The sequence below is a fragment of the Glycine soja genome, chromosome 7 (assembly GCF_004193775.1).
Source record: "Glycine soja cultivar W05 chromosome 7, ASM419377v2, whole genome shotgun sequence".
NCBI lineage: Eukaryota > Viridiplantae > Streptophyta > Magnoliopsida > Fabales > Fabaceae > Glycine > Glycine soja.
In genome coordinates, this window is record NC_041008.1 from 7,062,103 (window position 1) to 7,134,191 (window position 72,089).

The 72,089-nt window shown below is 30.2% G+C and overlaps 4 protein-coding genes, 2 non-coding genes and 1 pseudogene across 7 annotated transcripts; 5 read left to right on the forward strand and 2 right to left on the reverse strand.

Annotated features, from left to right (window-relative positions):
- Positions 1-8,557: 8,557 nt before the first annotated feature.
- Positions 8,558-9,461, forward strand: LOC114419204. The gene has a single exon (XM_028384850.1). The coding sequence runs from the start codon at positions 8,660-8,662 to the stop codon at positions 9,230-9,232; it is 573 nt and encodes a 190-aa protein (XP_028240651.1). The 5' UTR covers positions 8,558-8,659; the 3' UTR covers positions 9,233-9,461.
- A 7,451-nt stretch (positions 9,462-16,912) lies between these two features.
- Positions 16,913-18,016, forward strand: LOC114419191 (annotated as a pseudogene).
- Positions 18,017-23,218: 5,202 nt separating this feature from the next.
- On the forward strand, positions 23,219-24,177 carry LOC114418484 (BON1-associated protein 2-like). Its single transcript, XM_028383849.1, has one exon. It carries the CDS (start codon positions 23,437-23,439, stop codon positions 23,974-23,976), a length of 540 nt encoding a protein of 179 aa, XP_028239650.1. The 5' UTR covers positions 23,219-23,436; the 3' UTR covers positions 23,977-24,177.
- A 2,629-nt stretch (positions 24,178-26,806) lies between these two features.
- Positions 26,807-26,877, forward strand: TRNAG-GCC. The gene has a single exon. It is a non-coding gene; the product is annotated as a tRNA-Gly (tRNA).
- Positions 26,878-26,886: 9 nt separating this feature from the next.
- On the forward strand, positions 26,887-26,966 carry LOC114420773. The gene has a single exon (XR_003668406.1). It is a non-coding gene; the product is annotated as a small nucleolar RNA snoR114 (small nucleolar RNA).
- Positions 26,967-30,194: 3,228 nt separating this feature from the next.
- LOC114418486 (shaggy-related protein kinase theta-like) lies at positions 30,195-35,253 on the reverse strand. The gene is made up of 13 exons (XM_028383850.1): positions 34,954-35,253; positions 33,924-34,178; positions 33,627-33,719; positions 33,408-33,467; positions 33,022-33,294; positions 32,815-32,889; positions 32,372-32,428; positions 32,146-32,286; positions 31,485-31,535; positions 31,267-31,362; positions 31,080-31,163; positions 30,742-30,844; positions 30,195-30,661 (listed from the first exon to the last, which is right to left on the reverse strand). The coding sequence occupies exons 1-13, from the start codon at positions 35,014-35,016 to the stop codon at positions 30,600-30,602; spliced, it is 1,413 nt and encodes a 470-aa protein (XP_028239651.1). The 5' UTR covers positions 35,017-35,253; the 3' UTR covers positions 30,195-30,599.
- A 20,260-nt stretch (positions 35,254-55,513) lies between these two features.
- On the reverse strand, positions 55,514-63,302 carry LOC114418487 (homeobox-leucine zipper protein ANTHOCYANINLESS 2-like). 2 transcript variants are annotated; one of them, XM_028383851.1, is made up of 9 exons: positions 62,488-63,302; positions 62,136-62,356; positions 61,759-61,876; positions 60,954-61,634; positions 60,649-60,750; positions 60,350-60,562; positions 58,223-58,397; positions 56,846-57,213; positions 55,514-56,311 (listed from the first exon to the last, which is right to left on the reverse strand). In XM_028383851.1, exons 1-9 carry the CDS (start codon positions 62,701-62,703, stop codon positions 55,916-55,918), a joined length of 2,490 nt encoding a protein of 829 aa, XP_028239652.1. In that variant the 5' UTR covers positions 62,704-63,302; the 3' UTR covers positions 55,514-55,915. The 2 variants fall into 2 exon arrangements, with proteins under 2 accessions (XP_028239652.1, XP_028239653.1); XM_028383852.1 differs by having other exon boundaries at positions 55,901-56,311; positions 62,136-62,353.
- Positions 63,303-72,089: the final 8,787 nt, after the last annotated feature.

Consider the following 72,089-nt stretch of genomic DNA (forward strand, 5'->3'; position numbering starts at 1 on the left):
TCCACCATCGACAATTGTTTGCTGTCATTGGAGACGATTTCCAGCAATGATCTTTGAGTTTAATTTTTTTCTCATGTTTTCATGCCATGGAGAAAGAGGAACTCATGTGTAGGAACACAACCTCTTCTTTGTCGCCTACAAGAAGGAGGAGATTAGAGGCAACAAATACCACATTGCTGTCATCCATGACTACCGATCTAATTAAGGCCGAGGCTAAACTCTTCAACATCTGTGAAGGAATCATCAAGCTCTTCCACTTGCCCCTCGTTTCCTTCGCTAATCACAAAGAGTTCGCCGAGAACATGCTCTCTGCCTACAAATCACTTGAAGTTTTTTTATTCATTATTTTCCTAAAAATTGTTAAGTTGGCAATTTGTTGTCGAAAATGCAAGTTTAATTAGAAAAAGTAGTGGGAAGCAACGAACCCAAATGTGGCCAACCATAGCATGCATCATCCCTTTTCATGGAATTTGGGAACAAATAGCAAATTCGCTCAAGTTTTTTTATTTCTTTAATTTTTATGATGCAAATCTATTTGTTTAACTCTAAAAATTCATGATTGGTTCCTCTTACAAAGTAACAAAATTTGTTTGTGCTAAGAACGTGGTGGCATTGACAGATATGTGTTCGCAACATATGCATTTTTCCTCTTTCTAGATCTCCTTTGTATGCATTAGGGTTTGCTGATGTTGCCAAAAATAATTTCCGATGGTGGCAAATAATAGTCATTGAAGGGTGAAGTGATCAGAACGTCACAAGAAGAGGGATTGAATTGTGATTTTGCCAATTTTTTTATAAAACTTTAACATTTTCGAACCTTTACTCAAAATTACCTTAATATTTAGAAAGTCTTGACATAAAAGTTCAAGTACTTAGATAGCTAAGCTCTCTCTCTAAGTGGTTAGTCACAACAATCATTATGAAATGTTTGATGTGATTATGAGAACCTAATGTCAATGCACATTTGCTTATATTCAAAGGTTCATTACTTAAATAAAAACATTTCTCAAAACACTATTATTATGAAAAACTCACTTTATGTTATGTAGATGCAATACTTAGAATGTCGTTTCCAACTTTTCATGCACAAAATCATTTTCACATTTTATGAAAGCTTTCATACTTTGATGCATATGATTGAACTGATCTAAGACAAATCTTGTTATTACAAATTAACATGATTAAGTTTAGATATGTCATTTTACAAAATAGGTAAGCTTGTTATGAAAACCTTCTTATGTATGCATTCTAATGAAATTCATTCTTATGCTTAGAATGTTCTGATACAGATGCAATATATATGACAACAAATAACATAATGCAAAGAAGAAGGGAAAAATAATTCAACACATGAATTTTTATACTGATTCACTCTAACCTTGGGCTAGGTCCAATCCTTACCCTTCAAGATGAGATTTTTCACTAACACAATCAATAACCTATTGGATTTTTACAACTGTCAACCACTTGTTAGACTTCATAACATTTCCCTCACCATAACACCACACCTGGTCTTGGCTTGGAGATAACTGGTCTGAACCACAATGTAACATCCCAATTTTTCGTAAATAAATTTAAAAAGCTTTTTAGTAAAAATAAATAAATAAATAAATATAGAGCAAATAATAGGCTGAGTACCCTAGGTATAAATAGTTATGTTAAGTCAGCTGTCTCCTTTTGGCCTCATTTTCGTTTTTCCCCTTCTCTCAAAACCCTTCTTTTTCCCGCAGCCCACCAAACTAGTCTCAGAAAAACGATGATCTCGAACCCGTTCACCGTTGGATCGTCGTGAAATTTGAGTATCATGTTCGCAACCCAATTCCAAACATTCTCACCGTTGGTAATTTCAAAATCATATTTGAGCTTAGAGGAAAACCCTTCGCATGGTAGCATTTTAATTTCCCGCAGAAACCCAAAACTGTCTCGGTAAAACTACGATCCCGGTTTCGTTAGCCGTTGGATTTTCATGAAATTTGGATATGTTGTTCGAAATTCAATTCCGCACGCTTACACCGTTGAGATTTGCGAAATAATATTCTTGGAGGGAGAAAAAGGAATCGCATGAAGACAGTATAAGTGGAGGTTTCAATCTCTTCTCCGTCTCTCTGACGTTTGGGAATTCTATCGGAGCAGTCGGAGGAATAATTGAAAGAATTTCAGGGAACTGCTAGAGATGTTGCTATCACTGGCTGAAGACACGTGAGTCCGCTCAGAGGTAAGGGATGAGTTATTCATAGTTGGGGATTAGTGAGAACATGTATAGGGATCCTTAGAGGATTAAATTGGGGTTTTATTTTGAGATGTTTATTAAATTACAATTTTTCCTTTATGATTATAAATAAAATATTGATGTCCTAATGAAAATTGCTTGATAAATTGTGCTCTTGATATTTGTATATTTCGACCTATGATTTTGATATAATTGTGTAATATTATTTAAGGGGTTTTAGTCCTAATGTTGTGATAGTCTTTTATATAAATTGTTATATTGAGGATATGAAATGATGATTCAAATTATGAGTATGTGATGAATTGTAGAAGAACATGTTGCTTTGAGATTATAATCTTGTTATTGAGATTGAGTATAAGTGTAAAGTTCAACATGTGTTAATTTGTGAGATACGTGTAAACATGTGATGGTGAATTGTGATACTATGAGATGTGAAATTGTGAATGAGTTCTAGTTGTGGATAAGTGTGTAGTTAACACTTGATGTGAAATTATTTGTGTTGTAAGCTATGAATTGTACAATAACCCGACCAGCGTTATCTTGAGAAAAGCGTTGATGCGCAGTGTTAAAGAGAAAATGTAGGTTTCCTATTTAGGAACCAGTGTTAAATCGTAGCGCAATTGTGTTGAACGTGTTTAAAACACGAGTGTAAGGTCATGGGTATTGTATAATTCATGAGCAGTGTTTGCAAGTAAAAAAAATTATTTTAGGGGTTGGACCTGAATCAGGAGGGAGAGGCCCTGACGGACTCTTCGGAATGTAGGCCTTGGGGGTCACCGGGTTTGAGTACTCCTTTAAGTCTATGTTGATCCCATATGGTTGGAGTATTCTTGCAAAACATCGTGACCCTGACTGGTCTCCCTATGATTTTACTTAGTGAGAGTGACCTGACAAACCCATTGTGTGGTGTGTCTTGTTATGTACTCCTAAGCGCCCCAGGGTGGTTTTTCACTGACATGGTACCACATTGCATATAGGCTTGAGTCTTAGCATAACTGTCTCATGCGCTTGCTAATTGTTTATTATGAAATTGATGTGTTATTATGTCTTGATCAGAGCGTGTGATTCTAGTGTAATGTAATTGATGATTGAAAAGTGAACTTTGAATGACAAAGTGGTGGAATTACATGAATTTCGTGTAACTAAGTTTTATTTGGTTTATATGATATGTATATCTAGTTGTCTTGTTTCTCTATTAGTTAGGAATGTAATAACTCACTCCCGTGTGTTGTTTGTGTTTGGATCCTGTGATGATCTTGAACTTTGTGTTCGGGGGAGCAGATGAATAGGTGGATGACTATGAAGAACCTCATCCTAGAGGACACGAGAACACAACGCTCTGATAGGATGTAACATTAGGATATAGGTTCTATATTAATTGTATGAAGCTTAGACGATCTTGTTGAGTCGAGAATACTTTATTATTTATTTGGACAAGTTTGAATATGATGTAGAAGAAAATGAATGTGAACCTTTTTCCCCTTTGAAAGACTTGTTTAAAAAAAAATGTTTTAAAAATACTTTTAATTAATATTTGAATTTTTTATTCCTTATTAGTATATATGTGAGGGGTAGAGGGTGTCACATTTAGTGGTATCAGAGCAGGTCGAACCTTTCGGCCAGTGTGTTATGTGCTTACCATATTCTGGTGTGCACTCTGTGTGGTTACTTATGAGTACTTTTGTTGAGCATGCTTGAATTTTTATTTGTATTTTCTCCTACATGATTAAATAAGACTTAATAATAATGCTTGTATGTGCCTTGCATCCTTAATGTCTACTATACCATAAATCCACTGTTGAGTCATGAGTTACGAGACTGGCCATCTCTATAATTTGCGAAGTGCGGTTGGACATTATGGCAAGCCATTGGGTGATGCAAGTAGACTTGATATTGATTGATAATGTGTTAACGAACCTCTATCATTCTGTGTGTATGTTGTTAGTTAGCTTATTTCTCCTTTGATGCGTGGATTAGTGTTGCAAGAACCTTTTGGACCATATATAGATCTTGGATGAGTGTGTCTTTCTTGATGTGTAAACGCATGACTACTTAACTCCCTTATTTTGTGTGTAGTTGTGAATGTAGTTATTGAAGCTTGTGATTCCTCAATACATCCTTATTAATTGTTTAATTCTTACTTCTTAAATGTACGTTATATACTTGTTATAGGAACCTTATAATTCTAATTATATATAGTTGTAGTATGGTGTTCTGCCTTAATTGCATAGATAGTATGGTTGTTTGTGATTTCTTGTTCTTAGTGATGCTAATACTCTATAGTTGGATGACTCATATCAAGTTATATTTCATAAGGAATACTTTTTTGATCGTACCTTCTAATTCTAGTGCAACCTATTTTTTTGTGTTGCATGCTTAAGTCAAATAAATTGATTTCACTTGAAAGCCTGAGTATAATTAATTCTTTGTGTTATGAGACTATGTCAAACAATTGGATTATTGATGTTTCTATCACAATCAAGTGATTGTTAATGTCTTCATATGGGTGTACATTGTGGTCATGTTTTTGTTTCTAGAATTCATTGAAATATTGTTGTTGATTCTGAATAAGTGATCATTTTTTTATTAAAAAATTATTATCTCCTAATCAATCGAGTGTTCATCTTGTTATTAGTTGCTCATCTTCCAATCATGTCTAGTTAAACTGCTTGATAATCTTTCTTGTTGTTATTTCTATTACGAATAAAGAGAGACTTCGTCCTTGACAATCACGTTAAGATGTTTTGAGAGGACATGTTTTGAAAAAAGGACATATTCTGATGTAGATTAAGATAAAATGACATGACACTATAGATAGTTCAACTCTATCAATCCAAACACTTCATCATAGCACAAATTATTCTGAAGTAGCATACTTCAGCATAAGTAACATGTGAAGGTTGTAGTTGTTGTTATTGTGTTAGTTTTCTGTCTTCGGTTCAAATTTCACAAAGTCTCTTTTTTAGTTTTCATTCTAATGTTGCACACTAGGTCTTCTTAAGGACATTTTGAGCTTTCTACTTGTGCATCTTCTAATGTAGTTATCATTCACTTTTTGATGTGCCCTTTATGTGTGTGACAACGTATAAAAAGTGAGATGCTTTCAACCTTAGTCTTCTTATGTGCCCTCTATATGTGTGACATTATCTAGAAGAACTAATGTTGTCTTTGAAGTGCATTCTGAGCCATTATGAATGGCTTGTGAATTGAATGTGAACGTGTTTCAATCTAGATTGATGATCATCCAATTAGTTAGTGAATTCAACTTTTGAATGTGGTGTTAATGTGAGAGCTAAGATGATATATGTGAATTTGTCTTGCAAACTTTGTGTGCAAGGGATCCTTGAGGGAAAATTTTATTTTAAAATGATTTTTTATCTTTAAGTTTGGCACATTCTATTTTTTTTTTAATTTCTCTGGAACTTATGCCCAATTTTCACTTTTGGTAGATGTTTACCTTCCTGCGTGCCTTTTTCTATTGGGCTACAATTAGATGTGAATGAACAATTATTCTAAGGTAATAATTTTGAATTTTACTCTGTTGTTTCTATTCAGTTCCCCCCATCTGTTCCCAGCTTTCTGTCGTACATGTTGATCTACTATTTCATTTTGTTGCACTAAATGCTCTCTCACTCTCAGAGGTTAATTAAATAAGGTGGATGTGTTGTATGCTGAATTATAATTGGCTTTTGTTAACACCAGGGTCGATTTTAGTATTGAGATTCTAATCTCAAAAGAAAATTAGCTTCTTGCTTATTAAGTTCAGAACTCTAGACAATATTAGGCTAAACATATATATTGCATACAATCACCCTTCTATATAAATGGCTTGCCTGTGAATTCAGATATCAACCTTATTTTTGGGCCTCCATGCGCAGGTTTCTAAAAGTGCAGAGGAATTAATTCATAAAAGCAAAAGGGTTCAAAAATGTGCTTTAATTTTGAAAATGTATCAATAGTCAGAAAGGGTTCAGAATCTCAACCTTTTGCTTTTAAAATAGCTTCCAAATGCATCAGTGGAATTGTTATATTATAAAAATTGCTTTATTGCACCTTCAATCATGTAATTTTAATTCTAATTCAATACAAAAGTTATAAATAGTGATCAATTATTTGCTAATTTGTGATTTTCGTGTTGTTTTCTTCTGCCGGGGGTCTCTTGTGACCTGTTTAATGAATTTTGGTATGTTACCTGTCCGTGAAAATTCTGAGTTGTGCTCAAGATTTGGAATTTCTACCATAGTTAGTTGAGCTCAAGCATCTAAATCTCTATCCTTTTTAAATTACTTTCAATCACAAAACAGGTTTCAAACTAGCATCCCCACCGCAAACTGGAAGAATTTAGCTAGCAGCTTAAATCACTGGATTTTATATCAGACCCTGGTCTCATTAGAAACATTCCCTCAAGTTTTGGTGTCCTCAAGAAGCTCCAATCACTAGCTCTTTGAAGTTGTGTTTCGACTTAAGATGTTACTAAATTGTTTGAGGCCAAATATTTCTAGATGATGTTAAGATGAGAGTTTTGTTGCTTGTTTCATTTCTTCTGTTATTGTTTGGTTTGAGTTTCATATTATTTAAAATCAATTTGAGTTAATTGGATAACTTTTTTTAGTCTCTTTGGACTTATTAGAACATAAATCTATCAAGAAGTGATACTGGAATTATTTTTATTATGTTACCATACTTCTTACTGGTTAGTTTTTTTTTATATAATATGTAGTAATATGGTTATAGTTTATTATATTAATATAATAATATAATTTATAATCTAATTAACACTATAAATTATATAGAGAGGCTCGGGATATTTCAAGATAAACAAAAATTAATTTATGTAAATATTTTGAAATTTTTAAAAATTATTTATAATTTAATTTATAATTTTTTAAAATCTCTTAAAAAATTTACATGCGGATTTTTTTGTAGATTTAAAATCTGCAGGAAATTACCTGCAGATTTTCGTGCAATTTTTTTTGGCAGGAAAATTTCCTGCATAAAATCTGTAATTAATTTCCTGAAAATTTTTTAATCGGTAGGAGCATGTAATCCAGGAAGGTTTTACCAGCGGATTTGAATCCGCAGGAAAATCTCCAAAAGCCACATTACTTGCTATTTTTTAAAAAAGAAAAAAACTACACAAAATTCCTCATACAATATGCACTTTTCAAGTATTTTACTACTAGTTTCCACTTTTATTTTTATAAATAATTTAAATTTTATGAAGTGAATAAGTGATGCAATTAACGCATGCAAAAAATCATCAATTTACTACCAATTTTTTTTATCGGAAAAGGAGAAACAAATTTATTGAAAATGACTAATAATGCACAAGTAGTTCCGAAAGTAGCCTATCAAAGATTTCTATAATGTCAAGTGACACTGAATTAGTAGCAGAGGTCCTAGAGCATTATGCAGAAAATTTAATTTAAAGTATGATGTATCCCACTTAAATTAGATCGATCACCATACTTCAATTAAATCAGTTATTTAATGAGTAATTATATTTGTTGACACATTTCATATCCTTTAACGGGGTTTTATTCAAATGACAATATATGCGCGACAGCACGAGGAAAAAAAAAATCTCCCTAATATTTCCAACCTTAACTTAGATTTATCAAAATTCGTCCAGATTCTGATTTGGCATCTTCTCTTCATTTTTTAGGGTTCAATGCTCATAACAGAGCTTGATTGAAGTGACAAATGTTCTGTTCTCCTGTAGCTTCGTTGTTTCTTTTGCTTGGTTCTGCTAAAACACTGGAAGTACGTGAAAGAAACCCATCAAATAAGGAATCTGGGTTTGTTTATTCTTGGCAATGCTCTTCCCTTTTAATTAAAACAGTTGTTACAAATTGAAAATAAAAAATATAATTATGAGAAAGTTTAGATGAAAAGCAAATATGGGTAAAAATGATCATTTTACTTAAAAAAATATAAACTCATAATTACAGTTGCATCAAACTTTCCAATGCATTAATTTACACAAATTATTCAAACTTAAGAAAACTTGTTTAGAAATTAAAGTAGTTCACATGCAGCAAGGGACACGTAATTGCGTGCATTAAAAGTTCCGCATCGAACGAGTCGTCCTAAACATGCAAATCTTTTCGCGGAACCGTCATATGAAATCCAAGCGAAAATTAAATTTCCATTAGGTCAATTTCCAGTATGCCATGTAAACATAACATGGTCAACGTCAATACACCTCTTATTCTTCTTCTGCCTATACTCTATTCAAAAAACTTAACAATTTACGTGTTGTTTCTTCCTTTCTTTCCTAATCTTTTCATGTCCAAATTCTTCTACTTAAACCCCTCACGCTCTTCCTACCCTATTGTCTCAAACAATCTTTCCTTCACGTACAAACACAAAATTGTTACATAGTTGTGTGCATATCTACAATTACGTATACAAAAAATTCTCATAGATATGGAGGCAAAATCACATTCACGAATCCTAGAAATCACGGTTATGTCGGGAGAAAACATTAGCGTGGATCGAAGTTCAGTGGCGGCGAACGTGTACGTTGTTGTTCGTGCTGAATCTCTTAATTCTTGCACAACCAAAATGGTGAATGGAGATGGGGGAGTGCATGCATGGAACGAGAAATTCTTGTTAGGCATTCCTTCGTATGCAAGGTCAGTTACATTTGAGGTGCAATGCATGAATTATAAAGGGGTTCGCCCTATTGGGGTAGCAAGGATAGCACTTTCGGATTTACTTAGTAACAATACTAAGATTGTGTCCGAAAGTGTGCCTCAAATGTTGTGTTACGGGTTGAGGAATTGGGAAGGTCGACGAAATGGGGTTATTCATTTCTCCGTGAGAATGGTGGCACCAGGTGATAATTTGTGTTCAGAAACAAAACAAGAAAAGGAAATAACGACGGTGAATTATAGAGGAATTGAGCATGAGGTCATGGGGATTCAAGTGGAAGCAAAAAATTCAACTCATGTTGCCATTGGCATTCCAGTTTGGTGGAGTTACCAAAACGTTATTTAAAGGGGTTTTTTTTATATGGAGGTTGAATTCTCATTGAATTCCCCTCCCCTTTGTATCCAAAAGAATAATGGTTGCTTAATTGATACAGCTATAAAAGTTGGGAACAATATGTATGGCCTTTTAAATTAAATATCTTTTGTGATTGTATCTTATGATAGAATAGTATTGACTATATAGCATTTTATTCCATTTTTAAATTTTCCAATAAAATGCTACTAGTTTCTGATAATTAAATACGTAACTACGATAAATTCTTTGCACTATGATACAAGTATTACTCTTCTCCTTTTATGTTAAAAATAAAATCTACATTCTTTATTAACATAGTGTAGATGATTTTATTTCTTGAACATGGGATCATGATTTTCATCCGCGTATAAAAAAAATCTGTTAAAAGAAGTTATTACTAAGAAAAAAAAATCCTCTTACTTTCCTACATTCAGAGATTTAAAATATTATTCTTTCCCACACTTTTCCCCATTTTTATATTTTCTTTGAAAATGTTAATATTTTTTTATCAAACAATATTTTTTTTTAAGAAAATCTTTCGTGAAAATATATGTTTTTTTTTAATTTATTAGTTGCTAAACATTTTTTTATTTATATACTATATCTTTGTTTATAAATTATTTTTGGTTGAAGGTCATTTCTAACCTTTTATATATTATTAATAAAAGATTGACTGAACGTTTTGTGACATTTAGCAATATTAATGTATATAAGAAAATATGATATTTTTATCTTACAAAAGCAAGCTCCAACCTTTCTGTCCAAAATGAGGTGATTCTAAAAACTATGGGAACCATCTACTCTTTCTACGTACTGTTCCATGCGAATGTAAGTGTGAAGCAAGTTACTTGCGATCTATGTTTAATGACCCAGCTGAGGTCATAGCATCTGATTTCTAGGTAGTTGTATGATTTCCACCTAAAAGTTTCTTTGCAAATTATGAGTAATTACCCTATAATTTTTCATTTCAGTTTGACATATGATGAAAAGTTGACTAGTTAATTTATGAACATAATTTTTGTTCTCCAAACTTGAACTAAAAAGTCTCGTACTACACGGCATTAAAAAATAAACCTAGTTACCTTATGTTCATTAAGTTAAGGTTTTAATTATTTTTGTTAATGGACCGAGTCTATATATAAAACAAAGTTTCTCTGATCTTGACACTTAGTTCTTTCGTAATTACTAAGCTCTTTAATTTGTAAATGGTACCTAGTGGCTTATGACGTGCATGCATTCATATATATGCATGTCCGCGTGTCAGTGAAGTTTTCTAACAGGTAAAGTAAGTTTTGAGCTGACGAACTGGCCCCTATTATATATGTTCTCCTTTTTGCTTTGGAAGTGCATCGTTCAAATTAATTCGTTTGATTGCTGCATCTTCGACTTCCAAGTTTACATATTATAATTAACTCATTTTATTCATTTATGGTTGTAAAGCCCAAAATTCCCTAGCAGTACTCTACAAACAAAAATACGGTCATGATTAAAGAATATCTTAAAATTGTTTAATTAGCTCTTTTTCGTCTTTTATGGGTTTAAAACAGTAAACTTATTGGGCAAGTAGGTCAAATCATTACTACAAAAATGTTTTTTAACCATGGTTTTGAAATGTGACAGTTTTTAATCATCTTTAAAATAAATATCGTTAAAGATCTATGCCTTTTAATCATTTTTTAATATTCATTTTGTTTTGATAACAAATTCAACCGGTAATTTCAAGCAGAACCAATCTCAGTCAATTTTTAACAAATAAATTTAATTATCAATGAAAATAATAAATTTAAAAATACTAATAAATGATAATAAAATTATTCTACATAATCAAATTAACTACATTAAACAAGAAAATTCAACATTTATCATGTTCACAATGTAAATGCAACCTAAAAATATTCTAAAATTTAAGTTTAATTATCCTAAATATTCTCAAATATTCTTAAGTGCTTCATTTCTAACTTTTAAAAACTATTTTACCCATTTTGTCCAAATTGTTTCCATTCTCTCTGGTTCTAATAATGTTTCATCACTAACTCACTACAACATATAATAAACACACATTAAAGTTAAACATATTAGATAAGAAAAATTCTAATAAATGAAGCATGTTAAAGTAAAGTAGCATATATTTTTTAAAAACAACAAAATACTTATTAAATAATTAGAAGTGTGATAAATTATTCTTGATAGAATATATAAAGTTGTTTATCATGTCTCATTGATTCTTCAAAGTCCCCTCAACTATGTTCTGCATCCAATCCATTAGATAATAATCACGCCCAGAGACTTAGACTTGAAAATGGTTTTAAATTCAATATGAAATTTAGTTATATTTCATACTTACAAATGCACAAAATGTCATTGATCATATTAAAATATTGTTGGTTAAATTACTTACTTTTAATTCAATCCAATCAACATCAGATTTATTCTTAAGGGACTTGCCATGGAATTCCTTCAAAGCACTAGTTAAAAGAAAGTTGCATACATGTACATTGTAAGATCAAAAAATTGATGTATAATACTAAAAATAGAGTAAATGTGTTACAAATTGAGACTTAACTTGTTAGCTATGCTTTTGATGTCCTTGTTGACCTTCATATGCAAAGAACAAAATCATACAATAACATTGTTCTTAAGACAAATAACATGGAGTTGTCAATGTTGACTGCATTGAAAAATAAATAGTTATAATACAAACATAAGCTAAATTTATTTGTAAATTTTTACTTCCTTATTCACGTAAGTTCCTTGGTAGATCTCTATTTGTGACTAATTCAATCATCTTGTAATGTAACCTTGACATTCATCACGTCTATCCTTTGCATTGTACAATGTTGGGACTCTCCAATGTAAAAGAGGTGATGAAACCCTTTCATCTTCTCTGTTAAGACTCTCCAATGTTGGGACACCAGTCACAACACAAAGCAGAAACAGACGCACTTATGAAGCAAATAAATAAATATCAATAGATGTGTGTAGTTGTTTAATGACTTACCTGTACGACTTGCACAGACGCACTTTCCACGACCAAACGGCGGCAGCTTAGTATGAGGAATCTTCAATGCGCGAGCTCCACACCAACAATCTTCACGGCGCGAGATCCACAAGGTTCACGAGTTACTGCTTTTTGGGGCGAGGTAGAGTGTTTGGGGTTTCAGCTAGGGCACAGCGGGGTAGACTGGTTGGGCTTCGAAAATGTTCGCAACTACATTTAAGGGGCGCACGCGAGAGACGAAAATATTAACCAAAATACAAAGACGGTCTATTTTGCTATCCATCGTTGACTTGTTTGACCTTTACATTCTAAGATGGTTATTTATAACCGTCTTAGAATGTGCTTCGTAAATTTGAATATTTGGTCCCCGAATTACAAAAATGCCACCGCATTTTTATCTAAGACGGTCCTTTATAACCGCCTTAAAAATGACGTCGTAAAAACAACCTTTTGTAGTAGTGTGTGTATGGATTGAGACTCAAAGAACCCATACACAAAACCATGGCCAAATTCTATACTGAAGACATTCATTGCCCTATTTTTGTTTACAAAAACATAAATTATTAATCATATTATAACTATACAACTTAATGAAACTATAATACTAAATTATACTTATGTTGTCCAAAACTGTAAAATAGTGATGCTTAGACAGTGATTGTCTAAGATTATTTGTTGTGCATCATTGTAATCTAAGAACAAGGAGAAATCATCATTGTCTACCCCAAACAAAGTTGCATCCCACACCACCTAATAAAGCTGTTAGTAAAGGTCAAAGGAAACTTTAATCAAATCAACTAAAGGATCATCAATCGACATCAACTTATCAACAAGTTCAACGATTGATTTCTTTGGAGGTCTATGTAAATCCTATGCAATTAATAAACATAAGTTAATATTAGTAATTTGTGTAAAATTCATTTTGTTACAAATACACACAACTCAAGCAAATAGCTCTTATGAAATAGGTCTCACAAGACGTCGAAGCCATGCAATAAAGGTGTTCTTGGCCTACCTCACAAACTGAACCTTTGAAGTTGGAAAAGAAATTGATGCATCATCATTTAGAACTTTTGAGACACTCACCACATCATTGGTCAAAATTATGTGATGTATAGTTAATGACCCCTCATATATTTTTGCCAATGTCACCGTGCCAGTACAATGTTCATCTTCAATGTACAACCCATGATGGTTCATATCATCAGTGTAAGGCTCCTTCTCTGAGGGATAAGCAACCGTCACTACACAACTTTTTTTTTGTGCTCACACTAGTACTGGCAAAAGGTTCATCAACTTCCTTTACTGCATAGGTTTTCTTAAAGCAAAGATGTTGAAGTTGAGTGTTGATAATTAATGCACACATGAAATAAGTCCACACTTCAACATGATAATAGTTATAATCCCATTAATTACAGTTCGATGAAATGTGAAAAATCTCTTTTACAATCTGAATTCTACAAGGTAAAATCCATCCTGAGACCTCAGTCTTAAGTCTCAACTATCAAAATTGAGAAAAAAAGATATTATCTAATAAAAAGTCTATTCTTTATTGTAATTAGAACAATGTATAATTGGGAAAAGAGGGATTCCAACAACAATTTTTCTTTTACTATTTGACCACAGAATATAAGTATAGCTGCCAAGCCCATTAAAAGATTGGCATATTATATGTATTAATTAATAATTCATATGCCAATTGCCAAGGCTACCATATCATAAGCATAGTAAAAGCAAAAGCTAACGACTTTTTAAGTAATTTAACTGGCAGAACTGCTAATGAAGGCTGGGTGAACATTCACATAAATGAACATCTCCTGTTATTTTCATTTAGAGCCCAAAGATCAAGTGAAGGGGTAAACTAGTATATTAAATTATAGTGTTAAGCTCATTCAAAAAATGGTCAAGGCTTTATACCAAAATGTTATATATTACAATTGACAAATTAAGGAATATATTACATCGATCACACTATAAATATAACTATAAGTTAAGCACTATATCATGCTTAAATTCTGGTTAATTAAATAGCAGGACTATTTAATTTCATAAGAATATCATTCAGAGTGATTTAATAGTAGGAATATTGTTTGCAAAAGAGTGAAGAACACAAACATAAGGCTTTGGCAATAGTTGTCTTGTCAATCCCTCTATTGTGACTACCCAGTATACACTATGAAATATACATGTTTCTAATTGTATACAGGAAGAGAAAATTAAATAAAGTATGAAATATACACCACCTTGTATATGAAATTCACTATTGTGATCTAAAAAAATAAATTGAAAAAAAAACTCCATGTTTCTAATTTGATATACAAGTACACCCAAATAAATATAAGATTGGGGATTTCAAATTTCTCGCTATTACTTCTTGATAATGATCAGTTCTTTCAATATGGATAGGCATCCCAATGTATGAAACTCCAATTACCACCTCTCTACCATAAATAGCTTAACCTACATCAAGAATAGACAGAAACTCCACTTAGAATGTGTTATCAATGGACAAGTGGCACATTAAGATAAAGAACAAATGTAGTGAGTAATAATATTTTTGTTTGAATGCATGTAGAAAGGGCTTGAAGGATCCAGAATCGGATTTGGATTCACCATGGTCACTTGATTATGAAGAATACAATAATCAAACAACAAATAAAAAACATTGAGAATCTGATACTAACAATCTTTTGTAGCAGTAGCAGAGCTCCCTAGTCCCTAGGAAAGGAACTCTGATACCATGTGAAAATTGAATCGAGAAGGTGAAACCTTCACAGAATGAGAACTTTCAGAACTTGAATTATGAGAGAAGCACAAAGCATCAATGGAAGAAGAAAGGGTTTCCTCTCATTACTGACAAGGAATAGAAAGAGTAACTAACTCACTAACTGAATTAACAACAGTACAGAGACTAAGAGACTTAAAAATAAATAAATAAATAAATAAATTAACTGACTACAGTATTACTGTATTATTAGTTATCAGTTATCACTTTGAGAGTTTGTAAGTACAATAGTGCATCATCCTTTTTACCCGTTTGATTCACTTTCAGCTGCCACTACACGATTTTGACTTTAAAAGTTACACGAGTCATTGATCTATGCAAAATCAAAAGGCACACACAAAAGAATATTCTAGATCACATAAAAGTCATTGAAGCTATGAGAGCGTAAACAACAATAGATTCAACAAACCATTAGTTTCAACAAGCACATGAACTTAAATTTTCAGTAGTTAAGCACACTAGATATGATTAACATCACTAATAGGCATACAAACTCAAATTAATGAATTATAAAACTAGATGCATATATAGATACAGGAACACCTACAATAAGAAACAAGTTGCTCACAAAAATAAATATAAAATACACAACAATTCCAACAAATACTAACCACTTACTAAGACATTTTCAAAGGCTAATTGTGTGATTAAACAAAAACAAATTAAGCAACAAGAGCAAGCCATGGACTCATCAATTGCCTCACACACCTCAACTAACAATGCTATTGCGAGGAAGAAGACTTACACATGAGACACCGCCATGATTCCACTGTGCACCCCACACAACATGACTTTCAAGGCGACGGTGTCAGTCTCGATTAATTCTTCTCCAGACTATCACTCGATGCCTACACCGCTGCTTACAACGACTTGGCTGTCTTTGAAGCATCGACGGCGGACGAAGGTGGCGATGGCAGACGAAGGCAACTGCAGAATGTCAAGGGTTTAGGGTTCGAGAGAGAAGCAATGATAGAGCGAGTGAGACTGTGTGAGGGCGTGAGAGAGAGGGAGCATAATATTAAATCATATTCAAAGACGATTTTTAAAAATTCACTTTCAAATATTATTTTCAAAGACGGCTTTAAAGAAATTATCTTTGAAATTTAAATAAAATCATCTTTAAATATTTACAATTATTTACAAAACTATCACGGTATTTTTTTCAAAGACTGGTTTATAAAATCGTTGTTGGTTCAGTGTTATAAAATCTTATTTTTGTAATTGAGAATTCATTTGAAACAAGCATAGAACGTGATCGGTTGGTAGTAGTTGAGCGTAATTAAGCTTTCACATCACTAGCAATCTAGCATACCGTTGGCGCCAGAAGGCTCATGCAAAGTTGATTTTAGCTTCTATATTTTGAAATAGTGATTTTGATTTTTATATTTTTGAAATGTGAAAATTTTCGCATTATACTTCACTTCAACTTGACTAGAGATGAAATTCTCCATAGTTTATAAATACAAGAACAAAAACCATCACTTAAAATATAAGGGCGACTAAAATTAATTTTAACTAAATTTTGAGGAAAAAATATATATCTTTTCATTTTTTTAATCATGAATAATTATAAAAACTCGGAGGTTTACCTTGTGGTGAAATGATCTATTTTACATCTCATAATTTTTTCTAAAATAATCAATTTTTCCTTCTCAATAATTTATGTTCTGAAAAAATCGTATGATATATTAATAACGTGAAAATTATTATTGAAAACAATTTATTCTATTAATATATTTTCTTATCAAATAAATAAGAAAAATGACGTATACAAATGCATATAGGAAACTTGCTCCCAAAGGTTAATGCACTCTCCAAGCAAAACACCATCCAATAATTATATAGCAGTTTCCTCCCAAAGATACCAATTAACCAAACACGTAGTAGCGTATTCTCTGGTGTAATCCATTCTGATAGTAAGTCAAAGTCAAAAAGTCCACACACACGTTACGAAAAACACTGAAAAATCAGAAACAAACTCATCGTTTTCTCGCTCTTCTAAACCCCTTCACCCGCTCTTCTCCCCTTACAAACAAACCAAAACACTTAAGCACACTTACAGAATCATCATAGTTGAACACTTTCACTAATCACTATCACACTTTTTGAGTTTTTTCTAATATGGGGGCAAGCTCGGGTATAGTACTTGAGATCACAGTTATATCATGCGAAAACCTTCGTGTGATGGAGGATCCGTACGTTGTCGTTAGGGCAGAGTCGTTAAACTGTTGCACCACGAAGATGGCGAAGGATAGTGGGAGCAACAAAACGAGTTTGTTTTCGTGGAACGAGAAGTTGATGCTGAACATGCCCATGCATGCATGGTCCACACGTTCGAGGTGCAATGCAAAAGGTTCAAGGGTTTTCGATCGGTTGGGGTGGCCAGAATCGCCGTGTCGGATTTTCTCGGCGGCGGCGTGTCGGGAAATTTCATGCACGTGGAGTTACCGGTTGAAGGACTGGGAAGGGAAAGAAAACGGGGTGATTCATTTCGCGGTGAGGGTGGAGGTGGCGCCGGTGAAGGGGACGGTGGTCAGTAAGGTTCTGGTGATGGTTTCGTGGGAATCAAAGTTGGTGACCAGTGTAACGAAGTTGTTGTTGGTGTTTGAGTGACGGATCAAAGAGCTAGTGATTGGGTTCAATTATATAAATATAAATAAAATAAAATATAAAAATATAAAATTTTATTTATAAATTTAATGAATTTTAAAAAATAAGAAGGTATAAATACATATTCTCACAGCCATGAAGGTTCGCGGTGTTCCATTTTGATGGAACTTTAAAGATATGTGTTGTTTTTTGTTAATTTTATTTATTTGTTGTATGTTGGTCAAGGGAGTGTACGTGGAAACTCGAAAGTCAAGTTGAATTCACTTATATATTGTGACAAAATAAGGTTCGTGTTATTTCATGGAAATATTGTCATGATAGTTTAAGGGTGAAGGTGAAGGATAGTTTGTATAATATATTTTTTTTGGATAAGCTAAAAATAATTATTACTTTATTTTTATTTATAAAATTAAACTTTTTAAATTTGTTTATTCATTTATATAAGACCTAATTCATATTATTTTATACATTAATTATTTTTAAATTAAAAATATTTTTAATTAAATAAAAGAGATATTATATTAACATACATTTAGAAAAGAGAAAAAAATATTAATGACAATGATATTTTTAAATAAATATATAAATTTGTTGTTATAAACTAAATTAATTATTTTTCTTAATCTTGAATTAGTCAATTGAGTTTTACAAATAGGAACTAGTGTAGTATTATTTAAATGACTAGCCAAATGATATAACGCAATAAATATTTATTTAATAAGAAATGAAAAAAATAGTGAAATAAAAAGAATGTAATATTCAACAGAATTCGACTGCCTAGTGAATAACTATATATGATTGTGACATGTAATACTCACAATTAGAAAAGATTCTTGAAAGTATAATTTCTCTGTTATTCTAGTTTTGTCAAAAAGATTTTAGTTAAAGTTGATGTTTTGACGTAAGTTACTGTTGATAGTGGAAATATGAATAGCAAGTGAAAGTCTAGTGTATATGTAGCAGAAGCATGCCTCTATCCACACACAGACTCCTTAAAACATGTCTCTTGAAATTATTTTGTGTTCAGTACCTGCACGCCTCTTATCCTACTTTTTATAAATGTAGTAAAAAAGTGAAGAAAATCCAATCCTCTTACATGTATTTTTATAAATGTGAGTCGTGGACACTTGGTAGGTGTTCCTACTTAATTCTATAATTCGGTTTGATTGGTTAAAAATTATCATACCGAATAAAATAAATATTTTTATTTTATGTTTGATTTGAAAAATTAAAAAATATTACAAATCAAACAAATAGAAACAGGAAACGATATAGAATAATTTTTTTTATCTTAAATATAAAGTATTAAAAAGATACATATATATTTATTTATATCTCTTTAATAAAGGAAAAAAATAATAATTAACTAATGTTATCATCTTAAAAAGGAAACATCAATTTTTTTATTCTAATCTTTTTCTTTTTTCTTATTTCAGTAAACTTATTAAATTTGATATTAATCATTAAGATAATTAACATTAAATATTTTAATAAATTTTATATTATTTTACTTGTGTTATTTATTATTTGTCAAATGATAATAAAAAAATTGTTTCATAACTTGTATTTTTTGTCTTATTATATTCTTCTTATGTTATTTAATATCATAATTTTAAAGAAACAAACGAATCCATTTTAATTCGTGCAAATCATCTTCATTTTCCATAATTCTGAACATTCAAGCTTCGTTGCCTAGATGAAACGGTGCGGGTTGGTGAAGTTTACGAACACGCGCGAAATGACGAAAAAGTGAGGATGCTGCTGCTACATGTCCCTCTCTGCAGCTTCCTTTTGTAAATACATCGCACAGTTTGCGAAGTTCTTTTTTTGTCTTTGTATGGTATAACCGAAAAATCTTTCTTTATATATAAATATAAAAATATATATTTCCTTTACAACAATAGCATTAATTAAAGTTAGAGCTTAACTATCTAAACCCTTCTATTGACAACCCTAATAGGTTTTAAGATAAAAATTCCTTAATTAGTTTAGGCTTTAGCAGGATAAATAAACTGACTGCATGCACCATGCTCATTTACATGTTCACTAAATATTTTTAAAAAGAATTGCAGATTTGTACATCAAGATACCTGAAGGCGCAATTATTATTATTATTATTATTGTTATTATTATTATTATATATACGCGCGTATAGGACTTAAAAATAAAATGAATTTTATTGGTGGTCGGCACCGCCGCACCGTCCTGCTTATTAGAGACATATATTCCCGTTAGCTATAGTCCACAACGTGGATATATCATCCTTTTGATTATATGATCTCATGCCCTACTTTTTATGCAAATTATTTTTGAAGAAAAAGAAAACGAATATTGGCTGTACGCATAAAATAGTGTAGAATATGTAAGTTAAATATGTATTTGAATTATTAATATCATATGTAATCTAAATATCTATTAGATTTAAATATATTTTTATTTATATAATTTAGTTTTTTTTCTTGTAAATTTTTTTTTTATTTTTGGTTCTTACAAGTTATGTTTGTCTTATTTTTTATTTTTATAAAAATTTAGATAGCGTTTTTTTACTGTTCAAAATATTGTTTAAAGTGTTTTAAAAACAAAAAAATAAAATAAACATAATTTATGATAATTAAAAACAAAAAATAATTTTATAATGATGAAAAGTAAAAAAAATATTAAATTATAAGGACTAAAAAGATATTTATATTTATATATTAATATATTTTAAATTAGTATAATATCATATATAATCCGAATATATATTATGTAATTTTGTGCAGCTATGTATTAGTGTATTGTTGTTCAAAAATAATTTATTTTTTAACACAGGGAGACCTAGAATTGAAGGAATTAGTCCTCGATCTACTTGAAATGAGAATAAATAATATGCGTTAAAACTTATTTTTTATATATATATATATATATATATATATATATATATATATATATATATATATATATAATAAGCCATTAAAAATTGTAAAATATATGCTATGATAATATGAAAAACTACATAATTAACAAATAAATTATCAGTATATTTTTGTTGTCAAATAATTACACTGCATTCATGCATTATTATTTTTTAGTGGTCACAGTATTGAAGATAGCTTTATGCATTGTTTTCGAGTTAAAACCCGCATATACTCTTCACACATTTTTGTTTATATTAAAAATCTATTTTTAATGCCAAGTTTCTTTAATTATCAGCTTTCTTGATTCCGAGTTTGGTCGATGGTCTCCACCTAAAAGTTTCTCTGTAAATTACGAGTAATTTTCACCCATATATTTCAATTTAGCTTGACATAATGGCATATGAGAAATCGACTGGTTGAATAAAGAATTTCTTATACTCCCAACTTAAACTATATAAAAAGACCATAACAGTATATTAATTAAAATATAAAACATCGTTACCTTCAGGAAATTTAATGATTTTAGTTTGTATTTTTTGTATTTTTACAGTGGACTACTGGACTTATAGTATAAAACAAAGTTTCTGTGACTTTGCAATTGAATTCTTTGAAAAATTAATTATTTAGGGGGAAGCTAATTTCTAATGGTTTGGTAACGTGCACATATCATCCTTATTTTTCATTCACACAGTATTCATTTTGTGTTGAGTAAATGAGACGGTGCGGGTCAGTGAAATTTTCCAAAACGTAAATTGAGGGGTAATGACGATTGGCTGCTAGTGTATGTTCTTCTGTGATTTGCAACCTCCTTTTGTAATTAAATCGTTCAACTTGTTTAAATAATTACGCGCACTTGTTTTTTGTTTACTTTTCTGTTAGAAAATTAGAAATTACTTAGCATCGTACAAAAAATTAACCTGAGCAAAGCTTAGGTCCTGCATTTTCCTTTTTAATCTTCAGCTATTTATGTATTATACTTAAAGAAAAAATAAAATTCTTTAGGGGTTAGCACTGCCCCTGCTTACTTGGTAGGGACGAATTAGGTTCTTTTATAAATGCTTTCTTTTGGTCTGGTGATAGAATTTTGGATAATTTGTATAAAATTCTAAATTAAAACCTTATTATCATCATTGTCTATAAAAAAAAATAGTTATATGACTTGTATATTTTTGGTGTATGGGATTGTAAAATTTGATTTGCACCAAAAAGTTTCTACTATTGAAAATAGGAGTGTGAAGATTGGTTTTGGTCAAATTCAAAACTCATCCAATCAAATTTGTTTGGTTTGATACGGTTTGATTTTTATAATTTTTTTAAACTCAAACTATTCATAAATGGTTTGGTTTGATTTGGACCAATGAGTTATCCATATAAATTTAATCTCTTTTTTATTAAAACTACTATTTTATATCATAATTTATCCAAACATGCAAGACACTTAACATAATATTATCAAATGTCTAAAAGTAATAGAATTGATTCATTTAATATCTTCAACATATTATTCTAAAATAAATTAATACAGATTAAAATAAAATTTTCTTCAACAAATTTTATTGTAGTAATATGAATAGTACAATTATTTCTTACAAACTAATTTTTTAAAATAAATTTTGTTACAACCAAATTTGTTGAAACAAATGAACAAAATAGGATCCATTAATATTACAAACATAACAGAAAAAATAAATATAAAAAAAAAAACAAATAATAATATATCTTAAAGTAATATCTTAAAAAAATTTAACACTAATAGATTCAACACTTATAATTTCAATATTTATAGTGTTTAAACTCAAATCAAACAATCTTATATATTTTGATTTATTTTGATCAGTTCGATTAGTTCAATTTGATTTTAATCAAATTTATAAATCTAGTCAATTCAAATTCACAGAAGACTCGTACCCATAAGGATCCCTACTTGTAAATGATAAATTTTAAAGGCTACGGCTATTTTTAGTTTCGTTTGAATCAATCTTAAAATATATAGTATCTAATTCGATCAAACTAATCTGATCTGATCTTTTGGCATTTTGATTAAATGGTTATTTTAGTTTTTATTTGCATCTTAATTTCATGAACAACGTACAGTTTATAATTTAGTTAGCCAACAACATATGAAACTTTATAAACTAAAGAAAGAATAGAGTTAGTCTCAAACCAATACATTAATTTTTAATGGCAGATTTTTTCATAAAGAACAACATTATTAAATAAAAAACCAAATACACGAAAAAATGAAAAAGCTTGTTGTTCAAAGTTTAAAGTATTAAGTCTCTTGATAAAATATAACTTGGCGGCCTAAACTATACATTTCAAGTTAAAATAATCTCAACTTTACTGAAGGGTAGAATAAGAAAATTAACCAATACAAATTCAGAATTAATGTTTGCAGTTCATTTCAGTTTAATTGGATATTAAAAATGAAAACTGAAAATTGAATCCAAATAAATAAATAAAATTGCAACTTCCATTATTATTTCCTGCTAGAAGGTAACACGCGTCCTTCGCGCGTACACCATATAATTGATATCCGTCCTCGTTTCCATAAAACTTCTTCTGAAAAATATATGAAACCAAACAGCGCGCATTCGCGTAGAGAGAAGTTCAAACTTCAAAGTCAAAAGTCAAGATAGATTTACAAACCCAAAAAACTGAAACTGCAAACCAATTTCACTTTCCCTCCTTCGCACTCCTTTCCAAAACCCAAACAAATCCTATATATAACCACAATAAGCACTTCTCTTCTACTTCACAAAAACCCAACAACCAAAACAAACCAAACAATTCCCCACAAGGAACATACATTACTTTGTTCTTTTTCTTTTTCTCAAATCTTCTTTTAAAGACAATCTTATTTGTTTATTTCTGCACGAGAATTCGAACCTTGAACAACATAAACATGGGAATAAACACACGTACACTAGAAATCACCGTTATCTCCGGCGAAAACCTCCGCGTAACGGAGGACGCGTACGTCGTCGTTCGGGCGGAGTCCTTAAACTGCTGCACCACGAGAACCGCCAAGGACGACGGCACCAAACTCCTCTCGTGGAACGAGAAGTTCCTCTTGGACATGCCCATGCATGCAAGGTCCATAACCTTCGAAGTGCAATGTAACAGGTTCAAGGGCTTTCGGCCGCTCGGGGTGGCCCGAATCGCCGCCTCCGATTTCCTCGGCGGCGCCGTGCCGGAAAATGGCTTGCAGGTGCTGAGTTACGGGCTGAGGGACTGGGAAGGGAGGCGGAACGGGGTCATTCATTTTGCCGTGAGGGTGGCGGCGACGTCGTCGTCGACGGAGGAGTGTTTGAATTCGAAGCCCGCCGTGGAACCGGTGGTGCCGAGAAAGGGTTGCGGTGATCGAATCAATGTCGGTGGCAATAAGTCCAATGAAGTTGCTGTTGGTGTTCCGATATGGTGGAACTACCCCAACATTATTTAGAGATTAATTTTTTAAATTTACATTATTTATTTTTTATAACGGTCAAGCATCATAGAAGAAGTTCAGTTTTAATTCAATTATAGATTATAGATATTGTGAGAAAGTTGACACACTTTGCTAAAAAGCTTGAATGTCATCCTTGTCTTTTTTTAATTTGTTTTTTTTATTCATGGTATTTATGTAAAATATTTATTTGTTTTATTGATTATCCTTTATCGACAAATCCGATAAATTATTTTTGATGAATTTTTTAATTACATATTTTTATCAAAGAATTGAAATCTTGTTTTAAAAAAATAAATTTAATTCCACACTTAAACTAATGAGTTATTGATAATTATATATTTTATTATAATAATTGAGTATCGACGTAGATATCTACATATATTTGATAATGGAATATCAACGTAGATTTCTGCATACACATCCTTATGCAAAAACGCGTGTTCAATATGTTCATTGTCATTTTTCACTGTTAAAATTAAAGTTGTTTATACAAGTAGCGAAAGATCTGTCTGTCTTTTTCATTAGTTTGATTTTCAGAAGCAAAATAGGTTGAAGTTCCACGTGGTGGAAACGTGTTAATTAGTTTTGCTACCATGCACTATAAAGTTTCAAGAAAGAAAGAGTATGAAGTATGAACAAGAATCCATAAACATTTTGTTTAAAATAAAATAAAAGAGAATCCTTAACGTAAGCTTGAGTTGGAAAAGTTGTTGGTAGAGCCGTTAAGAAAGCGCGTTGGTGAGACCGATTAACATTATGACCATTTGACCAGGAAAGTTGTAGACACGTTCATAAGTACGGATATTTGTTTGACTTGTTAAACAAGGGTTCAACGATATGTTTGGCTTCTACATTCTACATTTTCTCAGAAGCTAATGAGGCGGTGGGAATGAATCACCTTTCACACTTTTAATATTATTAATTGTAATTGCTTCTCAAAGCAGAACCAAATGTGGATAATCTCTCATATCCTTACTAACTTATTCAATTTAAGAGATTTAATTTAATTAATTGAATAGATATTAATTGTGACTTATTATATATAAATCTTTCAGGGTTTGTCTTCAGTTTGTTTTAGCTGATTTGTCATGTGTTACTTGGCTCAGACTCAGTTTAGGTATTTGCTTAATTGTTTATTTTCTCATGAAAGAACTTGTCATATTTATAAAAATAAAAAAAGTGCAATTAAGATCATTAGTGCTTCTGATTACTGTTGGTTGATATTTAAAACTTTAATTGCTTCCTTCCCAGATTACGATAGTGTTTGTTAGTACCATCTCATATATTTTTATAATTAATTTTATTTATAAAAAATATTTCGGATAAAAAATTAAAATAAAAGTGGTAATAGATATATTAAAAGAAAAAATGACACTTATCTCTACTGAAATCTTTTCACATGACACTCGTACCTTCTCTATTTAGTTTAGAAAAAACAGCAATAAGTTCCCTTAAACTTTAATTTTGTCTCAATTAATCCTTAAATTTTACTTCTATTGCATATGGACACCATGAAATTTAAATTTATGTGATATTTAAACTTTAACTTTTTTTTGAATAAACACCTTGAACTTTATTTTGATTTCAATTGATATTTCAAATTTATCTCTTTACTAATATTAAATGGTAATCATTCATTTTTTTTTGTTACAGCTCATTTTTTTCATATTTAAAATATAATAAAGAATATAAATTTAGAATATATATATATATATAAAGGGAAAATAATAGCATTAATAAAAAAAATTATTTAATTTTTTATTCTAAATGTTAATATGTTTGAAAAATGATTTATAAAAATAAAATTAATAAACAATTGAGATTAAATAAATAAATAATTGAGATTTTTTTGTTTGTAATTTAACTCCAATTTAATACAAGATATTGTTTATGAGAGGGATCAATTTTAAGAATTTTAAGAATTAATTGAGATGAAAATGAAATTAGGTACAAAAGAGATAAAATTTAAGGCTAGATTGATTGAAATGAAATTAAAGTTTATGGTGTCTATATGTAAAATAGACAAAATTTCAGGATTAATTAAGACCAAATTAAAGTTTAATATATTTATTTATAAAAGAGATAAAATTTAAGGTGACTAATGCTCTTTTTCCTTTTAAAAAAATTCTCACCTTCCCTGAATAGCATAAAAAGAAGAGGAGTGTATATAAGGGTGGGAATAGGCCAAGCCAGGCTTTGAAAGGCCTCAGTCTATCCTACAATGAATTTTTGAGGCCTAGACCTAGTTTATAATCTATTAAAGGCTTTTATTTTAGTTCGGCCTGACCTTTTTAAAAGTCTAGCCTGACTAATAGAAAAGTTAAAGGAAAAGGAAACGTTAACAGAAATAGGAAAACCAATAAAAATAATGAGAAATATAAAGGGGCACATGACTCACATAGCTAAATTATAATTAAAGTCTTACTTGATTATAGGAATAGAAGTTATGAAGCAGTAATCAAAGTTTTAAAAAAAATTAATTGTACCCAAAAAATATAATATATATATATATAGGTCGGCCTATCAGGCTTATAAGATTTCTTAATAAGGCCAAATCGTAGGTCCCTGTAAGCCGGCATGACCTATTCTCATCCCTAAGTGTATATGTCATCTTATTAAATAAATAAAAAATGTCTTACTTTACTAAACACAAAAGAAAGAAAATATTTGCTTAAAAACTAAAAGAAAAAATGTGTGTTATTTGAGAAGATATTCTATAAAAACATAGCAAAATCTCTCTCACACCCACGTCATAAAAAATGCAAGGGTAGATGTAAGCCAAAATTAGATATAAATATGTTACGTCAGAGAAACCTACCAACAAGCACCAGTGGTCTAGTGGTAGAATAGTACCCTGCCACGGTACAGACCCGGGTTCGATTCCCGGCTGGTGCATTTCTTAGGGAACTGTGATGATAATTGCCAGTGATTGTAGGGTCAATCACTCTCATCTCTTAAGTTAGATGAAATGTGCATCTGAGATCTCTTTATTTTTTTTTCTTTCTATTTTGTACTTCCTTTATCCTTTGATAATATCATGAGTTCTATAAATTTTATTTATGTCAATGTGCTGTTATATTCATATTAAGTATTTGTTGTTCCAGGGAGCTGTGATGAAAAATTTGTCTGATTGATGAGTTAATCAGTAGTCAATCATCTTACACATGTATATCACTTTAAGTGCTTTCTCTTTTACTTTTCTTTTTTGCTTGCATTTTACTTAGTTATTACTTGAGATTTTCTATGAAAATGCATGTTTTAACAAGCCGATGATTTCTTCAATTGCTTAGCAGATATAGTTATTGTCATAATGTTAAGAGTAGCTACATCTTTTCAACAAAGTTAAAATGCACTACTAAGCATTTAAACACACATTAGCCAACAAGTCCATTTTTGCAATGTCGTTTCCAATTTAAATGACTTCCAAAACATATGCACTCATGCTCCAAATCAAGTAAAAATATCTTCAACTTTTTTTCATGTATATACAGACAGAGAAACACCAATTTTAGTCCCTAGTTTAAACAATTATAACTAATTAAAGTGTAAACTTTTATCAATTTACAATTCAATTAAACTACCTCTAGAGATAAGTTGATAAAAATAGTTCCAGGCACACCTTAAAGGAGAGGAGATTCTATGCTAATAAGGAATCTTGCTAGTTATTCATCATCACTTGGGATGCTTATGATTTAATATAAAAATTGTGTTGCGCATAGAATTGAAAGCATACACATTAAGCACAACCATTAAAAAATATGAACAAATGTACAAAATAATTAGGAAAATACAAATATCTAGTACCAGTGGTTTAGTGGCAGAATAGTATATATGCTAGCACGTTGTAGACCCAGGTTCGATTCTGGGCCACTGCTGTATGTGTGAGCCTTGAGGAAAGAAACTGTGATGGTGGGTCCATCACCCTCCTGATTCCATAGGATGAAACACAAGTGTGTCTGAGCTCCATTCATATGTTTTTTGTCTCTTATTATGTTCCACATTTAGAAGTTACAATTCCAATTTTAAATATAAGCAACAAAGTGCATTGAGGGTTGACTTATAATATAAGTAATTTTTAACTAATCTTATTTGATTTAATGACATCATGTCTATAATATTCTTTATTTAACAGGGTTCTTAATTTCAATTACTTCTTGATATCAAATGTTAAAATAAAAAATAACTTACTCTCTCCATTCTAAAATAAATATTATCATAGACTCTTTTTTACAAACTAAAAAAGTTAATAAATAGATAAAAAAGAATAATAATTCTTACAAAATTAACCTTAATATTAATATTACATTAAAAATTTAAAGTAAAACTTATTAAAAATATTAGTGAAAAAATAACATTAAAAAGCTAATATAACATTTATTTTGAGATAATCTTTTTAAAAGTGCAATACTTATTTTTATATTTTTTTAATTGAGATTGGTGAAGTTAAATGTTTTAACTAACTTTTTTAACATGAAATATATATTTTTTCTTATATTTAAATACAAAGGGATAATTTAAAAAAATAAAAAATAAACCACTGGCAAACGAACATCAAAGTTGAAACTTAACATTCCAACAACGTTGACACCCCAAGCTCAACCTCACAATCGTGGCAAGCCACATATTAAAAAAAAAAGTATAATAGAATAGTCTAGAAAACAAGAAACAAATGAACCAAATCTGTAATTCGGTAACCAAATCTATCCATGCTAAAGGGCTCTGACAAAAGCTAAAAGAGTATCCCACCATGAGAAGATACATGCCACACCAAAGTTTGTAAGTGGGTCAACACACTCGTTTCCTTCGCGAAATATGTGGGAAATATTAAGCCAAAGAGTCCTTAGCCACCAAGGAACCACAGAAGAATCAACATTCCAACCATAATTGATCCCATCCTCTTCCTTTAGCAATTTCTAGTGCCTCCATAGCCGCTTGTACCGTACAGAAAATCATGGTTACACCTAAATGAGTAGAAAAACAATCCATAGAGCTACCCATTGACCTTGAGTCTCCAAACATACCTCCACCAGCTGCAACACCGAGGGAGCTGCTCGCCACACCATCGTGTTACATTTAACCCAACCTGAAAGAGGAAGATGCGAACGAACCTCCTTGATGTTGGAAGCCTTGCTGGGATGACCAACAACCTTAAAAAAATTTAAGGATGACAAATTCCTCCAAAAAGAGATAATGCATCTTACCAATTGACACTAAAATTATGTAGAGTTTCAAGTCAAAAAATAAGGTGCATGTATATTGAGAATTGTATTTTTATCACTAAGGTTTAGGTGGCTTAAATGCAAAGTGAAATATTGTATTTTACTAGATGAATATTAGTTGAATAGATGCATTGAAAGTTATTTTTGTTTCAACTTTCAAGAGAACTTATTTATTATAGTTGGTGACCATGTTCACTATAAAATAGAGAAGAAAATTAGTGGAGAAACCATGAATAGAAAATGTGTGAGAAGAGAGATTATGAAACAAAGTCACTTTATTGGGAGAAAAGTGTCTTTGTGTGAGAGTATTATCATTTATTGTAACTATTGAGTGAAATACTCGGATTTCTAGAGTGATACACTATTTTGGGGTAGGTTACAATCTTGTAACCATTTTTGCGATAGTGACATATTGTTTGAAACGATTTCGTGGACATAAACAAAAAAGGTCAAATCACGTTAAATTCTTTATGTTTGTTATTAGTTTTCATACGATATAATCTTTTTTATGTTCTCACAATCCTTTATAGATGTGAATAATTTTATTTGTGAAACCATTGATTTCCCAACAAATTATTGGACAAAGAAAAGTGTCAACTGTCAACCATTTTTCTCATTAGACTAGGGAAATTGTTTTCATTTCATTAAATTCAATTAGAACCAGCGAAGGTAGATATGGACAATTCAACTTATTACATGACAATAATCACTGAACAACAACATTCAAGAGGCTTTATTGCCCAGTTATGAGCCAGTGCGATCAATGAATGAGCCTTAAATATCGGCATCGTTTATTTTGTAGCTCGTGGATATCAAATAAAGTTAGTTTCGTTGTTAAATCGCCACTTGTCCATGCATAATATCGCATATTGTTCAAATAGTTTCATGCTATTTTAAATAACAGTAATTTTAGTTACTGTGCATTATATAAAGAAATGTAAGACTTTTTTTTCATTTAAAACAAAAAAATAGAGAAAAATATAGAATAAAGAATTGTGGAGAAGCGAAGAAGCCTATTCAATTGAGGATTCCACTTAGTCCATTTCAAGGAATAAAGTAATAATTAATAAACGAACTTGATCTATATGAAAACATGCTTACACGATCGTTAGAATATCGTTCACAACTGAGGCACCAAGTTTATAAACTACTTAAAAAAGGCTTGCAACCCTATCACCAGGTAGTACCACTTTATCCATTTGAGTCACCTGCAGGTCTTTTTAAGTTCTTTGATAGAACTTTATAAGGTGTTTCTCACTTTGTATAGTCACAGCTGTGACTTGTGCAGAAGAGGCTGAAGAACAGACCTGGACATGCGGGTGGCGATGCCGGAGAGGGTGTCTATTCATTCAAAACCCATTTACAATGCCCTAGAGATGTTTCAACTTTCAAATTGATTCAACTCCTTGCATGCTCAGGAATGAGGCGTTGGCGCAACTCTTCAGGTGCATTAGCCAGTTCTGCATTGTTTTCTTACATGAGCAATGCCTAAGGCAAGAAATGTATCACTTAACCAAAATGTAAGTTCAAATCATCTTACCTTGAGATGTGAAGTTGAACAAAGGAGGTAGAGGTCGCCCATTAGGCAAGCATGCATTTGGGTCCCGCAGATCATTGAAGAAGGGATGCGCACATGCAGCCAACTGAAAAAACAAACAATTAGGACAACAGATTAATTAATGATGGTGTTGAAAATTCTCCCAACTACGTACTTTCGGTAGGTAATGGATAATTTTAAACATAAATAACTATCACATTTAAGAATGGTTCATCTTTCTTCTTTGGTGAGTATGTGTATACAAAAACTGTAGTTTGATTGAATATGTATTATTTAATCTAGATATAATATGTAACATTTTCAAGAGCAAATCATCTTACAGCGGTGCAACGTAGATTTGGTGAATATTGCAGCAGCCTTGACACAAGATCCACGGCTTCAGGCGGCATTCTCTTGTGAAAAACCTGGAAGCCAGTTTTCAGTCAGGTCTGAATGGAAGTATTTATCATTTATGGATTATATTATATAATACTTTAGCAGATAGCAGCAGAAGAAAGAACTGCTAACCTTGTGCCATGGGTGAGCTTTAATCTGAGGAAACTTAAATTCATTGTAGTTTGGATTCATGCACCTTATTTCTTCTCTGGTGGGTGTTCCCAAGACCTATAGAAGTACATAATAAAAGCTCAGATTGAAGAAATAAGTAGACAGAACACAACTTTGGAAAGTCTGATCATAAAGCAAAACAAGGGAACAGTATACAGAAGAACACAAAAAAAATGTACCTTAATGATCTCAACTAACTGATCAACCCCACTCTCTCCAGGAAACAATGGCTGCAAATAATACAACATAGATTACTATCAATCTAAAAAACCCAGTAAATAGGAACAAGGAAGATGTCTTAAAAGAAAGGAATCATTTCAAATTCATTCCAATTCAAATGCTTAAAGGAAGTTGTCTAGACCAACTAACAGCAAGTCATTAGTCATAGCACTTATACAATAAATCTATTATGCTACAGCTCTCCAAGGTCAATCTCTAACATATCAAACCCAAAGTGTACAAGTAATAAGATAGACTGGACAGCTTCCGTCCTTCACTACTAAAGTAAAATGAGACAAATTTGGCATAAATATATTTCCACCAAAACTGAGCAGCATGCTAAATTTAAAATATCAGCAAAATAAATGCAGTACTGATGCAAAATTATCTTACAACAAACTTAATGGAAATTTTGAATTTTGACAACTGGTATAAAAGCTCCTCAACATGAGAGAGAAAGAGAGATAACAACAAAAAAAAAAGCCTTTTCCACCTAAGTTACATGGATCAAACACCATTGTATTATGCCACGGACCAAATCCTCAGAAAGTCCATTTAGTGTGTGAGAGAGAGGGGTGGAGAGAAGAAAAAGAAACAGCTTAATGTCTTGCATATGCTCACCTGTCCTAGGAGTAGTTCAGCTAAAACACAACCAACAGACCACATATCAATAGCAATTGTGTATTCAGTAGCCCCAAATATAAGTTCTGGAGCTCTATAATATCGAGAGCAAATGTACGATATGTTGGGTTCACCAGGAACCTGAAAATGCAATCATATCATAAACGCAGGAGCATACGATCAAAATATCTTCAAAAGTTCAAATTCAGAAGGTAAAGGAACTTACCAACACCTTTGCGCTCCCAAAATCACATATCTTTAACTGATGTGTCTGCGGATTTACCTATCATATGCATCACAAGTCAGTTCCATCCACTTTCATAATATAGAGAAAAGTTTTAAGCAGTGTACAGTTACAAGTTACTCATGTCCATTTTTCTAGAGACAAAGATCAAATAAACTTTCCCATGTGGCCTTAATCACATCACATCACATATTATACAAGCATGTAACACTGTTAGCAGCCTCTTGCTTTCCTTCTAAAAAATACATTGTCTACACTCAAAATTGTTAACACCCCCCTCCCAAAAAACAAAAGAAAGAAAAAGATTTTAATGAAGTTGAGCAATGCATAGATCATTCTGATCAATTGCAGCATCCAAAGGGAAAATCTTGAGTGTTTGCATGTAACTTAAAGCATTCAGGCTGAACTGTTCAAAAGAATCTTACCAATAGGTTCTGGGGTTTGATGTCACGATGACAAACACCAATCACTTGATGTAAATAATTTAACGCACGACATATCTACAAAATAGGCATAACATGACCAATCAATATAAACACAAAACTAAAATGAACAAAGCAATTAACAATAGAAATCCTGCAGAAAACTCTGAATAGAATAAACTGTAATCAACTCAAAATTTCTAGACTTACCTGGTAGGTATAAAGTTGCACATAAATGATAGGCATGTGTTGGTGCATCCTAACATAGTGTTTTGAAACTTTGTAGACAGTTTCAGGTACATACTCCAAAACCAGGTTAAGGTACAATTCATCTTTATCGGTAGTTGAAAAGAAGTAGTGCTTTAGTTTGACAACATTAGGATGGTCAACTGTGCGCATAACCTGGAGTTCCCTATTCTTATATCTCCTGTCTTGCAACACCTTCTTTATGGCAACAGATTCACCAGTTTCAAGGCACTTAGCCTGGAATGAATAAAGAATATTGCAATAAGCAAACAAGTAATCAACAAGCCTGAAAACAGTAAAGCAAAGAACAACTACATTTATAAAAATACTGCAAAAAACAATATAAATACCTGAAAAACAACACCAAAAGAACCAGTCCCAACCACACGTTCAGCCATGTAAGAGATTGTCTGAGACCAACAAAATTTAACTATATAAGTTATTAAAGTTCAATATTACATAACAAACCACTGTTAAGGTTTATAAACTAATATGCACTTGTGCAAATAAAGTGCACAAAATGTTGAGTTAAGGAACCAATAGAGATGCAACAATAATAAAGTAATCACCTGCTTTGGTTGTCCATCTCGACCACCAATGGCAGTTGTAATTATTTGTCCTGTTTCTGTTCCATTACCACTCACTACAGTAGCTTCTATATCCTGCAAGCAGCAATTTTAGTAAAATCAATAATTGATTGAATTTAATAAGAGGAAGTTGCATATGTATGTACTTATAATGATTGAATAAGAAATTAGAAAAATCTAGAAATGATTACACATTTATAGAGTAGCACAGCAATGAACAAATCACCAAAATAGGCACTGAACTTGGGAAAGTAAGGAAAGATGAATGGCATTAAATACCTTTTCATTGTTGTTTTTGCTTTTCTCATCTCTAATTTTCATTTCATTTAATTCTTTAGGAAGCTCATCGAAACCTGACTTCTCAGTTCTAGCTACTGTAGATACATCGGATGTGCCTACATTGGAAGTTTCTTTTGATGTGTCTATAGGTTGTTCCTGATCTGTGCAGATTGTTTCAATGGTATTTGTTTTCTCATCGGCCTTCCCTTCAGTTTCTGGTTCAAACTTGGCCCTTTTTGAGTTAGAATCCCCTCCCTGAAAGAAACAGCTTGAAGTTCACTTAAAATATTCCAGACATGCATTATTCCGAGAGTGTTAGTGGAGAAAGAGAGAAAAAAAATCATATTCCACATAAATTTCATTACTCAACCACTTAAAAGTCAGGTTAATTACATTTAGGTTTCATCATAATCAAATACAAAGCTTAATTACAAAAACCAATCAAGAACAAACAACTAGGTACACATCCCAATTCACTCCTTCAAGGTGGAACACCAGCAAGCAATGCAACCAAACTTTAAGTTCAATTTGTCACTTAATCTAGGTAATGCATAAAATGTAAGCAAAGCTTCCATTTAAATAGGCACACATAATCATCCTGTGTCTAGATCATGTTACATAGAAAAAACAGTAAATGAGAATATATCTCAGATGTAGACTATATAAAAGGTAAGATCATAAAACTCGTTACTAACATCACCTAAATCTTCCAAAAAAAACAAAAAAAAAATCCACAATCACCAGTACTCGGAAGAAAGGATACATGTAAGATAATAAAATCACATAAGAACCAACTAAAAAAATAAAAATGAAAACCCCAGAAAATATTTTTAAGAAAATAGAGGAAAAAACTGACAAGCAGCATCCTCAATAGTTCCAAACAAATCCCAGAAACCTAAAACAATTAATTAGATCATTTTTTCCCCAACTTAACTTCTTCCATTTATCCAGCAAAAACAGTTCACCAAACAAAATAATGATCAAAACAAAAAAAAAAAACTTTTTGAGCTAAAAAAAAAGCATATCTTACAGGATCTGAAGAAATGGAAGTCCTCCCAGAAGCAATGCTCTTCAACCTCCGCATCATATTCATAGTTGCTGATTCCACTCACGACCCAACAACCCAAACCCTAAATCCCTCAAACCCCACCTCAAAAATCGAAACTTTTTCCAGATACGAGAGAGAGAAACCCAACTTTCTCTCCCCACACCTCCACTTCAAAGTAAACAAATGAAGAACCAAACCCAACAACAATCTTATTAAAAAAAAACCCCTCTATCTCTCTCTCTCTCTAGATTCTCTCTCTCTCTTACTCAAAGACAGAGCTTCCCAGGTGGTCTCTATAGTTTATGTTAATGAAAATGAAAAAAAATTCTGAATTTTCTGTGGTCAAACCCAATCATTCCACCTTCAAAATGTGTACCTCAGTCAAACGTGCAATTGTGGCCGTTGGTTTTTCCATTGATGAAGATCCACGGTCCTGATCTTCTGATTCGAGATAAAGTAAAGGTTGGGTTTGGTGGCTTGCGGGTATGAAAAGGCCCTTGACTTTGTTGTTTATTTACGAAAATGGGATTGCAGGTTCGAGTTTAAACGGAATATCCATCCAGTAGCTGTTAAACTGTGTTCTAATTCTAAATTAGGATGGGTAGGTTTTATTGGGGCAATAATGTAGAAAAGGAAGCAACATTTTTGGCAATAACCAGAAAAGGGTAAAAAATGAGATAAAAGGAAAATATTTCATAGCAACTCTCCAATGTAATTCTTTCAAAACAAATAACTCAAATGTAATAATTTAATGAGTATTATAGTGACACTCATAATTTTTTGTCAAATTTCTTTCTATACCTTTCTTATATCTTATCCATATATCTATATATTAAGTCTTTTAATTGTTTTCAAAAAAAAATTTAACAAACGCCTTATATATTACATTAATCTCTTTTAATTATTTAAGAAACATTACACAAAATATCATATAGAAAGCATAAAAGAAAATATTTATTAATAAGCGCATGGGTCAAATATTCATTAATGATACAGTTAAAATTTATTATGATTCTTCCAATACTTGATAGTAAATGTGCATTTAAAATATTTATTTATATCAAAAAATAAATAAATGCATTATAACCAATTAATGAGTGCAAAAAGTCAGATGTTAATTAATAATACAATTAAAATTCATTATCATTTTTTCAACATTTCCTTTAAACTCATGTATAAGCAAAAATAATTAATTTTATACTAATTAAAAAAGTGAGTAGATATCATTTAATTTTTTTAATTTCAAATAAAAATAAGGTTATTTATAGAATACCGTTCATTAAAACTTGTTATCATGAATAAAAAGGAGTCAATGAAAATAATTAAAATTAGAATTAAGTGAATGGTATTTTAGGAATAATAACATTAAACAACATAAAATTATTAGTTAAATTTATTTATATTTAAGTGCAATTTACAATATCACTTTTTTAACTTCTATATATGAATTCTGAGAGAGTATATAATAATAAATGTAAATTTAAAATTCATTTTTCTTAAATGTCTCACCAATTTTATTTTATTTTTTGGTGAATAAATGTCTCACCAATTAATACCTCTAAACTCAAATATAACAAGAATAAAAATATCTAGTTTTACACCAATTAAGAATGTTACTCAATTCATTCTTTTTTATCTATTGTTACAGTGGTATTTTTTAAGGTTGTTATGTAAAAATGGAGAAATGCAATCAATTATCTTGATTTAAATAAAATATTTGTGAGTTTCCTGTTTTATCCTCTTTTCTTTTCACTTTCTAATAAATGCATGTATAAATTAATTAAAGATTAAAAGACAAGTAAATATATAATTGATAAAAGAGTAAGTTTTTTATCAGTCAATATTAATATTAATGGTTAGTTTGTTAATTTTATTAGTAACAAGGATTAGAACCCACTGGCCATGACCTCTTTCTCCCTTTTTCTCTCTCTCTTTAAAAAAAAAAAAAACTTTACAAGTTACAGATAAATAGAAATAAAAATTCTCTAGAAACCTGGCAATTAAAAAGGAATGAAGATAGCAGTTAAGCTCATTTAATCTACTTGATTTTATAGGGAAAAAAATTACTCCCTCAATTCTAAAATAAGTGTCAAATTTGAAAGAAAAAAAATATTTTAAAATAAGTGTCACATTAACTTTTCAACATAATATTAATTGTTTTTCACTAGTACCCTAATAAGTGTTACTTTAACTTTTTAGTATAATATTAACACTAGGGTTAATTTTATAAAATTATTATTATCTTTTATTTATTGATTAGTTTTTCTTTATTTGTATAAAATAACCTAAAACAACATTTATTTTAGGACAGGGAGAGTGTCATTTTTAACTACCATTAATTAATTTGTTGGACATAGACCTAATTTGAATTTCAAGGATTTTTTTGGAATAATAGTATTAAATAGGTTGAATTAATTTGCTTATATTTCAATCCAATAAACTTGAGTCTTTTTTTTCTTATATTCGAGCCTAAAAATAGTATGATTTATTAAGTAATAAAAAATAAAATAACTATTTTTTTCTAAAATACCCTTATTTCTTTAAGAAAAAGTGTCAAGCTTTCTTCCTTTATATTATAAAAGATATGATATATATATATATATATATATATATATATATATATATATATATATTACTATTTTTTCTTTTATAAATGTTAAGTTGAAACAATTACAATTAATTATATAATAATTTTTCCCAAAACAAATTTTTATTTAGAATTTTAAAGTCTAATTAATATATATTTTCAAATATACTCATATTTAATACTCACTAAAAATGGTTAAGACACCAAAGATCATGTTATTAATTAAGGATATTTTTGCCTAAATATAACAATGTTTTACTTTCATTAAATATTTCTTAATCTATATGCATTAATCATAAATAACTAAAGAAATGGGATCAAGGGAAATATTATTTAATGAATACATGAAGTCAAATATTCATTAATAATGCAATTAAAACTAATTATCCTTTCTCCCATAATAAATTCCACTAATTAATATGATTTAATAAATGTTTATGAATATTTCACTTATTACTAGTTGTGCATTTAAAATGTGACATTTATTGTGTTATTAATGGTGATCAATTAATAAATATTTGCATTATTCATTAATAAAAAAGGAAGTCTGCTGGACCTAAATATAAGAAAAAATATTTTTAAACTTAAATATAATAAGTAAATTTTAATTACTTTGACTGTTTTTAATAATACCATTTTAAAAATACCCTTCAATTAATTGTTATTTTAGTTCTAATGATTCATTTTTATTTTTGATATTAAATTCCAATAAATAACACTTTGAGGAATTTTTTTTAATATGATTAGTCGAATTAAATAACATTAACCAACTTTATTAATTAACGTAAAGTTAATTATTTTTGCTATATTTATATTTGGAGTGATATGATTTTAAATCCTCTATTTTTTAATAACACTATTTAAAATTTTATATCATATAATAAATAGATACATTAAAACTAATTAATAAATGCGTGAAGTCAATTAAAACCACCAGAATTAGTTTAAAAAGAAAAAGAAAAAACAAATCTTAAGGAACTCGATGATCTTTTCTCTCCAAAGTTGTCAATCCACTTTTATAAATTTATTATTCTCTCGATCTGTTTCTCTAGATGTCTATTTTTATACTATTGTATTATAAGAGTGTGCTTGATTTAGAAGATAAAATATAAGATTCTTTTTTAATTTAAGTAAAATGTAGGAGGTGTGGATCCCTCAGGCAGACACACTCTTAGTGCTCTCTCAGCACTTCCATGAACCCACCCATAACCTCCACACCTTCAACCTCTCCCGCTTTGGGACTTTAGTTGTTTTGGTGAAGACCGGTTATTATTCTAAAGTTTAATTAACTTTTTTTTTATTTATTCTAATTGATTCTAGAAGATTTTTAACTATCATAAATTGTAATTTAAATTTTAAAACAGATACTGGGGGTTTTAAACACAACAACAAACCATTTGCTTTTAATTTTTAACGCACGCATCACCATTAGAAAATTTTCAGAGAAATCCTAACAACATGGACCCAAAATAAAAAATTTTAATTTATCATGGATCTACTGCAAAAAAAAAAAAAAAGTAGAGATCCAAAACAAAATTCAGTTATTTAACAAAGAGCTAAAACATATTTTAACCTAAAATTAACCAACTTGTATGCTAATTAAAAAAGTTAATTAATATCATTTAATTTCACTCTTTAAAAAAAATATTACTTTCTGAAATGTCCTTTGAAATTTGATATAAAAATACAAAAAAACATTAGAAATAAAATCTCAATTAATTACAAGGTATTTTTGAGATAGTGTCATTAAATTAGAGTTGAGAAAATGAGTCGGATCGAACTGAGCTCCACTATGGAAATGTTGGTCTAAATAAAAACATGTGTCTATTTGGGTTGACCTGATAGGTTTGTCGAGTTAGAATGAACTTAAGAAATATACGTTAGAATAATCAAACCTATTTTGGCATGATATTTTATATTTTTGTTTTAAATTTGATACATTTAGACAAAAAAAAAAAGTAAAACAGACCAATAATGGACCGATCCAATGGGCCACCAGACCTGACTGGAGTTCAAAAAATAAGGCCCATATAAAATGTGAGCTAACTCAATCTAACCCATTTTTCTCGCGTAACTCGCAGGACCGGGCCGGCCAATTCATCCCCCTGCATTAAATAGGGTAAGAATTTTTTGTTGCTTATATTTAGATACTGACAAAGTATTTATTAATAACACCATTAAAATTCATTATCCTTCATCCAATAATAAAATGCACCAATTAATATAATTTATTAAATGTTTATGAATATATGACTTATTATTAACTGTGCATTTAAATTGTGACATTTATTATGTGATTAATGGTGCATAATTAAGAAATATTTGCATTAATCATTAATAAATAAAATTTTATGATTTTAAACCCATTAATTTATTAATAATACTTCTAATAAGTGACACATTTAACTTTTTAATATAACATTAATTATTTTTTCCACTAATACCTTTAAGGGGACATTTATTTCACAAAATCTTATTGAATTTCTATGAATATAGAAATTTAAACATGTTTTATTTCTAGCAAAATGAGATTTTCATTTTTATTTTGTCTTTGTATTGATTTGATTCTCATGAAAGAAGAGTGGGAATGTTGATTCCCGTGTGGTGAGAATCTGAATTATTGTGTAAAAATACTACTATACTCTATTTACTAATATCCACTACCCCACTACTTCTCTACTTATCTATCAATTCTATTATTCCCGCTAGTGTGTATTCTCACTACTTTATAAAACCACTATTATCTTTTATCTATTTATTAGCATAATTTAATTATATTACCATTAACAAAGATAACTGTGTCATCATTAAGATAATTTGTATCACAATAAATTCAAGAACAATTAAGAAGGTAACTTATATTATTAGTTTTAAGAAAAACTTATATCTATAATTAATTACAATTTTTTTCACAAAAAATTAACAAAATAAAATATTTTTTATGTAAATGTTAGTTTGTTAGAATGTTAGTTTTTTTAGTTAGGGATATCGAACTACAACCTTTCTCTTCTTCCTTTCTCTCTTAAATAAAAATATATTTACTTATTTGTAAGAGGGAGTGCGAAAAAATACACAACAAAAATACGTTTTCATTATATAAAAATATATAATGGAAACATATTTTTATTGTGTATTTTTTTGCACCCCTCTTATACAACAAAAAACATGTTTTCATTGTATAGTATATATAATGAAAACATATTTTCATTAAAAGGATATTTTAGGAATAAAAGAAATCAAAGCATGTGGGTGGTATAGCAAAAGTGGAGTGAGAATAGCAATTCACGTACAATTGTATCTTAAGCTCACAAAAATTAGGCCTTGCTAATAAACAGTTTCATTAGCACAATTGCTGGTATACCCATCACAACAACACAATCCGTATGAGGCTTACGGATTGGTCAATCCGTAAGTGGCCCAATCCGTATGAGGCTTACATGTGCATTAAGTATACTTAAAATTTTAGTATTATATACAGTAAAATTAATTATTTTATAACATAACTGGTCTATTAATTTAGTTGGTTAGAGCATCATGCTAATAATATGAAAGTCACATATTCAATTCCTGTATGGATCATTAATTTTAAATTAATTCGTAAAATATATTTTTTTATAAAAAAATTGGAATTGCGCTTTGCTAGGTGTACCAACAATTATGTTGGGTGCACAAAGCAATGCCCCAAATAGAGCGGAAAATATTCCTGAATCACTGAATGGAGCTCAGTATTAGTAACTTTCTTATGGCCACTATCCTCATGGGCTATTGTCCATGAACTTTAGCCAGCCAGTAAAAGTCTTGGCCCTTTACAATTTCGATTACTTTTTATGTGTTCAACACAAAAATCAAACAGTAGCACATGCAATTGATTTAGAAGAAAAGTCCTTGACGGAAAAAGAAGTCCTCAATGTTTAAAAAAAAAAGTCCTAAAAAATAATTTAGAACGATAAATAAATAAATAAAATATTTTTTTAACAAAACGAGGGAGACAATTTAGTGACTTGAGTATGATTACTATGAACTGAAAAAAAATTGCATTTGGTAATTATCCTGAAGAATCATTAAACAATTTTAAGTAATGATTTTTATGATTTAACCTCCTATAATGATTATGTGAGCAAGGGATTATGTTCAAAATAATTCTCATTCACAGTTGCAGTCAGATTTGTAGATGCTAGAATTAGTTACTTGCCCTTTGTTTGTATGCAGTCATTTGTACATGCTAGAATTAGTTTTGACCATGTAGAGCCGAAATCATAGCTTCAAATATAGATTAAATGAAATCAATCAATATGTTGTGAAACAACTCATCTGTAATAATTGTATTAACTTCCAACCTTAGGTGAGATCTTTAATATTTTACCATAAATGTGTTCTTCTGAGTTGAAACCTCCACTAACCGCAAGGTGCAACACATTCCACTAGTGTGTATGTTGTAATAGAAGGGTGTGTCTTTTGTTTCTTACCAGGGTGTGGATGCCACCCAATCTCTTGATATGATTGTGTTGTGTGTAATAACATTCTTTTTTGCCGTTTGTACATGCGCATGTTCAGTAAGATATATCTATCCTTCTAGAATTTGTGTATTTGTGGGTTGAAAACGTAAGACCCATAAAAGAAATTCGAAACACTGAAAAATAAAATTAACGGAAGTAACACTAATTTTCAATTACTTGCAAGTTTATAAACAAGAATATAAATATATGATTGAGAAAATTTCAAAAGAATTTTGTGTGTTTAATTAATAGCTGTAACTTTTAACAAAGTTATTATTTTAGTCATTTCTCATTTAAAAGTTTAAAACTAATTTATCAAAGTACATATTGAACCCTGACCAGGCTTTTTTTAAACAAAGTTATAAATGTTAAATTGAACAACTGGTACAAGGAAGTTAAACATTACGAATTTTGTTTTAATCATTTCAAGTCCTGCATTCTATATAGGAACACTTCTATAAAATGTTATTTCCGGTTAAATCCTTCTTTCAACTAGGAGCTATAACTTTTACCCAAGTTATAATCATTAGATTCAGCAAATGATAATAGAAGTCAGACATAATGAATTTTCCTTTAGTTATATCATGCTTATCATTTGTATACAAGAACACTCTAGCATTTTGTTTCCGGTTAACACGTACTTTTATCTTTATTCCATTTTAGAAAACTCCAAACACCCCATGAATGTACAAATTAAATCTGTAGTTCTATTTTTTCAAGATATATACATGTAAGTTGTTCTCTAAGGGAGTGGTAATAAGGTTTTGGAGGAAAAGGAAACAGAGGATAAATTAGATTAAAAAGTCATATAATATTATAAAAACAAATAAAAAAAGTAAGAGTTTATTTAGACATTATGTTTATGTTAATATAGCATTTTATTTTAAACAAATAAATTAAATTAAAAATATTTATGTGCGAAATGCACGAAGGCTGCTTACAGGCACCGTTCGTTCCCTTTCCCTCATCATTTTTTTGTTTTGTTTTTTGGAATGGAAGCTTTGCATCTTATACTCATCAATTCCCATCTTTTTAGTAGTTAGCTTAGATAATTTTCGGTTGCTACTCTTGAAATTTTTGAATCTTTGTATCTTTTTACTACTTAGCTTTGCATCTTATACTCATCAATTCCCATCTTTGCAATGAAAGCTTTGCATCTTATACTCATGAACACCTTAAAAATTTTGAATAATTCTTTTTCCGCTGTTTTTCTACTCTTAGAATTTCTTCGGTTGCTATTTTCTGTATGCTTTAATGTTTATTCAAATTATGGATAAAAATAGATGGCCGATAAAGCATGTAAGCAATCACCTAACATTATAGCTAAGCCACATGATTTTGTAGCATTGTCCTCTTGTATTTCTAAATCCACACAAACATTTAGCCAACTTCTTAAAGATCAATTCAGGCTACAGTTAGTAAAATGTTAAGCAAGACTTTTATTTTTCTGTTTGGATTACTTAGAATAATAATCAATGGACCACCTAAAAGGGCATCATAATTAATGGGTAAAGCTTTCAAGTTGTAGTTTTAGGACAATCCCATCAAAGTCACCTCATACTTCACATTGACAGTTTCTCAAAGGCTTCTGTAGATAGGGGGAGCTAATAATGTCTAAGATGTAGTTTTCTAATTCCATCTAATACATCCAAATGTTGCCATCATTGTCTTAACATAATGTTTCAAGGATGTGGGGAATGGTGGCACCCACCACCATGTGTTAGAAAGAAGGTGGCTAAGAACAAATCATAACACAAGGAGAAGGGGACTTTGGGATTACAAGAATGCCAAAGAAAGGGTGGTGAGGTAGCTGATCCAACATAGAAAGAAATAAGCCCATAAGATAATGTCCTAATGCCAGCAAAACTAAAAAGGCCTACTGCCATTCCCTCTTTCTGATAGCCTTTCATTTTCTTGACTTTATTACCTTCGTCCACACCTACTAGTATTGGGATTTGATGGATCACACCTCACGTGTATCCTCGTTATTTATGAATTTGCATGCATGAAAACTAATTAAAAGAGAAAATGTTATTCGTATATATATATATATATATATATATATAGTTATCATCAGCTATACATGAATATATACATATATATGACCTTGGTTATCAATAAGATCCAATATAATTGATAGATAGTCAAATTTTTTAAACATATTATTAGAAATTTGATTTCTGATCATGTATATAATTTTTTTTATTGGAATAGAAACAAAATTTGCTTCAATAATTTCTACCCACCAAAAGAAATTAGCCCAATATAATATGTCTAAGAGATATCTTGGTGGGGAAAAAAAATATGACCTGGGTTCAATCAATTGTTGGATTGAGTTATAAATTGCAAAGTGGGGTCCTATATATGTACCGGTAGATTAATCATAAATGGAGGGAGGAAATTCATTATTGTCACTTTCAGCATATCACTAACTCATATTTTTAGTTTATTATTATTAGTCCTACTACATGTATATATTAAAATGGGTCAGATTCTATATATATATATCCAGTGACACATGAACAAAAAAGGTCCTACAATTAAACCTCATAGGGAGAGGAATAGAATCAAATATGTTTAAAGTATATATATATATATATATATATATATATATATATATATATATATATATATATATATATATATATATATATATATATATATAAAAGCACATCTCTGGGGTTTTGTTGGAGGGGCTCCACAGAGGGGGAGGGTCCAAATATGTACAATTGCAACTCTTGGGAGCTCTGGGATTAAGGTGAAATGTCTACAATAATATTGGCAACGTGCATGAAGTCCATGCCATTGATTGAGTGGTAACATGCATATTTGTCAATTGAAAGCAATTGACTGCACAAAGGAACTTGAATGAGTAGGTGCACTAGATGTGGCCAAAAGAGCTTTTTACCCACACATTCATGGTGACTGTTAAGATACTCATATCTATTATTGACATTGTTGGGAAATATGAAGTGTTATTATCAGTGGAGATGGGACATGAATTTCCTCAAGCAAGAGTCACTTTCCGAGTTAGCAAATCATTCTAATCTTCCAAAGTTGACACTGTTTGCCAATAGTAACAAGTTCATATACTGGTAACTACTTAGGAAATGTCCTCTGAACTTATCCAGAGTTAGCTATGCTAAGTCATCATATGAGGTTCAATTTTTATTTCTGAAAAATTCTTGCTTCCGTGAGAAGAAAATGACTATAATATAATTGCAATTTTTAAGAATGGGTGAAATTGATGGTGGAAGATCAATTTCATGTATATTTCATCTGTGATGATTGTTAACTATATATGGTATCACTCAAGCAACATTTTTCAACCTTAGGTCTTAAGAGTAGTATCTGTACAGCCAATAGGGGCAAGCATAATTATCCTAGCCATTCATATCACATCATATCATATATTCGAAACTTGGAAGCATATATAGCTTTAAATTTCAACTTGCCCATCTGATTATATTACTTTGCCATAAATTTGGACCAATGTGAATTAGAATTCTGGTTCTGACATATATTCTTAGAGGAGAAATGCTACTAATTCTCTTTTGATATAAAAGGATACTGGTTAAGAAAAATAAAAAATGAAATTCTTTTACAAAGTAGTGTAACATTTCATGCTATAAATGCATTTCTATTTTCTAATTTTCAATTAAAACCTTCAATTCCTTAATTCTTTAATGGGTAAATATCATTGAATTTGTTAGACATTGATAATTAAGTATTTAAAAGATAAAAAATTAAAATATTATTCTTGAATTTACAAAAGTGTGACAAATTAATTTTATCATTAGTTTTCTCTATTAAAAAGATATGCCTACGTAACAGTTTCGGCAATGACGTGAGAGTTCTCGGTTGTCATGCGTCATCTATGTGGTTGTCATATGTTAAAAAATTGTGACTTTTTTATTTGTTATCTAAACTTAATAATTTATTTTCATTTTAGTCTTTGAACTTAATCACTTACTGATATTTTGATCCCAGAAAGCACTTATAAATTTTTAATTAAGTCTCATGTTACATGAAATTATTAGTATAGATGTTGTCATATTCTCTCTTCTTTTCTTTCTGCAATTCTATCACTTAAATTATACTATAAATATGAAACTAACTAAATTATGAGTGACTACATCACAATAGTAACTGTTGTTAAGTGTTAAATTCAGGACATTATTCACATAAAATTCTGTAAGGTTCCAAATGTGACACCATATACCCAGACATCCATATAATTAAGAAAAATATATAAAAATTTGAAATTTAATTAAATCAATTTTATTCAAATTACTTAACCAATTCACGTAGGTTTATATTCGCTTCACTGTTACCAAATAAAAGTTATTAAAAACATCCCCAGCTCAAAACAAGGTCGTCCAAGTTTACAAAAGAACTCAAGTTAAGCAGCGGAATAAAAAAATAAAGTAAAATACATGTTTGGAACATCATGCAATTAAAACAGAAACTCATGTCTCAATGTCATATCCTATCAGAGCATTATGTCATAGTGTCCTCTAGCATTTAAAGTTATTCATCTATTCATTTGTTCCCACGAACATAAGGTTCGAGATCATCATAAGATCTAAACACAAACAACACATAGAGAGTGAGTTATCATATTTCTAAATAAAATAAAGATAAACAAAGACATAAGCAAAATATATTATAGAAATATTTAGGTTATATTACTCATTTGGTACCTATAGTTTCAAGATTCTTACCTTATTAGTCCCTATAGTTTGAAAGTGATTTTTTTAGTCCTTATAGTTTACATTTTAATTCTCTTTTAGTCCCTGTAGTTTGAAAGTGATTTTTTAGTCCTTACAATTTGCATTTTAATTCCCTTTTAGTCCCTATACTTTATATTTTAAATATGAGTAATATTATCAATTATAATTAATTACAAAAATATTAGCAAGTAGTTCGTAACTAATTTATCGCAAGATAATTTGTAATAAAAAAATTGTTGATAATTTATAATTAATTTGTAACTAATTATTTTTGTATTTTTTGTAGTAAGGACTAAAAGGTAATTCAAATATAAATTATAGGGACTAAAAAGATCACTTTCAAACTATAGGGACTAAAAGAGAATTAAAATACAAACTATAAGGACTAAAAAGAACACTTTTAAACTATAAGGACTAAAAGATAATTAAAATATAAATTATATGAACTAAAAAAAATGACTTTCAAACTATACGGACTAAAAAGGTAAAAATCGTGAAACTATAAGGACCAAATGAGTAATTTAATCAAATATTTATAATATAGCTCAATTTAATACAATTCACGTCACTTCACCACTTTATCATTTAAAATTCATTTTTCAATTATCAATCACATTACACATAAATCACACACTCGAGTCAAGATGTAACAACACTCACCAATTTCATAATAAACAATTCATAGGTGTTATACAACAATTATACTAAGACTCAAGTTTATATGCAATTGTGGTATCATGTTAGTGAAAAATCACACTAGGACGCCTAGAAATACATAACAAGACACACTACACAATAAGTATGTCAGGTCACTCTCACTAAGTAAAATCATAAAATAACCAGATAGTGTCACTCTATTTTATGAGAATGCTCTAATCATTTGGGATCAACATAGGCTTAAAGGAGCACTCAAGCCGAGTGTATTTACCCCCAAGGTCTAGACTCCGAAGAATCCGTTAGGGCCTCACCTTCCTGATTCAGGTTCAACCCCTAAAACAACTTTAGCATATAGACACTATTCATGAATTATATAATATCCACGACCTCACTTGTTTTCAAACATGTTTAGCACATTGCGCTACAAGTTAACACTTCAGGTTCTTAACTTAGAACTTTACACTTTCTTTTTAACACTTCGCGCATAAACACTTTTCTCAAGGTAAATACCAGTTGAGTTATTGTATAATTCACAACTCATAACACAAGTATTATCACATCAAGTATTAACCACACACTTATTCACAATAATATCTCATGTCCTTAATTTAACATCTCACAATGTCACAATCCACCATCACATGTTTACGTGTATCTCACAAATTAACACATGTTTAACTTTGCATTTATACTCAATCTCAATAATAATGTTATAATCTCAAAGCAACATGTTATCTTACAATTCATCACATATTCAATTTATCACTTACACACAATTTCATGATCCCAATATAATAATTTATCATGCTAATCTAGTAAATCTTATCCAAAACACAAACAAATTATACAAAAATATTTCTCACAACATGGGAGTAAAACCCCTCAAATAATTTCACATAATCATATCAAAATAAAAAGTAATCAAAGTCATAGGTAAAAAACACGAAAACACTAAGCATTTAATTTTATCAACCAATTCGCATCAAGACATCAATTGATTCGTCAAACACAACAGTCTCATAATTATAATCATACAAAAAGAATTACAATATAATAAACATCCCAAAATAAACCTCAATTTGATATTTTAAGGATCCTAACACATGTTTATTATAACCCCAATTATGATAAACTCATCTCTTACCTCTAAGCGAGCTCACGTGTGTAGTTCAAGAACGATAGCAGAATCTTTAATGACTCCTAAGATTTCTCAAGTTTTTCCTCGGGTTGTTCTGCTAGGATTTTCAAGGGTTAGAGAGAAGGAGATAGGATTTGAGCCTCCATTTCACTCTCTATGTGTGAGGGACATTTATCTCTTTATTGACATTATTTTACAAATCCCAACGGTAGGAATCTTCTAAAATGAGTTATAAACATAATGTTTAAATTTCACGACGGTTCAACAATTAACAAGTTCGAGATTATAGTTTTACTGTGACAAGTTTGGTTATATGTGGTAGAAAAAGATCTACGTTTGAAGGACATTTCTCTTACAACATATATTATTTCATAAATCCCAACGGTTTGGATGTTCGAAAATGAGTTTCGAATTTGGTGTTCAAATTTAATAACGATCCAATGGTTAACGAGTCTGGGATCATAGGTTTACTAAGACATGTTTGAATGTATGCGGGAAAAATAGAGGATTTTGGAAAAGGAGAAGAGAAAATGGATTTGAGAGAAAGAGAGAGAAGACATATCATGTAAAAACTGACCTAATACGTCTCTATTTATAGTTATGATACTCTCATACATCTATTGTTTACTCTATTTTTTTATTTTTTTATTTTATAAAAAAATCTTATTTTACTATCTATCAAATGAATGAATAAAACATCTTTTTTTTTAATTTCTAAGAACATATTTTTTTACCTTAAAACCATTATTTTAATTAATAAAACCATTTCTTCTTATTTATTTAATTACAAAAAATTTCATTATTTTCCTAAAACTCTATTTATTTTTAAATAAAATCTTTTTAAATTTATTTTATGAAAAATGGGATGTTGCACCAATCTAGATATTCTACCCAGATTAAGTTATTATCTTACATGCTATATTAATATATGTAGAATGTTAGATTAATTAATTTAATTAATCTATTTTATGAAATAATGTTAATGACAAAAAAAAAACAATTGAAAAAAACTCGACCCATTGTAACGATTGAGTATAAGAAGTATAAGTGTAAGAATCATTTTCTTATATACCCTTTTATAATTTTTACATCGTTCAATGATTGAGTATTAAAGAACATGACCCATTAGAAGTTAAAAATATACCACTTATAAAATTGAGTAAAAAATATAGTTCATTTATTATATTCTCAATGGAATAAGTAATTGCCATCCGTCATGTTGGAGTATACAATATATATATAATATATAAAATTGAGTATAAAATATAATTTATCCATTATATTAATCATGTTGAAGTATTCAAAATAAAAGAGAATACAATAAAAGGTGAAAAATAAAAATATTTAATTTCATCTTAAATTTTGGTCAAATAAAATGGTTCGTTTTATATCTCTTTACCTTTTAATTTTGTCCTTAATTAAATAAATATACTAACGTTTGAAAACAAATTAACACACATATATTTACATAATACACTTTTTTAATTTGATTCTTATGAAAAAATAAATTAATTTTCATATATTTATTTATTTTCAATTCAGTTATATTGGTGTTTGTCACCATTATAATATTATTTGATAAAATTTTAACTTAGTAAAATATAATAAATAAATTAATAATGATTTCAAATATAAAATATAATACTTCTAACTTTTATATTTGACAATTGTTTTTTATTTAATTTTCATTATCATAAATAATTATTATCACTATAAACGAATTCATTTATTATTATTATGCTAGCAATTTATATATAGTGTGATACTTAATTAAAAAGTCAAAAGTAATTTTAAGGACTTAAATTCAAGGACTAAAATGAAATAAAGTTATTAAGTTCATAAACCATCTAAAAAAAATCAACTTTTTTATATTTGACAACTACATAAATGATACCTAACAACAATCAATTGACATGTCATCATTGAAAAAGTAACACGTAGAAACAACCATTTGAGTTAATAAAAGAAACTAGTGATATAATTAATTTATTACACTTTTTACAAATTCAAAAATAAAATTTTAAATTTTTATTTGATAGGAACCTAACTGTCAACTGTTAATAATTTTAAAGATGAAAATATATATTTATCATTCTTTAATTGTCAAGAGATACTTGGAAGACTTTAAAAAGTGATTTTTACTGGTTTTAAGCAGGTTTAGCCACCGTAGATGATATATACCTATGATTCCTTTTACCATTTTTTTTCGATTATAATTTTTGAAGCTAAGGACGATGTTGAGTGAATGGGTTGCGATGTGCATGAATTAGACCTAAAATGGCATCTAAGGTTAGGCTTTTACTTGTCCAACCAATTAGTCAATGCATATGGGGAACGAAAATTAGGTGTATTGTCCATGGCTACCATATTTGTAAGTAGGATCGAAAATAAGTAGAAGAATTTGATTTGATTCAGCTCGTTAAGAATTTACATTATCAATTAATCATAAATTATATTAGGTATGGTTTCTGTTACAGTTATATAAAAGTAAAATACTTTTTTATCATATATATAATAATATGTGATTGAATGATAGTATGAAAATCTTTAAATGATAAGTGCATGTAAGGTTATTAATATCGAGAGTCTACGCAGACTCGTGAGAGCTTCTATGAGTCAACTCGTAGATTCGTAAGAGTCTACTTCGTAAAATAAATATATGGATAATAAGTAAATATATTCAAAATGCACCAATTTGCAAACAGATGACAATAAGTTCATAATTCATAGTTCATACTTCATAGTTCATACTTCATATTAGTCTATTACAAAATACAACAACTGACCCTACAATGTTGGAGTTGGATCAATCTTGTTACTGAAATTCAATAGAATTATATTTTTCATATGTGAGGAGATGAAAAATGCAAAAGAGAAGATAAAATGAAACTTTAATAACACCAAGAAAATGTATAATTTCTGAACTTTCTCAAATTTAAAATTTACTTGTGTATTATTTTGAGTTTTAACTATTTCTAATATAACATATTTGATATCTATTTTAAGCTTTTGATCTAGATAATTTAATTTTTGTGGAACCTAATGATGATGCACAATCTGAGGAAGACCTTGATGATGATAATGGAGATGGAGATGATGATGAAAGTGATGATATTCATGGAGATGATCCTATTAGAGGATTGGACATGCTTCTTTGAAGACATTTGTGCTTTTTTTAATTATTTAAATGCTTTAATTTTGAACACTTATGCATGGTTGTCAAACTCTAGAGTCAACTCGTAGACTCTTACGAGTTTACACGAGTCCACGAGTCTGCTCCGAGTTTGCTCAAAAACGAGTTTGCTTCCAAGTCAACTCGTGGGACTGAAGTAAACTCTTAAACTCGTAAGAGTCTACGAGTTAATTCTAGAGTTTGACAACCATAAGTACATGTATTTCAAATAAATTCTAATATAATTCTACATATTATTTTTAATTTGTACATGAATAAATTTTAATATTAAATGAATATAATTTTTTTATTTTGTTATAAATTTTACACTTATCTTATGCAAACTACATAACCTATCATCGTTTTGTAATTTTTTCTCCTTGTCTCTCCAAAAAAAAAGTACAAAACTAAAAGAAATTTGAATTATAAAAAAAGTGACACTTATCTTATGCAAATTACATCACCTATTCTCAATATTTAAAATATCTCATCCAAAAGTTAACTATAAATGTATATGATATTTTTTTTTTGGTATTGATCTCCTCATGATTTTATTTGAACCAGCTAAGACTATTATAAATGATAAAAAAAATTCGTTCTGGTATTTATAGCTACATATCCAATACCCAATACTCGAAATAGAGACGACTATAATTAAATTGGATGTATACTACTATAATTTATGATTGAATCAACAAATTAAGAGAACTCTCAACATACTTTCTAATACAATATTTTTTCCACATATTTTTTTATTATTGACTTGACTAAAATTTATTAAAAAGTTACATGATATTGTGGTCTTAAATCTTAATGTTATATTTAATGAATTTTATTTATAATTTTTAATAAATTTTAAGTAACTATAGAATGTGTTATATAAAAAAATATTGTAGGCTTCTAGTCTTTCACATAAGCTAACTTTTTTTTTACTTCCTCTCAACTTGTATCTAAGAAAAAAGTTGATTTATATCTACAACTTAAATATAAGTAAATTTAACTAATTTTATTATTATTTAATGATGTTATTTTTAAAATAATCTTCATTTAATTACAATTCTATTTTTAAAAACTTTATCTTATTTATGCTATCAAATTTTAATGAAAAAATAATCTTATTTTTTATTCAAAATGAATAAAATTAAATAATTCTAACTAATTTTTTAAAACAGTATAAAAATAATTATTTTATTTATATGAGCTTAGATATATTAAAATTTGTTCTAAGGAGCAAATGACGATAGATAGACAACCGAAGAAGGAACACAATTTTGTTAGTAGCATATCACTAACAAGTTGAGCATAAAAAATGTAGAAAAGCACTAAAAAGGAAGGTACAAAGCGCAAGAAATGATCCAAATTGTAGGATTATGAATTTATGAGGGAAAGCACAAAGCTCCAACTATCATAATGGTATGCTACACAGCTTAACGGATTAACATCAAATCAAGGCCCTCCTTTGGTGCCAAAACGGCGTTATCTTCTTCTTTCCTTGTCAGATAATGCTCCTTTGCATTAAATGATCGCAACGCTTCTCCCAACAGCTTCTGGACCCTCATTTAATGCTATGCCAGATACCCAACATCATCATCCCTACACCAGCTCCTAAAACTCTTATCAACCACCCTAATCTCATTATTTCAACAATGCTAAGTAACTAAGTATTACTCTCTTAATATTCATATATAAATAAAAATTATTTGTTTTATATTAGACTTAAATAAAAATAAATTTCATTTAATTTTATCATTCTTAAATATCTTTTTTTTTAATTTTAATATAAAAGTCTAATAACGTGAACTAATTTTCTTAACTAATTTAAAATTAATTATTTTGTTTATATATGACATTGTGTTTGTTTTGAGAGAATGGAATAATTTGTAAATATGAAAATGAGTGAAGGTTATTTATTATAGGTTGTAAAATTTATCCGATTTTTTTTATTAGACTAAAAAATTGATCAATATTTTTTTAAAAAATAAGAACTTAAAAAATGTTTTAAGAAAGATTAGAATCATGGTTCTTCAAATAAAAAATAGATTTTTATACCATTATGCCCAAATGCTCATTAGAATGTTTGATACAAAATATAATATTAATATGAGTTTTATGTAAAAATAGTTCAAAATTTAAATTTTATTTTTTTTAATTTATTATATTTTGATAATTTTATATATTATCTTTTAAAATATAACATATAAGATTAAATTCTATTTTTTTAAGAGTAGTAAAAGAATGAATTTCTTACTTTAAGGACCATGGTTTTAGTCTCTCCTAAAGTATTTTTTTGAGTTTTTATATTTTGAAATATAAAGAAAATCAAATAGTGAAAAAAAATAGGGGGACCAATTTAGTAAATAAGAAAAATAGGAGAATGAATTTTATAATTTAGCCTTAATTATATTTGATATAAGTGGAAAATAATTTAAAAATTAGTAGGATTCATTTGTATTATTTCTCATCTATTTTTATTTGATCTTATCTTTATCTTTTTTTTTTATTTATCTTCACTCAAACATGTTTACTTTTCACTTTTATTTCTCATCTATTTCTACTATTCTTTTTTATTTTTATCTACTCTATTTTGTTAATCTCTATCAAACAGAGCATAAAAGTTCAATAATATAGTTTTTAATGCATTTTCTAATCTTTTTTCATCCCATAATAACTATCGTGTAATAAAAAAGTCTCAAAATAATTAATATTTTAGTTTTTTAATATAATATTAATTATTTTTTCAGTTATATCTCTTATAATATTAATGATAAACAATACAAATTAAAAAAATTAATGATTAATAATATGAATTTTATAAAATTACTATTATCATTTTATTATTATTTTGTTGTCTGTGTAAAATACTCTAAGAAGACAATTATAATAGGACGGATGAAGTACTTTTTATTATTAATCAAAATTTATAAACTTGAGTAGATTTCATTTCTTATCTAATGAATTTTTTTAATAAATTTTAATCAATAGTAGAATGTGTATTTAAAAAATTTGTTACTTAACACTCCTTTTCAAAGTTTGTCTAGCAAAGAACATTTGTTTAAAAGAGCAAAGATAGAGTAACACAATTTTAATACATTCTTTCAAATATTTTTTACTATTGATTAAAATTTATCAGAAATTATAAAAATTATTGATTCTACTTCATATTTAACAAGTTTTATTTATAATTTTGTAATATTTAATAAATTTTAAGCATCAAATTTAACAAGATTATATTATAAAAAACTCATTCGCTGAAAACAAATCATTTTCTTAAATAGTACTCCCTCTAGACTAATATAAACGGAAAAAAATTGATATTATAGATTAGACTTAAATATAAATAAATTTAACTAATTTTCTCATATTATTATTTTCAAAATACTATTCATTTAATTTTAATTTTATTTTCAATGACTCATTTTTATTTATGATAACAAGATTCAATGGATGATATTTTAGAAATATCCTTATTTTTTTACTTGAGATTAAAAAATTAAATGAATTAGTGTAAAATTAGTTATTTTTTACTTATATTTAAATAGAGTATCTCAAAAGATTAGTTTTTTACTCGTGACTAAATTCACCCTAAAATCTACTACAAGGAATTACTTATACAGTCTACCACCATTTTTATATGATATATTGTTAAATTTATTATTTTTTAGTTAAAAGTTAAATACACACCTCACTAGTAAAAAGTAACCAAAATGGTAGACACGTGATAGTTTCTAACCATACAAAAATTTCTCTATCAACCACATCTAACAGAAGACTTTCATTTCATACACCAAACTAAAACTCCAATGACTCCAATCAATACAAGTTATAACACTTTAATTAATAAAAGCTAACAAAACCTTTTTTTTTCTTGTTTTTTTTTTTCCATTCCTCTATTGCTTTCTTGTACTCGAGCAAACAAAAAAGGTCGACCCGAGTCAATACCCGAACCACGACCCTTGCCTTGTGTTAAGGAACATAACCCATGCAAGGAGTTTTCTCTTTTTTTCCCCACGCGCGGTTCGTTCTTGACTCAACCAACCCACGCGTCTTTCACACGCGCCACCCATCCATCCATCGTCAACAACGTTAAAATTTTCAACAAGAACCTCAATAAATACAAAATAACAAAAAAAAACCAGACTCACGTGACCGATCACGTGACGTTTAACTTTCGCAGTGGAGCGCGGCTTTGATCTTCTGAACCGTGCACGAGATGAGGTTGTTCACGGTTTCCACCGACTCTACCGTGAGCTTCGCCGTAGGGAGACTATTCACAAGGATCTGAAACGCCACCGTCAGAAGGGACCCACTCACGCGCGTCACGCCGTTATCGCCGCCGTTTGTTGTGGAAGTGGGCCCGTTCGGTGGCCCACGAGACCCGGGCCCATCGGGGACGATAGCGAACCCTGAAGGTAACAACGCCACGTAAGCAGAATCGCCACCGTTCATTACAACGTGCATTGCTGGGATATCCACCGGCGCGTACACCACAAGCGACCCCGCCGCGTCTATGCATGTCTCCTGCAGTATCAGCATGCTACTCTGGTTGGAATTTATCGCCTGCGAAATAAAAAAACAATTTTTTACGCAAATTATTAATTATAGTACTACTGAGTACAAAATAAAATAATACTCAAAATAGTGTGTTGTCATTTTCGTGAAGTTAGAGTGAGCAAAGCTAGTCAAACCCAGATCCCAGTTTTGCTTAAATATTTTTCATTTTTTTTTTCTTAAAAAAAGGTTTCAATAAAAAACAATGAAGTCAGAAAGCCACGCAGGTGACAATCCCCTTTTATTTTGACTTGTTATTTTACTGATTCATGAAAATCTGCCTTCATTGATACTTCCAAAATTTCCATCCTTGTCCTTCTCAAGGTTTCAACCGCTCTCATCCAAACACTACACGACAAACAACCTCATCCACATTTCCCATCTAAATACAAGTGAAAACAAATTAAGGATTTAACACTATCCAAAATTCCGAAATTTAGTAGAATTCAATTAATTAATTAATTTGTATATACATAGTATCATCTAACATTTATTTTTTTAAAGAGAGAGAAATGATGATAGTGATAAGAAGGGCGAACATACACGGGCTCTAAGGAGAGAGACTGCGTTGCCGTGGTCTTGGCCCTTGGCGATGTGGGCCATCTCCTGCATGGGGCCACCGTTGGAGAGGATGTCCCACTCGCTGCGGAGGCGCTCGTCGCGGAGGAAATCGAAGAGGCGGTGGGGGGAGACGGGTAGCCAGACGGAGGTGGCGGCGCTGAGGACGATCCCCGGTGGCTCCCCGGGATCGTCGACGCTCTTGCGAGTCATGACCCTGACGTCCTCGTCGACGTTGCCGGCGTTGAGCTTGTTCCACTTGTGCACCGTCGACGCGCACACCCCCGCGCAGAAGTTGTTCGTCATCCGCTGCGCCAGCTTCATCATGCTCCGCCTTCCCCCTGCTGTTATTGCTGCACCATAATACACAACACCATACATGCACTCATTCATTTACTTCTCAAAATAAAAATCTAAACAAATAATAATAATAATAATGCCAAATTTAGTTTTTGTCCTTTTTATTTTTAATTTTAATCTATGAAGCACGAACACAACACATAATACCGGTATTGTATCGGTGTCGAATACTGACCCAAACACATGTTGGACACCAAACATAACAAGAAATTAGAGTGTTGATGCTTCATAGATTATAATCCTAGAGTGTATATGCCCTCGCCGCTGGGGATGTCATTAGTCTCAGAATTACAGTTACACACTCATCAATCTCAACTCACATCCAAAACCATATGTTTAAGAAGGGATATTTTGGTAGCTTTTGCTTCTTGAATTTTCGTTTTTTATTTTGTAAATAAATAAAATTACATATTGGCATATTGCTAAATATTAGTAAGGATAAAGTCTTTTTCTTTATAAATCTTTGACAAATAAAAAAAATAACACTTGCATGTCATAAATTAATAAATTAATTAGAATATACAATTGAATGGTTTTATATTTTATTTTTCTCCTTATTTCAATTCGTCATTCTTATTATCATTCGTCTTCTCTTCTTCATCTATGTTTTCTCACACTCTTATACAGTAATAATTTAAATTATTCTTTGGAAATACAATATATAATTATACATTTAAAGATATTTGTTATAATAGATTTTAATTATAATATATTTTATATTTTAAAAAATATTTATTCATTATTATAAATTTTAATCATAAAAAACATATTTTTTCTTGTGTAATACACATTCTAAAATACTGGTAAGAAAGTGTATTTTTAATGATTTATACAAAATGAAAAAAAAAATAGTTAGTTAAATTATTAACAAGTACTGTTGTTATGTTTGCACGTGATTTTGGAAATAAGTGCTTTACCTTTTAATTATTTTTTTAAAACTTTGAAGTAAGCTTATCCAAACCACGTAGTGCATAAAAATGTGTGATTAGTTTTGAATGGTACCGGAATGATCTCGAGAGGGTGCTGCTGAGGACATTAGAATGGCAAGGCACTCGCATTGGCGTTGAAGGGTAGCGACCCAACGTTGGGCACCAAACCCCATGCCTGAGCTCAACAAAGGTCTATAGAGCTGGTGAACTTGACTTTCATCGTATTCTGCATGCTCCACCCATGTCACCTGCCAATTCATCAAACCATAACCATGTCAAAATGTCATGCTATATATACTATGTTCTATTCTAAACTTTGCATTCAATCCATACCCTTTTGTGCAACACATTCCCCAAGTTACCAAAAACATTTTTGAAATGTTACTATTGTGTTATGGGTCTATCACCATCAATTATCATGTTACAAAACATTTCCAAAATTAACTCACTAGTATAGGAGTAATGGTAGGGTTAAGATAGTTGTATGAGTTCTTGTGTTCGAATCTTAGTATGATTATTGTATACAAGGAAAAAGAAGAAGAAAAAAACATCTTGAAAGTACTATTATTACTTTTGTAGTGTGTTACAATGTTGTGTAACTTACCACTTGTAACTTGCACAAGTGAGCTAGTGATTAATTAAATGTATAAAGTTGACTAATTAAAATGTATACATATTATATAATACTACATAATAATTGGGGCTCAGAATTCATTAGTATATAGTTGATCAGCAAGTGATAGAAAAATGTGTAATAGAAAATCTTGGAAAAGCCTGAAGACTGGGCTGAGACAGACATAGGTATCTCATGGACCTCGACAAGTACATAAAATATTGGTGGGTACTACATAAAGTCAAGCAGTATTTACAGGAGCAATGGGCACTGTGATGAGCATCGAGATTTACCCTCAAAACAAAAACTCAGAAGAAACAGACAAAGTACTCAGTCTCTGATTTTTGACTCCAAGGGTCTCCCTTGAATATTATATGTAACAGCCCTATCAGATCATAGGTCTGGAACTAGGCCACATTCGATCTCGTGAATTAAATAATGGCCAAGGGTGATTATAATATGGCGTCCAGTATTGGAATAGAAACATCATATATATTGTTTATAAAATCAAAAAGTGCGTGCAAGATTATAAGGCAGATTTGTTACAAATGGATATCTAATTTAAGAGATGGAGACTTTCATGAATAAATTAATGGATTGATCTAGATTTTATACTACATTGGGATTACTCTATTTCCAAAACAAAAATCTTATAAGGTATTTGTACACAGATTAAAAAATTATTCATTGATGTATATTTTGATTAAAACACCTTTAGCCCTATATTTAATCTCCTTATATTTCATTTAATTAAGATAGTTTTACAAGAATTAATTACACAATTGTTGAATGAGAGATGATTAAAAAACGACAAGTCTTGAATTTCTAAAATAATTTAAATTAAAAAATGCCTAGGAATATCATTCCAATAGTTTACGGGATTGAAGACTAGTTGTTGAAAACTCCACGCTGGAATATGGTTGTTAATTGAAACAAGGAGAAGCATCCTATTCAGGTGCAATGCAATTATATAAATTCTTTGAAAAGTGGAATGTATTTTCTATGGAAATGGAAATTATCACTGACAGAATAGTTATATAGTAAGTGGTCACTAGACTAGCTAAGTTTCTTCGAAGTAGGAGCTCTTTAATAGCTTCGAAAAGCAAAGCCCCGTGATTTCTTGACATGGTGTTTTGTTTCACTTGAATATTCTGTACTCAGCTCATATAATCCAGTTACTTGTATGAACAAATGTAATTAAAAACCAAAGTGAAAGATACCCACTTCGGAAATCATAATAAATTCAAGAAAAACATGAAGGCAAGATTAGTAGTATATAGTTTGGCGAGTTTAGTGGCTGCATGGTCAATTTCTCCTTCCGTATATATAGAAGAAATGTTCGGAACACAATATTGAGAATATAAATTATTTTTACTGTCCTAAAAAATATTATATTCGCACTCAAATTTTACACCATTGTCCTTCCACTAACCTTTTTATGCTACGGAAGATATAGTACGTAAATTATATCATAATCTTGATTTTTTTCAGAAATAATTATTAATTTATTATTGTCCCTTGTTCTCTAAAGACAGAAAAGGTAGCCAAATCCCAAACTAAAAACTAGAAAGAGTATTTGGATTTTACCTTGGAGTAACCATTGGGCATATCTTGCACCACGCAACCAGAAGGAAGCCTCCTACAGTTCACAAAAGTGGGTGCTCCCGAACTTTCTCGGATGCTATCTATGGACACATCCACCACAGCCCACACCCCTTCTGCGTGTTGCTTGCAAAACCGCAGGAAATTCACCTCACGAACCGGCACCAAAGGGGAAAGAACTTGAAGTTCAGCATGCATCTGATCAAGCACCAAATTTTAAAAGGGTCAAATCAAAAACCAAATGTCTCTACATTGCTAAAACTAATAAATAGTAGCAAACTTACTAATTGAAGTGCCCCATTTCTTGTTCCGTTTATTCCACTAGATATCACTTCCGTGGTGGAGGTTCTTGCAATGATACAAGGAAACATCTCTGCCCATCGATTCTGTGTAGGCAAAAAATACAATTCAGTTTCATATACCATTGCTAAGTACATTTTGGATATTTCATTATCTTTTAAGTCAAAGGACGAAATTTAGATGTAATTTTTTACATGCTTCTCGTACTATTCTTTAATTAGAATTAGAGTTTCACTTGATAACCTAAATTAGAGAACGAAGACGCTTAATTGTAAGTTCAATTGTTTACCGAGTCCATAAGAGTCTCAACAAGTGCCAAGCTGTTAATGATGACCATTCCATTTTCCCTAGAGGCCTCAGACACAAACCCATTGGGTCTTAAACCAATGCAAGGAGTGAAGGTCCTCACGTACTCCTCATTGTTCAAAATTTCCCTCCCTCCTTCAGCATTCCTCATCCAAAGAGGCTCCCCAGTCTGCGCTATCTTCACCAACTCATCCATAGCAGCCAAGGCAAGCTCAAGAAACATCGACCTCTCCACCGACCTATCGAATCCGGCCGCGGCCGCCCTAGCACTCGTCGGTGGAGACACCATAGCCAACGCATTATTATTCATTGACACAGACATAACCATGTCAAAATCCTGTCCCAGCGGCAACGTTGTTGCCGCAGGTATTCCTGCGAACCCGTTTCCTCTCATGCCGAGCTCCAAACTGGAACTCGGTAATGAGGAAACGGGGCGCCCCAAGAACTTGCCCGCGAGTACACACACGCGGTCGAGTTCATCCTTGAGGCGCGCGTTCTCGATGCGGAGGTGCTGCTCTTCCAGAGAAATCTCGCCGATGATGGCTGGGCCACCGCAATTGGAGCACATGGGATTCCTCATTGCGTCCCTTATGGACATGTTCTCCGCTCGAAGCTTGTCGTTCTCTTGCCTCAGCAACGTATTCTCGTGTCGCTCCAACTGGGTCTGTAGTACAAAATCGTACGAACAAAACCACACAGAAAAAAAGAAAAAAGAAAAAGTTTTACATGAGAAACCTCAAAAAAAAGAGTGTGAAAATGACTTGATGAGAGTTTGGACTGTGTTATGCCTTCATTTGGGTTCGACGATTTTGGAACCAAAACTTCACTTGACGAGTTTCCAAACACAGCCTTCTACTCAGTTCAAGCCTTTGCTTTTCATCTGGATGAGGACACTCCTTGAACAACCTAAAATTCATCAAAAAATTAAAAAAACATCATCCACCATTCAAATCATATAATAGAGAGTGTTTGGTTACACGTCTAGTGAAAAACTGATTAAGAAGTAAAAAATTCACTTCTTAAGATTATGTTTTACATTGAACTAAACACGCTAGTTTTAATTTTACACATCTAAAGATGGGATTTTTTAAGTGCTTGATGAGTTAATTTCAAACGTTCTAGAGGAAAAGAAAGTGGGTGAAATGGTGGATGAAGATGGAAATACGCTTCAAGTTCTTGTATCTGCTGAGGGGTGTGTCGGTGATAGCGTTTTTTCCTCGGAGGGTTGTCGGCGGCGTCGTGTTCGTCGCCGGAAGCGCCGTCCATGTTGTCACTGCCAGATCTGCTTTCATGTTCATCTTCTCGGCTTCTTCTCAAACCGTTCGGTTCGGAGGTATTCTCGGCCATTCTATTCACATCTTCTTGTCCATCTATATTGGTTTGCTGCTTTTGATTCATTTTTTGCAAACAAGAAAGAAAGAAAAAAGAGAGAGAAATAAGAAAACACAGTACAACATAGTACCATCACTTCTTTTTTTTTTTTTTTTTGCAAGTTTTAAAGTAACGAGATCTCTCACAAGTGCCAGAGATAGCCCTGATGAGTTGAACATGGATTTGGCCAAAGTGGGAGTGGTGGTCACGAGGCGTGGCTGAGAGATTGCACCAAAGGGCATTCTATCGTTGTTGGTGGTGGTGGTATTGGTAACGTTGTTGTTGTTGTAAGGAATATCTGAAACGTTGTTTCTGGCACCGCCACTACCTGATTTGTTGTCTAAAAGACCCCCAAAACTCATCAAAGAAGCCACTTTTCCCTTTAACAAAAGCACCCCAACAAGCCAAAAAACTTGTCCCTCAAACCCCTTAAACTCACCACTTCTTCTTCTTATGCACTGATTTGCTTCATCTGTGACAATTTGAGTGTTGAATTTACCAACCCCAGAGGTTTGAAACCGAAGAGAGGCTCAAAAGATGAACTGGGTTGGTTGGGAACAGACTTATATACTCCTGAGAGCGATCAAAGAGGAAACTTTCAAGGTTAAAGAGGGGGAAAAGAATAGAGACAGAGAGATAGAGGAGACAAAAGGATAAAGCCCCAATGTCTCAGCTTTCTCTCTGTAGCGGAAGGGGAAAAATGCTGTCTTTTTCTTTTCTTCTATTATTTGAAGAGAAAGAAAGAGAAAGAAGGGAAGCCTAGTGTAGAAAACCCTTTTGTAACTACAGCTTGTGCCTCTTCGTTCTCTATCCCTTTGCACACAGACACAGTTCAGGGGTAGCTAGAGTCCATTCGCTTGGGGTTAAATGGAAAAAGGATACAAGAACCCTAGTAGTGTCTTTGTGTGTGTGTGTGTGTTGGTTTTTCGTTCTCTGTCTTTGTGTGTGTGCTGGTTTTTCGTTCTCTGCATGCTTCACTATTGTAATTTGTAAAGCTTAGAAGGACAAAAAAAAAATGCAATTTTCTTAATAATTGTTTTTTTTAATAGAGTTTTATTTTGGTTATCTGTTGATATTCAAGTTATTAAAACGAAACTCTATGTACTTAAAATATTTAAGGAATTGTATTTGACTTTTATAAAGAACAATATAGTACTAGTATTATGGGCATGTTAAGGAAAAGGGTTAGAATTTAGGAAAATGAAATGGTTATAGATTTAGGCACAATGGAGAGAGAGTGGGGAAAAAAGGTGAAGATAAAACGTAACGTGTGGACTACTAGAAGCCTTACAAATAGATGCATCCAAAAAGGATCGGTTGACTCTTATTGTGATGGCTCTCTGGCTCTTTATTTTTTTTTTTGCACAGTAACCCTATAAAGCCTGTGAATGACTGTGAAAATTGCAAAGTACCTTTTTGATGACTTTTTGTGAGAGGATGAAAGTAAACCAAGTTACAATGATAGGGTGCTTCGGCATCAGATCCATGGGATGGGACTCCTTTACAGAAATCTCAACCTTTCTTCCCAAACCGTCCTTGGGATTCTCAATAATTGGACTAAGCTTGCTTTAATCAGTCCTAAGGAGACAAACATCACGCCACTTTACACTTTTTCCTTTCCTTTGTTTTTTTGTTTTTAATGATTGTCAATTTTTTTTTTATACACGCCAAATTAATTTTGATAAAAGGCACTTTTTTTTTGGGAAAAAATGTTTTCTAATATAATTAATATGAAGCATATTAGTCGCTTCGTTAAGTGAACTTAATTTACTATATTTAACGATGTTTAAACCTAGAAAATTTTAGCTTAACTTGATTTTAGTTTTAACAACTCGTAGAAGATAGGCTTTCATCATACATAGGTCTCATTTTAGATGTTACAATTGAAAATTGACTTTGTAATAGATTAATCCATTGTAGTTTGTAATTCGTATCAAGTTTGAGATTTTTGAGGTAATCTCACTCAATAAGATATTGAATTTGAACTTAAATTTTTCAACACAAATTAAATATGAATCTTTTTAAATAATTTGAGCTAATTTTTCTAAAATCTTTGCAAATTAGAATTACACTTTAATTAAACATCCTTCTAGAAATCTAAATTGAATATGAATTTTTTGTTCCGATCTACTTTAAACATGACCTACTAATTTAAATATAAATAACAAAATATAGTACTTAAACTTCAAGTTTTGAATACAAATTACATGCAAGTTTTCTTAGCTTGATCCATTGACAACCAAATTCGGGACTTAACTTACAAAATCTCATATATATTGAGCTTTTATCATGCTTGACTCTTGTTTAAAAAGCTCGAATTGAATATAAACTTTTTGATTCAATCCACTATACCCACATGACTCATAACTAACTAGCCAAACCTACTCAATGAAATGTAAAACTTAGGTTTTAAATGTTGAACTAAAATCAAACCTAAATCTTTTTAACCGGATTAAATTATGATCCAATCCAGGCTTAGGTTACTAAAGCCGATAAAGGATTTTTTTACTCCAAATTATATCATCATAGCTTCATATGAAAATTCCACATTTTCCCGTAAACTTCTTAAAAGAAACTTTTAAAAGTTTTTAAAACTTTAAAAAAATATAACTACAAACTAAAAATTGAAAACTAATTTTGGTTTTTAAAAAATTAAAAGCTTAAAACTAAAATTCATCAAAGATGGGAGCCTAGTAACTTGATTACCTAAAATATCATCATTTAGGTAATCAAATTAGTACTATTTTATAAATTCAATTAGAAGGCATTGAGTGAAAAAAATTATAAATTCAATTAGAAGGCATTGAGTGAAAAAAATTATAAATTCAATTCGAAGGCATTGAGTGAAAAAAATTATACCAGTATCCAATTATAGGTTTTTATGTATAATAAGAATATTGATTTCTGTCATAATTATTTTAAACAGATATAAGTTACTACAATTGAATATATAATGATTTTTTTTGTTCTTTTTAAACTAACGAATTTGATGTGATGTTTTTTTTTACTTTAATTATATTTTCTTACGGCATTAATTAATATACGTAGGGGGTGGAGATTTACATCCATTCATTATGTGCACAGCAGATATATATATATATATATATATATATATATATATGCTGCCATGAATACTTTTTTTCCCACGAGTCTAATTGATGAAGAAGAAGAAGAAATATTCTCCATCAAAATAAAAAATTAATAATATTGAAGTGTATGGTTAATATTATGTCACGCTTAGTTACTAGAGTTATTAATTAGTATCCATGATGAGTTGATGACAGTGAAATAAATTGTATTTATTTACCTAACCGTTCAATAAATAATAACAGTAACTCACGTTCATTATTGAGGAATTACAGTTTATATAAAGTCCCTTAGTTAAATCTTAATGTTATTGTTCTCATTCCAACTCATTATTAATTTTATTAAACAAGTTTCGATACAATTAGTAAATTAGTAAATAGTTGAGTTTGTTAAGCACCTTGAAAGTTGAATAGAACTACATTTGTAACATTTTTTTTTCCAGTGAACATTTCAAATTTGTTCAATGTAGGTTAAAAAGACTTTGTTGAAAGAAATTTTACTCAAATAATTATTTTTTTGATATAAATTAATTTCTAATGATTAAGTATGATATACTCTTTAGTGAACACAAAAAGTCGTCATTAGTTTTGCATTTGAAGGTACCACTAAACCAAAGAAATTAAGTAAAATATGCTGGCTAATATTAATTAATCGATCTATAGAGAGAGTTAAACAAGCTTAAACTTAACAGGTAACAAATTTCTAAAATGATAAACTATTATTATTTCATGTTTATTAAGGTAAAATTGTGTGAATTAATTCATGTTGATCTAAGGAAAAAAATATATAATCTTATTGAATGATAAATTTATGCTCTTTTTAGAAAGCTTATTACAAAATAAGATTTTAATTAAATTATCATGAAAGTAATAAATTTATATAAACATGTTAGACTTTTATAAAATTTAGTTTGTCTATATCTACATCAGTGTCACATTTTAAGTAATAATGATTTTGATTTTTATATATAAATTATTATTTGTCTTACAGATTTTTTTCAATAATTTGAGTCCATTAGTCCATCTAGAGAGAAATTAGACATATATAAGAGTTTTAATACGCTCTTAAATAAACTAGCGACTAAATATGATTTTCAAATAAATCATATTATAGTAAAGTCTTGTTGGACTTAATTTATTTTTACTCTTAAATCTTACCTTTCGTTACTAAAAAGTCGCACAAAATTAACAATCGTTAATTATAGGAAGTAGCACACTGGCGATTAATTGTTCAGAAACATTAGTTTGAATAAATTTCCTAACAATTACTAATAAGTTAAAAACTAAACTACCCCCTTCAATTAACACTTTCTCATCTAATCTCATTAAGTTAAGGTGAATATATAAATTGATTTTAATTTATAAGAGGAATTTCATTCTTTTTTATTTTCTGTTTTTTCTCTTGTGATAGTCAAAAAATTTATAATATTCCCTCTGAACTTATATATAAATAAAAATAATTAATTTTATATTAATTAAAAAAATTATTTAATATCATTTAAATTTTGTAATCTCAAGTAAAAAATAAGGTTATTTTTAAAATATCTTGAAACTTGTTATCATGAATTTAAAAAAACCATTGAAAATAAAATTAAAATTAGATGAAAGATGTTTTAAGAATTATAACATTAAATATGATAAAAATAATTATATTTACTGTTCAAACTATCATATATCATATGACTTTTTGACTTAGATATGAATCGAGAGAAAATAAATGATAATGACAATTGAACATCCTCCAAAACAACCCAGTTTTTAATTATGAAGCTAATCAAGTTTCGCAATTGTTATAATTTGATTAAGTATGAACCATTACATGAGAATTATATTCATCTAGAGTTCAAACCATTACAGTACTACTAGTTAGTATATTAATAACGGTTCCCAATAGTTAAACACGTGATAAATATATGTGCATTAAAAGAAAATCAAAATTGTTGCTCTGCATTGATTATGCATATACTAGTTTGATGCAGTAAAGGAAAACACACTGAAAAATTTATTATTCGGAGGGGGTGAGCGATCAGGGGAATTGTAGTTGCTGCATAAATGGTAATAAATATAAACTCTGCCAACTGTTGAACAAGAAATGGTAAATTGAATGGAAATAAGCTTGAATGAGCCATCATCACATTGAGTCTAGCCCACCACATTATACAGCTCTTTTCCACCCATTAAACCTAAAATATTAATATCAAAATCATGTATTTGAAAATGTACGCATGTGATCTCATCGAACTTTTTGAATTTTGATTTCTCTTTCATGTTCCGACATATTACTTGGCCCCAAAAAAAAAGGACAAAAATAGCTCGGAGAGAAAGATCCACCTTGGAGAGGTCTTTCAACTTTTCTTATAATGTCATATAACAGTATTATACTGCATTGTAGTCTATTATTATAAGAGAAGAATAGGGCTATTTGATTTTACAAAATTGAACCAGCTAAAAAATTGACACTTTGGTGTTTTGTGGTTTTTTTTTTCATTTTGTTTTATTAATATAATAGGTTTACTTTATTAAGCAACAAGTAAATATTGGTCGATCAAAGACTGTCGGTGCAATGGGAAAGGTTTTATCATTTTGTCTCTCTCTTTTCCTTTGATCATGACACACAACATAGACCTCAATAGTTTTTCTTTTCTCTTACTCTCTCTGAATGAAATGATGGTTGAAACACACCATATTTCACTTAATCCTCTTCGTGAAATTGATAAAAAAAAATGTGAGTAGAGGAAGGATCAAAAGCGAGCAAAAAATTAAGGTCAACGAAGGTCAGGTTTGATACTTGGTAATTTTGTTCTCCTTCTACAATCGAATGATTTGATCATTTTTTTGGTTTTGGGTCTTTAGGGTTTTCGTTACATTGTAGGCTTTGTTGTGGATGATTTGTTTTTTTTATGGGGTCCCATGTTCTGTAATTTCTATTTTCTTTTTATGACTTTAGCTTCTTTTTTTTCCTGCTAATCTCTCCTCAATATAAAGAAAAAATGTGAATAGGGTGTATTAAGAGAAAATAAAAAAACTATTGGGGTTTAAGGGTTTTCATATTTGCTTTGTTTGTTTTAGCTTGAGGTTTAATGGTTTTTTGGTGTTTTAATGTTTATTTTTTTGTAGATTTTGCATTTTTTTATTCTCACTTTGGGTATATCAATTGTTAGGCTTTCACACAAGGATATTTAATCTACTATTTCAATGAGTATGTGGTGCCTATATTAATCTATGGTGCTTAATTATAATAACTAAAAGGTTTAATTGTAAAATTCATCCCCCTATTTTGCTTATTACAAACACACTCTTTTACCACTATACTCAAATGCTCATTTGAATATTTGGTTCAAAATATAATACTAATATAAATTTTATGCAAAAATAGTTCAAAATTCAAATTTTATTATTTTTTAATTTATTATATTTTGATAATCTTATATATTATCTTTTAAAATATAATATATAAGATTAAATTTTATTTTCACATAAATTAGAATATGTATACTTATATAAGATTTATTTTTATTTTATATATTATATTTTTATCACACTATTCAAAATGTTTTAGTCTAATCAACGTTTAAAATTTAACCGTCAACGGTTAAAATCAGCTCTAGGGACTATGTTAGTGTATTTTAAAATATAGAGGGACTCAAATAGTGAATTAAAAAATAGGGACAGACAAAATAGGGGGACGAATTTTGCAATTAAGCCTAACTAAAAACAACTTAGTGCCTGACCTAATTTGCTTAATTTGGTTAGTCATAATTTTCTTTCAATGAGTATGTGGTGTCTAGATCATGATTTTGAAATACTAACTCTTTGATTGCTAACCAAGTATATAAACCATAACTCTAATATCAATTTTTGATTTTGAAAGATACTGCATATAGTGGCAAGTCCAATACTGCATATTTGACTAGCAAGTGTCATAGTGCATACATACTGCATATACTACCAAGTAAAAACAAAATTGAAGTTACTGTAGCTCTTATATCAACCAATGATAGGAAGACATTTCTTTTTTATTATTCTTATATGATTGGGAAGTCATTGATTCTTAATTTTTGCTGCTCAATAAACATTATAAGTTCAATTGCTAAGGAGAAAAAGTTCCTCCAATTTGGTAATGTATTTGAGTGCATGTATATAATGGATCAATCATGATGTGTGTTTATGGGTTATCTATTCGTGAATGTGACTACCACATTTGTTGTTTTTTATTTGTAATATTATGGACCTCAACCTCACCAATCAATCCCTCCACAATATCCTAAAACTTTATTCTCTATTTGCACCATTGAAACAAGACCTGATCCAAACCATCTCTTCCTTAAGCAATCCGCTACAGTGCTTCCCAAGTTATCTGGACAACTTCAAAGAATTAATGAGTTGCTCACAAGTTATCTGGGATTTCAATATCCATTTTTATTTCCATATGGCAAGGATGGCTACAAGCATGATGCCCTTCATAGATATACACATACTTCTCAAGGATAAAAAAGGAATTACTTTACTGTTAGGGAGTGACTTTGTTTTAGAATGCAATCTAGAACAAATGAGGCACAAACTTTATTAAGATTGAGAAGACTATTCCAAGAGTTTGTGGTTGATGGTTATTGCATGCTAGAGTAAGAAAGACTCTTCTTTATCACAAGAAATCAATCCAAATTAAGAGTTGATAAATATTGTAGCTTGAATGAATCAAGCTCAAATGTTGAAACTCAAAGATTGCTTCAGCCCTTGGATTTAAATGCAATGGATCGTCCTAATATTGTATCTAGAGTTTTTAAAATTAAATTTGAACAACTTTTAGTTGATCTTACGAAGAGACATATGTTGGGGAAAATTGTGGCATGCAAGTCCCATTTATTAAAACAAATGTTATATAGATATCTATATTTGTGGTCCTTTACATTGTCGTTCTATTAATATTGTCCATTTGCTTACTTTTAGATATGTACACTATTGAGTTTCAGAAACGTGGTTTGCCACATGCTCACTCATCTTTCTTCATCCCTCAAATAAGTATCCCACGGCTAATGAAATTGAGAGAATAATTTTAGCAAAAATATCATGCCACGAAAGAGAAAAAGAGTTGTATAGTTTGATAAAAGCTTATCTGATCCATGGACCGTGCGGTTCTATTAATAGGTGATCACTATGCATGAAAGACAAACATTGCTCGAAGTATTATCATAAAAAATTTCAAAATGCAATTGTGGTTGATCAGGATGGTTGCCCTATGTATAGGAGGAGAGATAGCAGTAGGACAATCATAAAGAATGGCGTTACAATTAAAAATCATAGTGTGGTGCCCTATAATCCTTTATTGTTGATGAAGTACCAAACACACATTAACTTGGAATCATGCAACTAAAGTACTTCAATCAAGTACTTATTCAAGTACATCAACAAAGGATATAACAAACTTACAGTTGTAATTGTTCCTACTTAGGAAGAAGGATCAATCGAAGAGGTTATTGATGAGATCAAACATTATCTTGATTGCAGGTATATCTCCCCATTTAAGGCATGTTGGAGATTTTTTTCTCCCAATTCACAACAAAAAGCCAGCAGTGGAAAGGTTGGTTTTTCACCTTGCAAGTGAACAACCTATTTATTTTAATGATCATCAAGACAATGTGCTTGGTAAACCAAGCATGAATGTTTCCATGTTCACATCTTGGATGGATGCAAACAAAATGTACAATGAAGGTAAAAACTTGACCTATGCACAATTTGTTTATGTCAAGCGAAACAGAAGTTGGAAACCAAGAAAATTAGGACATATAATTGGGAGGCTAATTTGGGTCCCTCATAAAACTAGTGAGCTATTTTATCTTAAAATGATGCTAACAATTGCAAAGGGGTTACAAAACTATGAAGAAATCAAAATTGTGGCCAATATTCAACACTCGACTTTCAAATAAGCATGTTTTGCAATGAGATTTCTTGAAGTTGATAAATAATACATATAAGCTATAAAAAAAGCAAAGGACTGGGGTTCTGGATATTACTTGAGATAATTGTTTGTTAAAATGTTATTATCAAGTAATATTAATAGACCAGAACATGTATGAGAGAAAACATGACAATGACTTTCAGATGTAATTCTTTTTAATCAAAGAAGCTTAGCCAATATGCAAGGTATGCATTATTATTTATTATTTTTTAGGTACATGTTTAAAGTAGTATTATCAGTGTATTGCTTCAACAATTTAATTACTAAAAAAAAAGTTCAATCATGATTCTTTTAATTTAAGAAGTTGTCATTTTTAAAATTCTCTCATCGAAAAGAAAGTAATTATTTTTAAAATTAAATTAAATGCGTGCATGAACTTCTTTTATTTTTATTATTCTTTATATTGTACAAAAATCCATTCTCGTGACTTATTTATTCTAAAAGTTTGAATTATATATATAATTTATCTACTCAATTGCATGTAATACATATTTGTTTCCTACTTTCATTCTATCAATATTATTCTCGTAACATCTTGCAAAAACAACTTAATTTAGAATTTAAAAATACTAACATGTTCTTCTTTTGCAGACTTGCAACTAAGCAATACAGATTTGCAAAATTTAACTTTGATGGAGATTGAGAAAATACTGGATGCAAACAGAAAAAGCCTAAGGAACTATCCTACAATGCCTTATCCAAATGC

What these genes read in the sequence shown, in the direction of transcription:
- LOC114419204 (XM_028384850.1), top strand. Translation starts at nt 8,660, where the DNA reads ATGGAGGCAAAATCACATTCACGAATCCTAGAAATCACGGTTATGTCG.
- LOC114418484 (XM_028383849.1), top strand. Translation starts at nt 23,437, where the DNA reads ATGGGAATAAACACACGTACACTAGAAATCACCGTTATCTCCGGCGAA.
- LOC114418486 (XM_028383850.1), bottom strand. Translation starts at nt 35,016, where the DNA reads ATGAATATGATGCGGAGGTTGAAGAGCATTGCTTCTGGGAGGACTTCC. An exon ending in TCAAACCCCAGAACCTATTG is followed by an intron (nt 32,429 to 32,814) that starts GTAAGATTCTTT and finishes TGCATATGATAG; the next exon opens with GTAAATCCGCAGACACATCA. An exon ending in CAAATCTACGTTGCACCGCT is followed by an intron (nt 30,845 to 31,079) that starts GTAAGATGATTT and finishes TTGTTTTTTCAG; the next exon opens with TTGGCTGCATGTGCGCATCC.
- LOC114418487 (XM_028383851.1), bottom strand. Translation starts at nt 62,703, where the DNA reads ATGAGTTTTGGGGGTCTTTTAGACAACAAATCAGGTAGTGGCGGTGCC. An exon ending in TTGAGACTCTTATGGACTCG is followed by an intron (nt 60,751 to 60,953) that starts GTAAACAATTGA and finishes TTGCCTACACAG; the next exon opens with AATCGATGGGCAGAGATGTT. An exon ending in ACCCTCTCGAGATCATTCCG is followed by an intron (nt 57,214 to 58,222) that starts GTACCATTCAAA and finishes ATTATGGTGCAG; the next exon opens with CAATAACAGCAGGGGGAAGG.